The following is a 71152-nucleotide window of genomic DNA, read 5'->3' as shown; positions in this document are numbered from 1 at the left end:
TATGACATTATTCATGTTAAGGTGTAGACTCATATCCCATAAACATTGGTGTATATATGAAATATCATTTTTATAAGGCACACAAATATAATAGTATGAGGTCTTTTGACAAGGAGTCCGTCCTAGAGTAAATCCGTGAGGGATGACTCAAAACGAACAATATCGTATTATCATGGAGCCATGGACAATGAATGACGCAACAGAGGCCCAACAAAAGGTGTAAACGCTTCCGCACAACAACTCATGCATTCATGTCCACTCAAAATTTTAGCCAACTTAACGATAAATCCGACTTCGCTACTATCAATAAGAGTACAATAATGCAAACTTTTTGGTACAATATCGTACTATTATAGAGTATAGACCATGGAGATCGACTCATGCAGCATAGGCCCAACAAAAGATATCAACACTTCCGCACAACAACTCATTCGTGTTCACTTTATAATTTTGCCATCTTAACAATAAAGCCTGACTTTGCTACTATCAATTAGGGTACAATAATGCAAACTTTATGGTAAAATAAACATATCAACATATGTGAGGTGCAATTAAAGTGAGATATGGGGGTCCTTAACATAGTATAGCATAACATACATACTCCTTTCATTCTCAAAGATGATAAAATTCACAAGTTAGCCTCCAAGAAGAAAACGATGGTCTAATCACGTGAAAGTTGTTGACCGTGTTTGTTTGTTACGAAGTAATTGCTAAGTAAGTATATATCAAAGTCCACATTATTCATCTTCTCGTCACCTCTATGAACTTCACCTCTTTTTGACTCACTAGTCAAACTTAATTAATGCAACAACGGGAATGTTCATCATAGTTTTGAGTTTTAACCTTAATCTAGATTATTTCACAAATCGAGCTAGAATAATCTTACAGAAAACGACAATTTTTTAATTGGTTAAACACTTACTTATTACGTTCACTACATGAAATTGTAGTATACGTACTGTACAACGGTCTTACATTATACGACTAATAATTTACGGATTTCCTTGGACAAATTATTTTATTTACTTGGAATAAATCACTCCCCTTAGTCTCATATCCATCAGACGTTGATTTTTTATACTTCCCGGCCGCATGCAATTTCAAGAGCTTGGAAGTTTAATTTCGAGTTGAAGCTTGATTTTACTCCCTTCATCTCGATTATTTATTTACCATTAATTTGGGCATAAAGATTAAGAAAAGAGGAGAAAAACTAATTATTAGATGACAAGTGATCAAATTAAATGTGAAAGATCAAATTGTTTATCGAAGGTATTTTTGGTGAACAGTTGACGAAGACACTCCACAATAACAGATGGAAATAAAAAGCTAATAAAGGTGCCTCAAGCTGTTGCTTATTGAATTGGGCTTGATTGTATCAAGAATAAATCTTTTAGCCCACAAACTTAACACATAGTATAGGAGCCCTGTTATAGTGAGCCCATATCCTTGACTTGTTTCAGCAGCCTCAAATCAGCTTGTTGTTTGGCTTGTGGATTGGGCTAAACCATACCTGATCCATTGCATAATCCAAAACTCGATTCGAAACTTGATTTGACTATGTAAAAAAATTCTATCTTATATGATAAAACACAAATTCTCATTATAGACGGACATTATCCGTCTATAGCTATAGACGGATAGTGTCCTCTCACAAATTAAAGTGGGTAGTGCAAGTGGGTGGAAAATGGATACCCCCACTTGCACTACCCACTTTAATTTGTGAGAGGGACACTATCCGTCTATAGCTATAGACGGATAGTGTCCGTCTATAATAAGACGGACAGATGATAAAATTGAAACTTCAAACTTAATAAAACCTAAATTTTTAAAATATTTGATGGGACTGGATATGAATTGACCGAGTTTGGATTTAGTTCGGGTTTTACAATAATGAATTTGGATACAGGTATTTAAATAGTGAATCCGGTATTGATTTTTAAAAAGTTGGGTTTTGATCGAATTTTTTCACTCAGGCCGATTCAAGTTCGGTTTGGTATGGGCTACAATTGTTATTCCTAGTTGTAGGATAAACCCGTGGCTAGTTATGCGACATCCACAACCGATATTACTTACACTACTTTAGAATGGTCGATCACAAAACATGATTTGGGTGTAACAAGTATCGTCTCGTAATTCATTACCCTTGTCGAATAGTCAAAAGGTCGAGTAATGTAAGAAGTACATACATGTAATGTAAGAAGTCGAAATAACATAGTTCACAACATCCCATATACCTTGCAGATGCTAGCTCAACTAGACTATAAATTTGTTAAGGGACACGGTTGAGAAAATTATTTCAACATCTCACACGAATGTTCTTTGTGTTTGAAGTATTGATGAATTGTGGGCCTTCCTATACTGATAATAATATTCTACTTTAGAATGAAAGGTGGAGTGGTGCGATTTGAACCCATAAGCTCTTGGTTACATTGACTTTGATATGTCAAGAAACCATCTCAACCAAAAAGTTTAAGGTGATGGTTAGAGTCCCAAAATCAGTATTAACCTCTAACACGCACCTCAGTGAATGACCATTAAACTTGAAGTATAAATATATTGAAGGCAGAGCTGGCAAAAGCTGACCCGACCCGAGGAACCCGACCCGGCCCCCGAAACCCGGCCCGATGGAACCAGAAAATTGGATGAACCGAAACCGAACCAACCCGACCCGATCCGAGACCCAATATTGACTCAACCCGATGGATGACCCGATAATGAATTAGCTTAATAATGGTGTAAATAAAACCAAATTAACATTTATCTTAATTGTTTTCAATTAAAATTACAATTGATATAGCTATATATTGTTTAAATAAATATAAAATTAACCATTAAAAACTAAATACATAAAATAAAATATACGCTGATAACCTGACCCGATACTGATCACCCACCGATGACCCGACATGAACTGTAACCGACCCGACCCGTCACTAACTCGACACAACCAGAACCCGATATGACCAGATCCGCATTAACCCGATCCGTAACCTGTCCCGATTATCACCTCTAATTAAAGGATTTTCTATCTATACCTGATGCTAATCCAAAGGAAAATCAACTTAGCAAAAGGTTAGATTTTTTTTTTTTTTTTTTTTTTTTTTTTTGTGATAAGGTAAGAAAATTAGGTTGATCCTCTAGGGTTGGACCAACCTATCTCATCCTTTCAAATGAGTGAGGTAAGTTGAAGCCAGCGGCTATCAAACCACCTCGAAAGAGTTGGACATGAATGTCCAATAAAAGTCATGAAGTCAGCAACCTTGTTGGTTTCACTAAACCAATGTTTAATTATCACTTCATCGAAAAAATGAAGGTCTAATTTCACATCCTTGGTAATACTAGAGATTTCCCAAGGAATTTGTCAAGTACTACGAAGTGAGTTAATAACACATAAATTATCACCCTCCACAATTAATTTTGAGATTCCTAACTGTTTAGCTGCTAAAACAGCTTCCTTTAAAGCGAGAGCTTCCGCAACAAGAATACTATTAGATCCGCACTTTTTTGCTCCTAACACAAGGACTTTACCATTATGATCTCTTATACAATATCCTAAAGCAGCTTTATTGCCTTCTATTCTCGAACCGTCAAAATTTAGCTTTAGAAAATCGTTTCTAGGTTTCTCCCACCAGATTTCTTCCCTACCAGAGTTGATTCTAGTTGACATGTTTTTTTCGGGGTTGTTGAGATCCTTATGTCTAGTCTCATTCCAGATCTTAATGCTATTATTACATAAAATATTAATTTTGCTGATACTGAAATGAACATTGTTAAATATTATGTCATTTCTATAAAACCATGCATTCCATCAAATAAAGATAATTTTAATGAAATCATCTTTTGGAATTAAATCTTTGAGATAATTGAGTTTCATAAGAAAACTTTGACTTGTAATATTATCATAATTTGACAAGAACTTGTTAAAGCTAATAATATTCATATATTGGATAACCGAACCAATCAAGGGACAATCGTAAAAGAAATGATCTTTGTTTTCAAAATGATGGTTGCACAAAACACAATTAGGTGGGACATTAATATGACTTTTAAGAAGTCTGCCTTTTGTTGGGAGGCCATCAACACAGACTTTCCAAAGAAAAAATTTTAACTTTAGAGGAATATTCAATTTCCAAATCCAGTGAAATTCACATTTTTCAAGACTTTGATCGAACAAACCTTGTGCTAACCATGTTGCTGTTTTGGTAGAAAAATTTCCATTTACGGACGTCATTATGAGGCAGTGGAATGTTAGTAATCTGATTAACAATATCGTTGTTTACTAAATTGGATAATTTACAAACATCCTATTGTTTATCAGAGGTTATGAAATCTTTAACCAAAAGATTAAGATTACGGTTACTATCATTATCAACCATACTGCTTGTAAGTGGATGTGAAAAAACCCAATTATCAGACCAAAACTTAATGTTGCTACCATTACCTACCTGTCATCTCAGCTCTTTTCTAAATAGAGTCCGAAGACTTATAAGTTTACGCCATTGCCAAGAAGAGGCTGAATTAGGCTTATGATCAAAGAGTGAACAATTTCTCAAGTATTTTTTTGTTACCAGTTTGACCCATATATTTTCCTTATCCATAAGAATTTTCCATAAAAGCGTCATTTGAAGAGCTTTATTAGCTGCTTCAGATGATTTAATTCCTAAACCACCAACCGACTTTGGTAAACAAACTTTATGCCAACCAATCAAATTAGGAGAACGCCGGGAATGATTCTTATTCCAAAGAAAGTCTCTATTAATTTTATCTAGTCTATTATGAATCGATGAAGGAAGGAGAAAACTTTGCATCTGAAAAGTTTCCTTCGCGGCTAAATTAGCATTAATAACAAGAACTAGTTTACCTGCTTGGGATAAAGAATTCGCTTTCCATTTCAATAATTGAGTGCAAGAAGATTGAATAATGCTCTCAAAAGTACTTTTAGTCACTCTGCTATCAATTATAGGATATCCTAAATACTTACCCAAATGAGCTTCCTCGTTCATATGAAGAATGCCTCTAAAGGATTCACGAAGAGAACGCTCAATATTCCTAGTGCATAGAAAAGTGGATTTGTCAAAATTAACAAATTGTCCGGAAATCGTGCAAAATTTATCTAAAATAGACTTAATAGTTCTACAACTTTGGTTAGAGACTTTAGCGAAAATGATAGTGTCATCCGTAAAAGTGAGAAAAGGAATTTTCTCCACCCTGGATCCAATTCTAATACCAATATCACTAGAGCTAACATCACTATTTTTTTTGTAGAGATCTTGCTAAAATCTCGGCGCACATAATAAATATATATGGCGAAAGTGGGTCTCCTTGTCGAATACCTCGAGTAGGTCTAAAAATATCTACCGGTGTTCCATTTACTAACACTGAGTAAGAAACAGTATTTATACACGCCATAATCCATGAAATCCACTTAGCATTAAAACTCATTTGCTTAAAAGTTTCCTCGATAAAATTCCATTCTAGTCTGTCGTATGCTTTCTCCATATCAAGCTTGATTGCAATCCAACCTCCTTTGCCTTTTTTACGTTTAAACGAGTTGAAAATTTCGTGTGCTAAAAGAATAGTATTATCTTGAATGAACCGATTATGTTTAAAAGCACCTTGAAACGGATGTATAATCTTATGCAAGACACTTCGAAGACGATTAGCCATGATTTTTGAAATAATTTTATAAATTGTTGAACACAAACTAATCGGGCGAAAATGGTTTGCTGTTTGAGGATTTTCAATTTTAGGAATCAATGCTATGAAAGTATGATTTATTTCTTTTAGTATATTCCCAAAATGGAAAAAAGCTAAAACTGGTTTTGTGACAGAGTTTCCTACAATATCCCAGTACTTTTGAAAAACTCTGCAGGAAATCCATCGGGGCCTAGGCATTTATCTGCGGCTAAACTAAACACAGTTTGTTTAATCTCTTCCATACTAGTATTACTAGTAAGAAATTTGTTATCTTCATCTGTAATTAAACCAGTAATAGACTTAAAATCCTCATTTTGTCGAAATTACAAAGTTGATTTTTTGTAAATTTAAGTTTAAACTCGTCAGAAATTTCTTGTTTAATAAGTTCTTGATCAGTAATACACGCACCATTCTTATTAATAAACTGCTTAATACCATTTCTACTACGTCTAATCGTGGCATAACTTTGAAAAAACTTGGTATTGTTATCTCCAAAATTCGCTTGGTTATACGAGATTTTTATTGCCAATAGACACGTTTATAGTCAAGAAGTGCTTTACGCTTTTTCAGCCATCTCAATTGTGCGTTTTCTAAATGGGTAATATAAGAAGAGCCTAGTTGTTTTTGAATATTTTCTAACTTTTTTTCAGCAACTAAAAGTTGTCTAAAAATATTATCGAAGGTTAGAATTGAAACAACACAATCGTATTCCCCGCGTACATGCATGTGCTTTTCCATTCACATTTTCTGGCAAATTGCAAACTCATAATTGCATGATTATAATCATATAAACACCAATTAGCATCATGCAACTAAACTAAATTACTTAAGTGGGGTCAACTATCCTCCACGATACAACCAATTAACCAATAATGGACTGTAATGTTACTCGGAATATTCTCCAAGTCAGGAAGCATGTCTTAACTTTTTAAATTAGCCGTCAAAATTATAGGATAATACAGGACAAGACTTTTAAGGACATTGAAGATCATACACTCTAACCACCCAATCAATTCTTAATCATTTGACATTAATATGCCTTAATCTAAGGCTAATTACTCATTTGTCAAATGTATCAAGGCTTTTATATGTTCCTCTTTGGAGCCATCAAATAAATCTGAGAGGTTCAATCTCAAAAGACCGTTTGGAGCCCTATCTATATAACAGAAATAGTAGACATATAGTACTCGAACGTGGATATATGGCAATTAGACTTTAAAAAATTTAGGGTTTCAATTCTGAGAACCTTTTGAAGTTGCTGTTAAACAACCTTGCTTAAGGAATTTGAATTCGTAGTTAATTCATAAAACGGATGACTTTTTTGTTTGTAAAAGCTTTTCTTTATATCTGAGGAAATATGAGAACGGTACAATATAAGGAGAATGATGATTTGTGATTTTGAACCCGTGAGACTGTGCCCTAATATTTACCTTACCTCCGTTTTGACGAGTCGGTATGTTAGAACTTTTTTTTGTGTTAAAAACACATTATTTAAACTAGTAGATTAACCAAGTGAATTATGTTTTTTTTGTGTATAGCACCATTTAATTCGGATTCGAGTGGGGTAGTATCACTAGAGCAATAAAGCTCTTTCTGGTGAGTTTTATCACTGCTGCAATACCTTCGCTTGTCCTCGAGACCTCTTGTACAAATGATTAATTAAATTATACTCCCTCCTATTCTACATAACCTTCCTTATTTCCTTTTTCATCTATTCACAATATCTTCCCTCTTTCCTTATTTAGTAAAGTTTTATACTTATTTTAATCAACTCACCCCACAACAATACCCCACAATACTCATACTTTATCTTATTTTAATCACCTTACCCCACAACAATACTTATTTTAATCACCTCACCCCCCACAATACCTTCTCTCTTTCCAATTATCTCACCCCACCACAATACTTTAACTTATTTAATTCAAACACCCTTAATTTTCGTGCCACCCATGAATAGAGAAGATTATCGGGAATAGGAGGGAGTACATAAAACACTATTATATGTACCTCTTGTACTCTAGTGTATTTCCAACAAGCTAAGAAAAAGTCATATATATCCAGCTTCTACATGATTGACAATACAATACCAATCATTCTAGCAACACTATAAATAATGGGAGAATTTCACACATTTTCATAAGCTCATAAAGTTCTAAACATAAAACATTTATACCAATTATATAAACAAATTTATCTCAAAAGTCTTTAACAACAAAGGCAAGATGAAGTTCAGCTCATCTTCATCGGTTTTCGCCTTAGGGATCATTCTTATGACCCTTGTTAGCCAATGTTATGGTAATCTGAAGGTTGGCTACTATAGAGGAAAATGTGGCAAGCATAATGTTGAGGAGATAGTTTTCGACGTAGTTAAGGCCTATGCATCAAAAGATCCCAACACTGTGGGTCACTTGATTCGGTTACAGTTCCATGATTGTATCGTCAGGGTAAGTTAATTCGATGTTTTCATGTTTTGATTTGTAACGTGTCACAAATCACAAGCTTGTGATGTAGAATTGTGACAATTTTATAACGAAATATAATATTATCTGATAAACAAGAATTTGGATGGTTACTTTTTATTATAAAATGGTTACAGTTCTCCGGTCACAATTTGTGACGTGTCACAAGGGAGACCTACTGTTTGATTTATAGCCGGTCATGCTTATCAACTAAATTATCGTCTTTTATGAGTTTTTGACATTGGTTTTGGTATGCAGGGATGTGATGCATCAGTCTTAGTTGACGGTCCAAAAACAGAGAAAACAGCGAAACCAAATCTAAGCCTTGGCGGGTTTGAAGTTGTAGATACCGCAAAGGATGTTATTGAAAGTGTTTGTCCAGGAGTTGTATCATGTTCCGATATTCTTATCCTCGCTGCTAGATCTGCTGTAGCTTTGGTAAGCCAATTTCCATAACTTTGATTAAAATACAGCTCGCATATATTAAACAAACGTATGAAAGTTATAAATTTTAATTGCCAGTTGTCTAATGTTTATGTACGAATTCCACAACTGTTTTTATGGAAACAGTATGGAGGAAAATGGTATGATGCAGAGACAGGGAGACGAGACGGTTGGGTTTCAAGCCAAAGTGAAGCCCTTAAGAACCTTCCTTCAGTAAACATGCCAGTGCAACAAGCTGTCCATCTCTTTAACTCGAGAGGACTAACTAAAGAAGACTTCGTTGTTCTTCTAGGTACGCTCAATTCCAAAATAATACTCCCTCCATTCAACTCCACTTTGCATATATGCTTTATGTACAAATATTAAGAAAACTATATTATAATATTAAAAGTACAACAAATGGATAGAAAGTGTTGAGATTTTGTATAATTTGTGGGCCTAAATAGTGGAATTATAGTATTATAGTAATAAAAGTACAACCAAATAAGGAAAGTTGCAATGTGGAGTTGAATGAACGGAAAAGGAATACATGCAATGTGGAGTTGAATGGAGGGAGTATTCCGTATCAAAATACACATATTCACGACAAATGTCAACGTACTACCTTAGTTTTCAGTCATTAAGGGTAATACTCATAACCCGAGTTTGAAAACCGTCACTACAAAAAATAACCATTGTGACTTCTTTGGCATCCCCTATAGGTGGATCTAAAATTTTTTCCTTAGTCCATTTACTAAATAAGGAAACCTAATAATTATATTTTATTTCATTAAATTATATTTTCATTAATATTAAACTTTTCATCAAATTATATTATTTTCACTAAATTCTAAACTATATTCTCTTAATTAAAATATAAATATAAATTGCTACATATTTTGTTGATGCTATTATTTGAGAATGACTTGACCCGTGTTACGTATAAAACAAACTGTAAATCGCTATTATTACTTTCGTGACAAACAAAAATTAAGAGAATTTAAAAATTAAAATCATTAGTTTTGTGATATAAAAAATATTTTGTTTAAAATATATTTTAGCACTTTACTCAATGCTCTTGATTAATTATCAGTTACAACCTTTTTTTTTCTCAAAACAAAACAATGAGAAATATGAACAATAAATGAGATAGCACTATTATATAAGTAATTTACTAAAAAAAAAAAAAAAACTCTACATACCGTGACGAGAAATATGAGCAATTTTTTTTATTTTTTTTTGATGACGAGGGGGTTGAGTCCCCCCCGGCCCATGCATTCCCACACCACCACATGGACCATGTAAGCCACCCCTTCGGGGGCCAGCTGGTAGTCGAACTTGGAACCTCTCAACTCTTGCATTTCTGCAAGTTTCAAGGTTTAACCCAGTTACCACTGGACTAACACCACTTAGTTTGATGAGCAATTATTTAGATACCACTATTATATAAGTAATTTATTTTTAAAAAAGATTATATATACCGTGCATTTATTACATTGGGTCTAAACTAGTTTGATAATATTTCACAGGAGGACATACAGTCGGAAATGTACACTGCGACAAGTTCCAAGATCGTCTATACAATTTCTACAACACTGGTAAACCCGACCCAAGAATGAACCCGGCATTGCTAAAGTCCTTAAAGAACACATGCCCGCGAAATGGTAAGATCAACAAAGCCACATTCTTGGATCAAACACCAAAGAGTTACTATAGGATGGACAATGGATACTACAAACAATTAGTAGCAAACAGAGGAGTTCTTGAAATCGACGTAAATATAGCAAATTCACTTTTAACGAACAGCATTGTTAAGAAGCTTGCTTACAGTAATGACGGTTTCTTCCTCGACAAATTTGGTAAAGCTATGATTAAAATGGGAAGAATTGGTGTTCTTACTGGAAAGCAAGGACAGATTAGACGATCATGTCGCGCTATCAACCGTCATTGATCAATTATCGCTTCATCTCGAATTTTGAAAGAAAATCATTGAATTGTATTTTAGGAATTAAATTTTTTTATGCAAATTTGTAACATCTGATTATTCTTGTTGTCTTGTAATTTTGCTGTACTATTTTTGACAAAATAATCGTCTTACATTTACATTCTTATTAATTACGTTCGACGATTGAGATTAAGTTATCCTTTAAATTCTCAATTAAGGTGATTTTACTAGACAGTAGACACTAAAAGATTATTCCGACTAAAAAGAATCACTGACAATATATTATAGGTCAACTTTAAATTCTCAAGCAATATGATCCGACATTAAACGATTGTGAGACGGTCGTGTTCTGTTATAAGGCGGAATTTGCAATTAAATTAGTGCTGACCTTATTGAACATCAATTACTTCAATTAGGCTATGTTTGGTAAGGCATTTCAGGTACCTGATTTGACCAAGCAACCTGATTTGACTAATATTTCAGGTAGTTGTTTTAACTAGTGCTGTTTGGTAAAGTCATTTCAGGTACCTGAAATGACTTTTCAGGTACCTGAAATGAAAAGCTACTCTAGGTAGCTTTTTAAAGTTTCAGGTAGCTGAAATGTTCTATTTACATATTTATCCTTTATTTAAATTAATTTATTATAATTATTAATGTCCTTTTATGTCATTTTACAAAAAATCAGTTACCTTTTCAGTTATTTTTACCAAACACTCTACAATTAATCAGCTACCTTATCAGTTTCCAATTTTCAATTAGCTTTTTCAAATTACCTTTTTAATTTCAGTCACCTTATCAGGTTTCAGGTACATTTTCAGGTTTCAGGTACCTTTTCAGTCAGTTTTACCAAACAGAGCCTAAAGTATTGTTCTCGTATGACTTTGGTGACGACCAATATTTTCTCATAATATACAATATTTTCAGTCCTTATTGAAAGTCAATATCGATTGACCAACAAAGTCAAATATGAATATTAAATTTGAGTTTACAATGAATGCCATGACGGAGTTAAATTTACAGGTTAACTTTAAATTCTCAAGCAATAAGGACTTGAACTATGGATTTTTTTCCAGTTAAATTTGAGTTCATGATGAATTGATGAATAATGAAATAGAGAAGTCAGTAGAGTGGTGAAATAGTTAACGGTGTTAGATGAGAGTCCCTTAACTGGAAACTCTGAAAGTTCGGGTCCTTAACTGGAAAAAAATCCATAGTTCAAGTCCTTATGTTACCCTTTAACTCTAAGTAGTGCAGTTGTAAATTTGTTGTGATATCGTTACAATAAATATAAATATCGCATGATCGTATCTAACAAATACAAGTAGGTTTCTAGCTGTAAATAAATAGAAAATCCAAAAACGACGAAAAGGAAAATTATGAACTTGACCGCCAAGTAACTTAATTACCCTAAGTAATTTTGGTAAAAGAAAAAAAAAAGGACAAAAAAAAAATAACTTTCCTTAAAATAATTTTACAAAAACAAAAAAAACACAAAAATTATGTAATTTTAATTTATGAACTTGACCGCCAAGTAACTTTAATTTATTACCTAATTTATAACCTTAGTTTTTTACAACAAAAAAAAAAAAAAAAAAAAAAAAAAACTTTCCTAAATTAATCTTACGGTATACATGTATTAAATTCCTCACTTTGCTAGGACTTGTTAGTAGGAGTATATAAATACATAAATATTTCTAAGCAAAAATTCTTTATTTCCTTCAAAAACATAAACATAGAGTAACATTAATATTAATCCTACATTATTCAAGATATATAACAATGACGATGATGATGCAGCAAAATAACGAGAAGCATAGTTGTTTTGATGTTTGGGACGCCTTCTGTGAGATCGAAGCTAAGTACAAGCCTATTGACCCGATAGGCAGGGGTGCCTACGGCGTTGTTTGTTCTTCTATTGATACGGTCACTAAGGAGAAAGTTGCTATTAAGAAGATTAACGTCGGTGAGGATCCCAAGGAAGCGTTGGAGGCGTTCAGGGAGTTGAGAATCCTTCGTCATGTTCGCCATGAGAACGTTATTTCATTGAAAGATGTTTTGATTACTTCAGCTAATTGCGAGGATGTATACATGGTTTTCGAGCTTATGGATCGTGATCTTGGCAGCTTCATTCGCTCTGTTCTGGAAATATCAAATGACCTCGTCCAGTATTTTATTTTTCAGGTACGTCAAGACGACTTTTTTTTTTTTAATTTTGTTTTATTCTCTCTAATTATTTGATCAGGGTTTCAAACATTCTGGCGCTGTTTGGTAAACGGTATATTGGTAATTTTAAGCATATTCAAGGGTTTTAGCATGTTTGACCAATTAATATGCTAATTTTAGTGTTTAGTAACAACATATTGAAATAACATATTTGGGATCAATATGCTGATATTAGTTAGTATATTATAAAATAGGAAATTTTTCTCCATTTTACAAAGAAAACTAACAATCTACTAATCGTAATGTGTCAATTACCACAAACACTCAAATTAATTCTGCTAATTATAATAGGCTAGTCAAACCTTCTGATAAAATCTACCATTTATAATGTGTTTACCAGACAAAGCCTCTATTACAGTATTAGCCTTACAGTAAGTATTACAATAAATTTGTGTAAAACCGCTTCACACGAGTATTAGTGATATATATATATACATCGTTAACAAGTTTCTAATCAGTTCGTATGAAATTTATGATGCAGTTACTCAATGGCCTGAACTATTTACACTCATCCAACATCATTCACCGGGATTTGAAACCGGGAAATCTGCTTGTGAATGCCAAGAATGACCTGAAGATATGCGATTTCGGGCTAGCAACAACCACCAAAGGCTCACCCCAAACCCAGCCTGCTACTGACTATATCGTAACTCGGTGGTACAGAGCACCAGAGCTCCTCCTCAATTGTGACACCTACGGACCCGCTATAGATGTCTGGTCTGTAGGTTGCATCTTCGCTGAATTACTAGGCCAAGAGCCTCTTTTCCCGGGAGACAATCGGCTGGATCAACTGATGGCAATCATCGATATTTTGGGGACACAAAAGGACTCAAATCTGGGGTTCATCACTAATCCAGAGGTACTAAGCTTACTCAAATCATGGTATCGCGCACCAGGGATCGACTTTGGGTATTTGTTCCCAAATGCAGACCTATGGGGGTTGGACCTTCTAAGTAAAATGCTTGAGTTTAACCCGCAAAAAAGAATTACCGCAGCAGAGGCACTGCAGCACCCGTACTTCCAGAATATGTACGATCACCACAAGCGACAGCCTACTCCATTTCCGTGTCAGATTAACGTGGATGCAGACGTTGGGGTGGAACAGATAAGGAACATGATATGGCGTGAAATGTTGTTATACCATCCCGAGGCTGATTTTCTCTGGTCGATCTAAATGTGTCGTGTTAATCAGTAATTACTCGCTAAATGTCTTGAGTGACAGCGGTACTCTTGATGTAAATGGTTATGCAGTTCTACTGAGAATTATCAGTAAATGTCTGAGTGATAGCCCAAGATTGAAAAGTTCAGTCAATACCAACCTGGTACGTTGCTGTCGCCTCCAAAACATTACTTAGTGAGTCTCTTCCGGCATGAAATTTGAAGTGCTGAATTAGATTAGATGAAGAACTGCCATTCACAGAATCACAGGTGTGTTCCGACTAACGAGTGCTGCAGGAAGGAGTTGTGGTATGGAAGGCAAGGTCTTTAGTTTTTGGGCTCCAGCACCTTAAAGTGTTTCGTGGATTTCCCGGTCACCGGCTTCAATTGGGAAAATTAACAGCAAATCTAAAGCCGCACCAAATCCGCTTTATGGAAGGAAAAAAACACAGCATGAAGCTCCCATTACCTTATACAGTTATACTCCTTCCGTTCCAGTCATTTGTGTACCTCTGATTAAACTACCCCTCACAATGAATATAAAATGTAAACAGATGACTGAGACGGAAAGAGTATCATTCTTAAGAAAAGAATAGAATCTAGTATAGAGCCATAAGACAACTCACTTATTTGATGACAACATATGCTTACAAATATGCCAAAGCAGCATATCATTCTCGAACAGCAGAGTAATCTGTAACGTACAGTACCTCACAACTCTTAGGAGCCGTGTAATCTGTAAAAGGGAGAATGCGGAAGTCAGTATTTAGAAATTAGAACTCACAGGTGAAGGTTTATTGTAGCAAAATATCAGAACAAAAAGCTAAACGAAACAGATTATGTGAGCAGCCTAGGGGCTAGGCCAGGACACATATTGGCTTTCTAATGCATGATGCAATCTAAAACAATCAGGTAGAAAATTGGTTGGCCGAAACTTCTCCAGGCGGTTAAACCAAGAACATGTGCCACAGAAGAAGTTCTATGGTTAGTATGGCGTGGTCGTGTGGACAACCTAGCTTATTACACACAGCCCCACACGATAATCTGAAAGACGAATTTGATGGCTATAGGTCATTCCCAATCTGTAGGATCATATGTGTGGCGGAAGTAATTGAAAATGATACAGTAGTCCCCCAAGATAGTCTAAAGTGGAGTGGACAACCTAGTTACGAAACATATGATCGTATAAAGTCATGCATTGATCATGAACAACATAACTCAATCTCTCAAGTCATAATACACAAAAGAGCAGACCAGTTTCCCCTATAGAATTTAACTACCGACTCCAATAACTCATCGTTCCATCAGTTGGATCCGAGATTTAATTGTAACTGCTAATAGTCAAGATCCAAAAACATTGCATTTCATTGAAGGAATTGACGGAAAAGTTGCCAGTTCTCACGGTATGAAAATGTAAAGATAGAGGAAGACGACCACAAGAATGGTTATAATTATAAGAAAGCTAAAAAGAACTCAAAAGTTATCTCTTTGTTACAAAGCAGTATCACCTCGCAAGAGTACAGCATTATCTATGCATATTCCTCAGTTGATCGAATAATATGAAATGTTCATAATGTACGAAGATGAGAGTATTCATAGTATGTGGCCCAATTCTCTAACATAACAAATGAACTCGGACACTTGGGGAGAAAATTTGGTACAGAGGACATGGTCAGTAAAATTTTAAAGAATATTACTGATCGTTAGCAACCCAATGTCACGACATTCGTAAGGCCGGGAACTTATCTAAACATAAACTGAGAATCACTCATTAGGATCATATTATTAAACTAAACTGCATAGTCAACTCGTCTCCACGATACATCGAATTATCCAATAATGATCTACTGGGAATATTCTCCAAGTCAGGAAGCATGCCTTAAGTTTAGAAATTAGAATGTCAAATTATGGAAATGTAGAGAACAAGACTTTCTGAAAATGTAGAAGATTGATTATATGCTAACTACCAATCAGTTATTAATCATTAGACATTAATGTGCCTTAATGCAACTCAAACTACTCATTTGTCAAATGTATAAATACTATTATATTTCCCCTTGTGCTTATTCTAGCATGCTAAATATGTGTTTGATTGATCAAGGAATTTAGACTCTTTTAAATTTTAATTAATAGGAATGACTTTCTCTTTTTATGTTACCCAGACTCGTTTAGAAGTATCTGATACGAGTACGTGTATTAGACTTGGCTATTTGTATGAAAAATATGCATATTTTGGCTTCAATGAGGTGTCCGAGTGTCATAACATGAAAGAGTGTCAAGTGTGAGACACGGGTACACGATAGAATAAGAAGAGTCGGAGTAACATAGACAATATAAAAGGTAATTCCATATTATTTAGACAAGCAGATAACAACAAATTGTAACCTTTTTTTTTTTCAAAGTTCTTTCAATCAAACATTCTTATGAAAATAATTATTTCCTTCTTCTGTGAAAATATTATGATTTTAATAATTTGTCAAAAGATTAATCAAAAGAATATTTTAATTTTTTTTTATAAAAACAATATTATATGTGCCTCTTGTGTATTTCTAGCAAGCTAAGACAAAGTCATATCCAGCTGATACATGATTGATCCTGCAATAACTAGCATTATAGCAACACTAATACACTATAAATACCGAAAGAATGTCACACCATTTTCATAAGCTCATAAACATTAACCACATACCAAAAGACATACATACATACACATATACACATTATATCAAAGGCAAGATGAAGTTTAGTTCATCTTCATCGGTCTTCGCCTTAGGGATCATTCTAATGACCCTTGTTAGCCAAAGTTATGGGAATTTGAAGGTTGGGTACTATAGGGGAAAATGTGGGAAACACAATGTTGAGGAGATAGTTTTCAACGTAGTTAAGGCCTACGCGTCAAAAGATCCCAACACTGTGGGTCATTTGATTCGGTTACAGTTCCATGATTGTATCGTCAGGGTAAGTTAATTCTACGTGTTTATTTTTTTCTGTATAATAGTTCTTGCTTCTCGACTCAATATAATTGTCGTGCATGACATTCGTTTTGGTGTGTAGGGATGTGACGCGTCAGTCTTAGTTGACGGCCCAAAAACAGAGAAAACAGCAAAGCCAAATCTAAGTCTTGGTGGGTTTGAAGTTATAGATACTGCAAAGGATGTACTAGAAAGTGTTTGTCCAGGAGTAGTATCATGTTCCGATATCCTTATTCTTGCTGCTAGATCTTCTGTAGCTTTGGTAAGCATTGTTGGATACACTCGTCGAATTTTCTACCTAAAAGGCTAAAGAAAAAACTCACAAGTTATAAAAAAGCTTTTCGCCTAACGTATGATTGTTTATTGGGAACAGTATGGAGGAAAATGGTACGATGCAGAGACAGGAAGACGAGATGGTTGGGTTTCAAGCCAGAGCGAAGCCCTTAAGAACCTTCCTTCAGTGAACATGCCAGTGCAAAATGCTGTCCATCTCTTTAACTCAAGAGGACTAACTAAAGAGGACTTTGTTGTTCTTCTAGGTACGCTCTATTTCAAATAATATCAGCGTAAACATATTTTTCGACAAATGTTAGCTAGCCTAGCTTTAAAAATCATTACGAAGTACTCCGTACTACACATAACCTGTTTAACCTGGGTTTGCGACCGTCAGTATCAAAATAGCTCTTTACTTACCTTAAACTAGAAAATAATTTAAATTTAAATTATTTAATCACATATTGTGCAGTTATACTTGATTAATTGCCTTTTAAAAAAACTTTATATTAACTTCAATAATTAAAATATTATTTCACAGGAGGACATACTGTTGGAAAGGTACACTGTGACAAGTTCCAGGATCGTCTATACAATTTCTACAACACCAGGAAACCCGACCCAAGGATGAACCCGGCATTGCTAAAGACCCTAAGGAATACATGTCCCGCAAAGGGTAAGATCAACAGTGCGACATTCTTGGATCAAACACCAAAGAGTTACTATAGGATGGACAATGGTTATTACAAACAATTAGTAGCAAACAGAGGAGTTCTTGAGATCGATGTCAATATAGCAAATTCACCTTTAACTAACAGCATCGTTAAGAAGCTTGCTTACAGTAATGACGGTTTTTTCCTCGATAAGTTTGGTAAGGCTATGATTAAGATGGGAAGAATTGGTGTTCTTACTGGAAAGCAGGGAGAGATTAGACGATCATGTGGCGCTATCAACCGTCATTGATCAGTTATTTCTTCAATGATATAATAGGATTTAATTTCTTGGTTTTGTTATTTGTAACATCTGATCATTCTTTTTCCTGCACCTACTGTTTTGATTCCTGTGATAATTTGCACTAAGGTTTGGTGTTTATGACAACTTAATTGTCTTAGATTTACATTCTTATTGATAACAGTTGCAAATGATGTATCAAGAACCATGTTAAAGCATTACATTTCTTATATATGAAATATTGTCTTATCTTTTGATTATTATTGATTAAGCTTGACAATCTCATACGAGTTTATTCAAATCATTTCCCTCCACACTTATTTGCTATCCAAACAAGGGATTTTAAATCCTCTACTCTCTCTCTCTTTCTTTTCCCTCCAAATTCCTCAATCCAAACACACCCTAAAAGTCTATGTTGGTGCTAAAAGAATAACTAACAAGTAACAACACATAAAAGGGCTACGATTTCTCTAACACGTAGTTTCATAGAGCGATCCCTACTAATCTATTCATCAAAACACGGACTGAAAAACGGAGGTAGGATTCAATGCTTACGCATATTCAGCATAGCTCCATTCGTCAAAGCTGAGAGGCAAGACCAATGAAGATGGTAATGAGAATGAATTCTTCCACAACACATTTGGAAATTCATTCAGTGATCTTGAGTCTTGACTTTGTTACTTGTTTTGCTTGTCCATGATTATCCTCGAAGTAAGCTGCAAATATATACAAATAATTGGTTTGTTTTAGCTAAATATCAGAAAGTAAAAAAAGCTAAACGAAACAGTAGAAAAAAATACGAGCATCAGGTTTTTTATGTAGCTAGTTTATGCAGGAAACAGAAATAGCTAGCCAGGGTGCAGCAAATGCTTGCCATAATGCATTACTAAAGGCGTTTCACGACTGAGGGACTAACGGACCAGTCACAACCATGGCCTATTATGGGAAGAAACGAATCGTCTTGGTACAATTTCAGGTGGCCCTAGGGTATTTATTAGTAGTGACCGGACCCCAACTGAAAATGTTAAGTCGTTCAAGACAGAACGAGAATACTGATTCTGAAGACTATAATACAAGCCTCACATAGATTCTGGAGGCACTGATTTGGTATTACTACTAACATCACTGGTAACTTCCTCAGGTCATGTTCACATGTGGCGGAATCACATAGATAAACGTGTCCAAAGAATTGCACTCTAAGGAGTACTTAACTGCTATCAGCGATTCTTACGATTCACATTCAGAAGACTTAAGGGAAGTGCGTAGATCATGAACCTCATAAGAGTCGTAACTCAAGCTAACAAGTCAGAATGCATACTCAGACACACGCTACTTTCCTCTATGGAATTCAACTAACCAGTCCAATAAATTATCTAGTAGTCGGATCAAGATTTAACCGTAGCTGCTAACAATTACACAGAAGAGCCAAAACAGTTACTGCAATAACATTGCATAATTATAAAGACTCAACTTCGAGTGCACTTATCAACTCTCTTGAACCAGTTAATAGGAATATTTATAATAGTTGGGCTCAACCATCACCTTAAGGTTTTGGTTCATCTATCATGGTATCAGAGCTAGTGTGACCGAAGGTCACGGGTTCAAATCCTGGCAACCTCAAAACTCCTCAAAAACGCTAAGTGGAAACCCAGCACACGGTACGGGGGAGCCGTTGCACAACTAACCACTCTTCAAGCCCAACGGGCATTTGAGTGAGGGAGCGTAATAGGAATATTTATAATAGTTGGGCCTCAACCATCACCTTAAGGTTTTGGTTGAGATGGTTCATCTATCACCAGTGACCTAAAGTAAACATTCGACAATTGCAAGAATACAACAAATTAGTTGGAAAACCCGTAACTGCTGCTACTCCGCAACATCCCTAGTTAAAGAGACCTCACTGAGCACATCCAGCTAAACCCTAATATTAAATGAAACAAGTTGACATCGGTTTCATTTCAAAATCAATTGATGATAGGAATAGCTGCAACCGTGAAACGAGTAGTAATCAATTCGCCGCAATTAATACTAAAATCAAATACCTAATTAACCTAATTAACAATTCTAATCGTATACCTATATAAAATCCACAAATTTCTAGCTCTGCAATTTGTCGAACACTTAATATTCAACAAAAATCACCAATTCCATTGAACAAGCTCAGTACACAGAAACATACACGGAATACACTTGGCTATCGACACGCAAACGAGAAAACAAATTGGAAAAATCTACAGATAAAACGGCTTCATAATAATCGCAAAAAGTAGTAATCAATTAATTTCAGATACAGTATAATTAACAAGCATACATGTAGATTGTATTATTGAACTACGGAGTATTAAAGTGTCAAGTTTCGAAGAGACGAACCATGAACTGTAAGGTGAGTTTCGATACACGAGATCGCGACGAAAGTCCTACGTTTCGCTGAAATTCGTGAAGATGGAAGTGAAATGCGATCAAATGTGAGTATGTGACTGTTTCAAGAAGCAGTAGCGTTTCTATTAAAATCAAATATTTTTATCAATTTTTTTTGGCGGGAAATATGATGGGCTTTTCGTTTTTGGGTTAAATTACGTTGTTTATATGTCAAGTGGGTCTCTATAGTAATTCAGCCCAATAATATAAGACAAATCCGAATAAGCGTAAAGGCCCGATAATATTTACGGAATACTTTTTGATATAATTGCGCTTATATAATCCCCTATTTACTAAATGAATAGGCCATTCTACCTTTTTTACGCCTAAATTTTTATCTCTTAATTGGGCCTTCATTTTTGGCATTATACTATGGGCCATTCTACCTAACAAATGATTCTGCCAAAAATTTGTTGTAACGTTGTTCTACTCACTATGCTAAATCTAGACTATATCTCTTCACCAAATTAACCTAACAAATTATTGCCAATAAATATGTGTAAAAATCTCAATCATTGCCAAAAAAAAAGTATACCAAAACGATTCCTAAAAAATATGTGTAACACCCTCAATCATTGCCAAAAAAAAATATACAATCTATAATTATCTCGAAATCTTGATAGGACTTCCCAAAAAAAAAAATATACAATCTACAATTATCTCGAAATCTCAAAATCTTGATATGGCTTCATATATTCCAAATCTCGAGATGTTGATATTTTGCATATATTATTCTGCAAAGTATCTCATATATTAAATGAAGATATCAAAAAAATCACTCCCAATCCCCTATTTACTTAATGAATAGGTGAACTCACAAATTTTCCCTCCAAAAGCATCTTTTTAAATAAGGAAACTATTGATAATTTAATTGTATTTACTAATAAATGTAATTAATAATTAAAACATGTAATTTCATTATATAATTATTTTCATTAAAGTTAATCTTTTCTTCAAATTATATAATTTTTCACTAAACACTAAATTATAATATTTTATTTAAAGTATAAATAATATAAAATTTTAAACTATTAAATATTTTATTAATGCTATTATTTGAGAATAATTTGACTTATATTTTGTGTATAAACATGATTTGAGAAACACTCATACTATTCGTGCTATGTATAAACAAAAATATAAATCATTTTGATTACTTTTATAACAAAAAAAATTGAGAGAATTTATAAATTGGAATCACTAGCTCTGTGGTATAAAAAACACTTATAAAAAAATACATTTTAGCACATTACTCAATTCTTTTGAATTAATTTTTAGTTTTTTTTTTTGCTCGAAACAAAATAAAATAATGAGAAAAATGAAACATTTATAAGATACCACTATTATTTCACAGTTCAATTTTACTCAGTTTTCCTGGTTACAATTCAATTGTTTTCTCATATCAAAATATAATAACGTAAATTATGAAAAATTAATAGGGTGTTAATTTAGCATGATTAAGTAATACAAGAATAAAAACTCTAAAAATACCTCATTATATAATTATTTTCATTAAAGTTAATCTTTTCTTCAAATTATATAATTTTTCACTAAACACTAAATTATAATATTTTATTTAAAGTATAAATAATATAAAATTTTAAACTATTAAATATTTTATTAATGCTATTATTTGAGAATAATTTGACTTATATTTTGTGTATAAACATGATTTGAGAAAGACTCATACTATTCGTGCTATGTATAAACAAAAATATAAATCATTTTGATTACTTTTACAACAAAAAAAATTGAGAGAATTTATAAATTGGAATCACTAGCTCTGTGGTATAAAAAACACTTATAAAAAAATACATTTTAGCACATTACTCAATTCTCTTGAATTAATTTTTAGTTTTTTTTTTTGCTCGAAGCAAAATACAAAAATGAGAAAAATGAAAAATTTATAAGATACCACTATTATTTCACAGTTCAATTTTACTCAGTTTTCCTGGTTACAGTTCAATTTTTTTCTCATATCAAAATATAATAACGTAAATTATGAAAAATCAATAGGGTGTTAATTTAGCATGATTAAGTAATACAAGAATAAAAACTCTAAAAATACCGCGCATTTATTGTGCGGGATCTAAACTAGTAATTGTATCACTAGTATAGATCCCGCGCGAATGCGCGGTTTTGTAGATGGGCAAATTAGAGAAAATAGTAATTATATTAATAGCACTTAACTCCGGTTGACATTTAATTATAAAATTTAAATTAGTATAATAATGTTTTGTATTAAAAGGTAAAAAAAAGTAGTGTTCCGGGTGTAATTCCAGAGCAAGTATTGTCACCACTCGTAGCTTGTAGAATGACGTCTTTGCTTGACTTCCTCCCTTGACCTCTCCTGAAACAATGAACAAACTAAGGGCTCGGCTTTGGCCGAGCGTACTCACTCCGACGCCCAAGTCAGTAAACTTAGAGAGATAAGTTGTTGTTACTTGGCTAAGTGTGTTGTAGAGAGATAAGGAAGATATTACCAGATGAATAGTGATTCTTAGGTTAAATTCTGGATCCTTTCCTCAATGAGGGTTGAGGAGTATTTATAGACTTTCACCTTTTGTCACGTAGTGGCCAAGTGGCCAAGTGGCTAGCAGGTGGAAAGACCGTTCTACCCTCGGCCGATGGACCCATGTCAGGCCGGCCGAGGGGTCTTGGATGTGAGTACGCGGATACGTGCCCCGGCTGGCTAGTTGCCTGGCCGAGACCCAAGTGATAGGCCGACAGGTGGCGTCGGCTAGGCTGTCCAAGGTGTTGACTTGCTTTGGATATCTTTGACCTTGCTTAATATGTTGACTCGGTCAGCGGGTGCAGAATATGCCCCATCAATTTGCCCCCAGCGTAGTCTATGCCGTGGTATGGGCTCCGATGTGTGTTGAGCGTATATTCTGCGATCATTTTTAATAAAGCTTGTTTATTTTGCCTCCGGCTTGGCCGGGGTCTTTATCTCATTTTCATCTGAGTTGTCTTCTTACGTTATTAATTGAGTGCTTCTTTTTTGTTTCTACCATCGGCCTAGTCGGGGCAGTTAGAATGCGTATCTCAACTGTACTTAACGTTTTTAAACATGTTGGCCTGTCGGTGGCGTCCTCGTTCAGGCTCGGTCTTAATTAGCCGAGGCGTCGGATTTGCGCTTCCCAACGGTCGTTGTGAACATGTTAACGTATCGGTCGTTGTGTCCCCGCTGCTTCCCGGCCTTGGCCGAGGGAATCGGGGTTACGGCGCGACAAATTCGTATTTATAGACGATATTGATCGTGTCCTCGTTGACGCTTTCGGTCTTAGTTAGCCGAGGTGTCAGATTTGCGTCTCAACCGTACTTATACGTTCTTAAGCTCGGTCTTAATTTGCCGAGAGCAAGTCGCGTTTCCCTCGTCTCGTTCCCGGCTTTGGCCGGGGCAACTGAGTTTACGTTCTGACTGCTGTTGTAAATATCTAGGCATATCGGCTCGTTCCCCCGCCGCCCTCGGTCTTAATTAGCCGAGGTGATCGAGGTTTTGGCGCTGTCTGCCGTCGTAAATATGTTAGCATGTCGGCTCATTCCCCCGTCACTCCCGGCTTTGGCCGAGGTGATCGAGGTTTTGGCGCGGTCTGCTGTTGTAAATATCTAGGCATATCGGCTCGTTCCCCCGTCGCCCTCGGTCTTAATTAGCCGAGGTGATCGAGGTTTTGGCGCTGTCTGCCGTCGTAAATATGTTAGCATGTCGGCTCGTTCCCCGTCACTCCGGCTTTGGCCGAGGTGATCGAGGTTTTGGCGCTGTCTCTTGTTGTAAATATCTAGGCATATCGGCTCGTTCCCCCGTCGCCCTCGGTCTTAATTAGCCGAGGTGATCGAGGTTTTGGCGCTGTCTGCCGTCGTAAATATGTTAGCATGTGGGCTCGTTCCCCCGTCACTCCCGGCATTGGCCGAGGTGATCGAGGTTTTGGCGCGGTCTGCTGTTGTAAATATCTAGGCATATCGGCTCGTTCCCCCGTCGCCCTCGGTCTTAATTAGCCGAAGTGATCGAGGTTTTGGCGCTGTCTGTAAGTCGTAAATATGTTAGCATGTCGGCTCGTTCCCCGTCACTCCCGGCTTTGGCCGAGGTGATCGAGGTTTTGGCGCTATCTCTTTGTTGTAAATATCTAGGCATATCGGCTCGTTCCCCCGTCGCCCTCGGTCTTAATTAGCCGAGGTGATCGAGGTTTTGGCGCTGTCTGCCGTCGTAAATATGTTAGCATGTGGGCTCGTTCCCCCGTCACTCCCGGCTTTGGCCGAGGTGATCGTGGTTTTGGCGCTGTCTGCTGTTGTAAATATCTAGGCATAGCGACTCGTTCCCCCGTCGCCCTCGGTCTTAATTAGCCGAGGTGATCGAGGTTTTGGCGCTGTCTGCCGTCGTAAATATGTTAGCATGTCGACTCGTTCCCCCGTCACTCCCGGCTTTGGCCGAGGTGATCGAGGTTTTGGCGCTGTCTGCTTTCCTCCGGGGATGGCCTCGTTGCCGCGGCGACGCTGTCCTCCCGCGAGTGGGGGAAGGACTTTGGTCGGCCACTGGCAGTATGGGCTCCGCCGGCGTCCTAGTATGCTCCGCTCCTTGCACTGCCCCCGACAAGTTGTTTGGGGTCACTTTGTGGGTCCGGGTCACCTGCGGGTGTGCTGCCGTCACCGTCGTTGCGGCGGGAGTGATCGGCGTATTACCCATCAGGTCCAGGAGTAGCTTCAGTTTGGCTGCATCGACCACATGTCCCATGATAGTGACCTGGCCGGCGGGCAGCGGTGTTTCTGGTAGTATCGGCATCCCGTACGCCGGTTGAATTACTCGGCCGGTGGAGGACGGCCCGATCTCAGAATTGTGGACGGTATCATCTTGGCCGAATTCGGTTTCGTCGGTCAATGTTTCCTCTGGTTGTTTTGACATCTTCTTAGCTTGTTGGGTGGGTTTTTGTTTGGGAATGAATGTGACTAACTTCTAGTATCTTCCCCACAGACGGCGCCAATTGTTCCGGGTGTAATTCCAGAGCAAGTATTGTTACCACCTGTGGCTTGTAGAATGATGTCTCGAGTTGGATTCCTCACGTCTCTATCGTTCCTCTCGGCCTCTCCTGCAACAATGAACGAACTGAGGGCTTGGCTTTGTGCCAAGCGTACTCACTCCGACGCCCAAGTCAGTAAACTTAGAGAGATAAGTTGTTGTTACTTGGCTAAGTGTGTTGTAGAGAGATAAGGAAGATATTATCAGATGAATAGTGATTTTTAGGTTAAATTCTGGATCCTTTCCTCAATGAGGGTTGAGGAGTATTTATAGACTTTCACCTTTTGTCACGTAGTGGCCAAGTGGCTAGCAGGTGGAAAGACCGTTCTACCCTCGGCCGATGGACCCATGTCAGGCCGGCCGAGGGGTCTTGGATGTGAGTACGCGGATACGTGCCCCCCGGCTAGTTGCTGGCCGAGACCCAAGTGACAGGCCGACAGGTGGCGTCGGCTAGGCTGTCCAAGGTGTTGACTTGTTTTGGATATCTTTGACCTTGCTTAATATGTTGACTCGGTCAGCGGGTGCAGAATATGCCCCATCAAGTAGTTTCAACACTTTTAATCCGTATAAGATTGCCGGTTTTAATCGAACTATTTTGTTAACTTTATTTTAAAAAAATATTGTTATTATATTATTATATCCACTAAAGGCGTAATATAACCGTTAAGTAATTATTGTAGCCATTAAGTTTAGTTTTAAAAATAATAATAGTAAATTATTACTTTCACATCATACTTATAATCAGTACAATTTTTTTATGTAACAGAATAAGAATATTCTATTAATATGCTTAATCAAATTGAAATATATTATCCCTTTTAATGGGCTAGACTTATATATTTATTACTCCGTGTATGAAATTAAACAACATGACTCAATTTTAGATATGAATAATGAAGCTCAATTATAGAGTAGTTTTTATTTAGGCGGGAAAATATTGGAGATCTCTTATTCTTTTAGTAGAAACATTAAACTAAAGCTCATACAAAACAAATTATTTTGAAAATAATATTATACTTTATGGTCTATTTTTCTTTCTAATTCCCTAAATTAAGAAACAAAAGTAAATACTATTTGGGATAGGTGTAGTATAATACTTCGCCGTTGCTCTTTTTTGTGTGTGTGTGCAATAGGAGCTACGAAGGCAAATGCGTTGCTGGCGAAATTCAAAGGTCCTCAATAGTGGCGGATCTTAGAGCTAACGATAAAGGGGGCGGATTCTAAACTATTAACTCCGTATGTGAATATTTAATATACTCAATCATCCAGTAAAGAGGAGCCATGTGATAATTTAACAAATAATTATGAAAAAAACAGCGTGATTGGGCTCCCTGCCAGCATAACTAAGATCATCCACTGGTTATTAATATCATCTCTCATGACTTTACCATCTAAACTAACTGACATCTACACTAGACCTTACAAAATTGACCTGACCTGAATGACCCGATCAGAATAACCCAACGCCCGTACTAAAGACCTGAGTTTGACCCGAAACCCGAATTAACCCGACCCGAATGTTTATTGTTGCACACTAATTACTATCCGTAAAAAACTTGCTAATTGTAGACACGAAAATGTTTCGCCCCGACCCAAAGTCTACAAACCCAAAATTGACTAGACTCGAATCCAATCTAATTAACCCGTTTACCAGGTCTAATATTCTGCACCCCGCATTTTATTTTGGTAATAAATTGAAGGGACAAAGTGCTTGGATGCCCTACACATTAGTAGTCAAAGAAGTGAAAAAAGTTGAAATAATGAGAGAGTTGGCCCTCTTATTAGGAATGCTAGTAAATAGCGTTGATATTGGGTGCTTCTTTTCTTGTTTGTTGGGTGGTTGTTATTAAGGTTGGACCCTCTTTATACATCACTTTATTTATTAACAAAAATAAAATAAATAAAAATAGTACAAGAAACGTGAAAGACTGAGTGTGTTGCATTAGTTAATCTTTATTACTACTACAGTCTACAGCTTCAAAGTGAAGCTCTTTATTCCCAATTGCGTTGGACATAAGTCACATAAGGGACATTTCGTGATTTCAATCACCTTTGTATGTAATTAACGTGTTGGACGGTTGTGTGTTAATTGGACCATTTCATCACTATGTCAACTTCTCTAATCTATTTGTTGCTCCTTTTTCTTTACAAAGTGTAGCACACTAGGAGATATAATTAAGTATTGAAATGAATTCGGGATGTTTTTTTTGTGTAATCATTCGGTTTAATCGGGATTTAAGTTGAGTAAGACTATTAGGATAGTAAGATCTCTCTCATGAGTCGTGATCGAGTTTTAATACTGCTGCATTTTCATGTATGGCTCGAATTTGAGCATTTGGTTAAGTTAGAACTCCCTTAACAGTAGTTGTTCTAACTTCTAAGTGTTTCAAAGAGCTTTATCATTATCCAGTTGTTGTGATCTTGCTCAACTTACATTCGGAATAAGCTGAATTATACTGTTTGAGCTAAAATAATATTTTGTTGAGATTCTTGTTTTACTAAAGAAAGTAGTATTGAGCAGTACATTTGTTGCCTATCTATGATGACATACAACGAGCAAAAAATAAAATAAAATAAAATAAGTTAACAATTATGACAAGGACGAATTACCCAAAGATTTTAAACATTCTTGCAAATGTTGCGCCTTAAGAAAAAAGTGAATGTAGGTAACCTTATTCGTGCTTATACACTCACTATTTTTACAATACAAATTAAATCAAAGTATAAGTCAATTTGATAATGCAAAATGCAAAATGTAACATTCTATCTTAATTTATAACCAAGTCATAACAAAATTGTAATTCAACTTAAGCAAAAATGAAACGGAAAATCCATCACAAAAAATGGAACGGAAAAACATAAGTCTCACAAAATTCAGAATATTATATTCACCATGACTTTTCACAAAATTCAGAATATAACCTTATTTCTTTTTTATTTTCTTATCCTATGCCTAGTGGGCATAGGTTAGAAAAATCCATAAATTAAATCTATATTTCTTAAGCAAAATTAAATTTTTGTCTATTAAACACACTATATTCATCATGACTTTTCACCTTGTATTTTTACTCATAAATAAAATCAAAATATTTACAATTTCTTAGTTTACTTTATAAGTACTCGATCACCAAGTTTCAACTAGAAAAACAGAAACTTCTCACAATTTACCAACATCTTAAAAATCACATGTCCTCCACGTGATTTCATTTACTCAACTCTTAAACCATATGATGCACTCTGAACTTACTACTCACCTAGACACAACCCAATTAACAACAAACTGATTTAACCCAACCTGACCCAACCCGACCCAACCTGACCTGACTTGACTTGACTCGACTCGATCAACTAGCTAGACTGAGTACACGATTACGAAACAAGGTAGTACCGCCCGCGGGTTGAACACAATTAATTCATCATCATCCAACTTACCCTGACCCGTCATGGACCGACCCAACAACGAATCGTAACCCTGATCCTCCTTATCTACCTCGGTCATCATCGGGTCACACCCAACCCGACCTGCAATGACCCGACAAACCAACATGGCCCGTTTCACGTTCATGAACGCAAATTCAGCCTCCATGTCATCCGGGACGGACATGTGGGCCCGCCAGCTAGATGACAGGGTGGATATTCCATCTAATTTAGGCGAAAACCCGGCCCGAATAACCCCACACGTGCTACAATAATGCTGGCTACATAAGCTAGAATTACCATTTTGCCCCAAGTTACAAACAAACGTCGTACAATGAAACCGTAACAACTCGTTACCGTCAGCAATGCACCTCTCGTCCCGCCTCAAAACGGCGCCGTTTCGAGCAGCTTTGACTTTGACCGTCTCACGATACTCCTCAAATCTCGAGAGAATCTTTTGACTATTGTGAATCTTTAAGATTCTGTATATATTCGGAATCCTCTGAGAACCCTCTATCTCCCAACCCGTCTTAAAAATAATCCAGACGATATTTTTACCCGAATCACCGTCTCGGAGCTCCGAAACAGCGTGTTTGGATCCTTGATGTTGTTCCAAAAGTGACGGTTTTTGAAATATTTCACCACATGAAGGGCACGGAAAAATGTCATTTCTTAAGGGTAAAAGCGGGTTTTCATATAAAGAAGACTCGTACTCAGACCTAGACCCGGACCTTCTTTTTCTAGGGTGAAGGTCCGAGTCATGGGATGATGACCTTGGGGAGCAAAACGACGTTGTAACAGGTGTTGAAGGCCCTGTTTGGTAAACAACAAATTTATTTTTTACATTAAAAACTTTCTTAATGAAAGACCATGAAGAAGAAATTGCTTTTTGAGGAGATAAATTTAGAGGAGTAGATGATTTTCTCTTTTTTCTTGTAGGAAGATAATTGTTATTGTTATCGGTATTGTTATTGTTATTATTCGACGAAAAACATATGAAGCAACCAACATGGATGAAAATTAGGAGGATGGAAAAGAAGAGATTGTTGATTTGAGATGCTATGGTTTTCTTCAACATTGTTATTGTGGTTTTTGGTTAAACCTTAGGTTGTTAATTTGGAGAAGAAAATGTGTGAAGAAATGAAGAATGTTGGTGAAGAGTAAAGTAGTGTGACATACAAAGGTAGGTTTGGTGGAGGACTAGTTGTATAGGGAGGATTGTATAGAGAATAGCATCTTCACATTATCACAAATTTATTTCTTAATTATAATAAGAGGTGATGACATATCTAGGAAATTTGGTTTGTTTTAATTTAAATGTAAAATTGATTGATATAATCAATATATGTATTTTTATGCCAAAATGGATAAATTGTTCATTAAAATCATATGCCCAAAAAAAAAAATGGAAATATCCTAAAATTTGTTGAGTTTTTAGACTTTGTCAACTGAAATAGGAATATAAGATGACATTATCAGGTGATATTATTACAAACCTCTCTATACATTATGTAGGCATGTACTACATTATGACATTATGTCATGTCATTAGCATGTATGGTTCACTTGGTATATATCACCTGATAACGTTCTATCATGCATTACCTTTATTATATTTCTCTCACGCCGATGATAATAATGTCTAACTAGGATAAAGTAGTAGAAGGAAAATCTAGTTGGTTATTTGTAACAAATTAATAAAATAGGTTTATAGATAAACTATTCTAGTTGGATAGTTAACTTTTTCATCGGTAGGGAAGATTAATGATGTGAATATGTGATGGTGTTACTCTTGGAGGTGTTTAAAGTAGTTCTGAAGGACGTAATTAAGATAATTAATTGTGAAATTGTACTATTTTTGGTGATTGATTGAATCTAATTTTTTTTGTTTAGCGTCATGATTAAAGGAGTAAGGGAATGTGGGGGTGGAAGGACAGCGGGATCAGCAAAACTATGTATAATTGGTACTACTAGTATTAAATAGGGTGCATAAAGTCTTATACAATTAAAAACCGATGAGTTGGGCAAAAAATGTAGAAAAAGCATATGGAAATTATGTTGTACTGCAGAATTTATATGACTAGCTATCATCATGATTCATAAGTTCATTGCTAATTTACCATCAATCTAGGCCTCGTTCTTTTCGGATAAAAAAAAGTTGAACTGAATTGAATTTATTGTAGCTGAGTTGAGCTGAACTGAATTGAATGAAATTAAATTGAACTAAACTGAATTGACGAAGGGAGATAAGTTGAACCTGAATGGAGTTAGAGTAAGGCTCTGTTTTTGACTTAATTACAGCTCAGCTCTAATCATTCAGTTTAGATCAGTTCATCTTCATTCAGTTCAATACGACTCATCTCTTCACAAATTAACTATTACTTCAGCTTAATTCAGTTCAGTTCTCTTCAGCTCAGCTCTAATCATGCCAGTTTAACTCCTTTCAGCCAAAAATTATGTAGAACTGAGTTGAACTGAATGGAGTTGTGCTGAATTTAAATGATTTATACTTAAAGCAGAGCGAATTAGGCCCAGCTAAATCTATATGTAATGTCATGTATATACGACGATACGATATTAGGTCGTAAAGAAAATTCTATGAAGCACAAGAAGATGTTAGAGTAGACAAAAATTCAAATAAAACCGAGTTATAACTTATAGGTTAAACAACGTCCGTCCATATAGTTGGTTATAAAAATGTTAAGCTTCTATTCTTTGGCATGTTGTAAGGAATCGACCTATGGAGGAGATCTTGTATGAGTAGATGGTTATAATATTAATCTCCTTTTAAGTTGTACCAAAAATGAATTGATATGATATTCTTTTCTAGTACTAATTAATTAATTTTATGATAAATCAAATTGGATTTAATTAACGAAAATATTAATTCAGCTAATTGATTTTGGTAAGCAATTTATATTGGATACCCGAATTAGAATCCTATTATAAATATTTATTTACGTAAAGAAATTCAATCAAAAGTTTTGGACTTGTATGGGAAAACAACATGCATGGGATCACACGTGCAATGTCCTCCAACTAATCGACACCCCCGCATCAACAAGTTTTCTGGAATTATTCAGTTTATAAATCTATTGAACAACACAAATAATCATTTTTTTTAATTTAAATGGAGCGTACTATATCGCGGATAAGAAATCAAACCCTTAACCCACGGTTAAAGTAAGAGAACTCTTATTACTTAATCTAATCCTTGTTCTTACAACACGAACAATAATAAGACTATTACCAACAAGTGTCGTCCACGTTCTGACTTTGAGGTCAAGGGTTCGATTCTCATTGAGTTAAAATATAGCCATAAGCTTCGATAGTAGATTTACATAGGGTTTTTCTATCATGTGTCCAATGAGCACATGATAAGGAGTCAATTAAATAATTACAGCAATATATCATGAGATTTTGAATAGTAAACTCATAACTACCATGCTTAGAGAATTAATGATGTAATTATTTCCTTAATTGGCTCCTTGTCATGTGCCCATTGGGCACATGATAGAAAAACACATTTACATAAAATATTGAAAGTGTGAATATACTCCATATAAGCTTTAGTTTATGTGTTACATAAAATATTTAAAGTGTGAATATATAAGCTTTAGGTTGTGTGTTGCCCAAAGAAGAATGTATGTAATATTAGTACGAAATGCCAATATTATATAACTCTGCCTTGTATGCGAATCCGATGTTTCGTTTACACAAACTTTAATTACTTTCTGTAACCATTGTCTTAAACCGGATCCGAAAACATGAACCTATGCATTGATTCTCTCCTCCTCCATTTTTTATGTGAATTTCACGTAGTTTAGAGGAGTCCGAGGTTGGAAGATATGGTCACGACAATATGTAATTAAATTTAATCAAAATATATTACTCCATGTACAAGAAATTTAATTTGTCCATGTAATTTTTTGAAAGTTTAAATGTGTTCAGAAGTCCGTACATAAATTATATATTTATGTAAACCCGTTTCGCATTTTAGCTCATTTCATCTCAATTCTATTTAGTTCAATTTAGTTCATTTCAGCTCATTTATTAATAAATTAATTTTTACTTTAATTCAGTTCAGATCTTCTTAACCTAAAAGGCCACGGTTATAAAATTGCAAACCGTCTTATATAATACGAACTGTTATGAGATGAATTTACTAAAAGTGGGCCACGAGATGTCCAGCTTCAGACTGATACGATCTACGTTTATTTTTGGATGGGCCAGCCATTCGATTTTCTTCGTAGAATCGTTATTCGAGGAGACCCATGAGGCCACGAGTTTTTTATCTCATAAACTTGCTAGAATAATTCCAAAGAATTAAAATGTACTTAGGTAGTGTTTGGAAATACGGAATTGATTTCATTTCCATGATTTTAATTGTAGAAATTGAAATGTTTGAATTCAATTCCAAATCTAATTCCAAAATTACGTTTGGGAAACCCGTGGAATTGGAATTGAATTTGGGCGAGACGGGTATGGGTCGAGACCGTTGGATTTTTATATTTGAAAAAATTAAATATTATCTTGAAAAATATTTGCGATCGGAAAAAATATTGTGACGAAATTTGCGTCACAAAATAAAACGTAAGAAGTCATGGAATTGAAATGACTAGTATATGGTAGGTATTTGAGAACCCCAAATTTTAACTAGCTTGGAATTGATAAGGAATTGAGTCAATTTCAATTCCAAATTCTAGGGGTTCCCAAACACTTGAAATATTTCAATTCCGGAATTCAATTCCAATTCAAGGTTCCCAAACATAGCATTATAAGATTTTACAGTATTTTTTGTTAGTGGTCCGGCCAATGGTGGAGCTTAAGAGCATTCGCAAAGGTGGGGCTCCTCATATTTTCTTTTTCCTTCTCTTATTCGTCCACCTCAATTTCCACTAATTTTTCCATTTACCCTCCTCATTTCATAACTACATTTATGCAACAATGGGGTTCCTCAATTCACACACAAACATTTGGGAACCTCCCCATAAGTAACACAATTTGTCTTGCTTTTTTTTTTGGGGACCTTCCCTAAAAACAGTGGAGCCTCAAATAATGGGGAGGTTGGTGCAACAATGAGGATGCCCATATGAGGAGAGAGGGTGCATATGGGGAGCTATTTTTCCACCTTTGCGGATGCTCTAAGGATGGCTAGTAAGAGCGCTCCTCCCACCCCCCAGATTAAATATTCAGAATTTTCAATTAAATTTTTTTAAAAAAATTCAAGTGTACCTTATATTTTTATCTCTTTGAATCTTTAACTTGAATTCCTGACGAATTTTATCAAAATTTAAACATTAAACTGCCCTTGCGAGTTTTACGACATACTCCCTCTATTTTTTTATATATGACTTTCTCACATTTCGAGACACTCCCTTCTCTCTTCAATATCTCTTAAAATATAAGACTAAATATTATGATATGTATACTCATATGAAAGAGTTTTTCGTAAGGAATTTAATGGTACCATTTTTATATTTTTTGAACAAATATATTTTTGTAAATATTAAAGTCAAAGGCTTACCTCGTAAATGCAAAACGTCATATATAAAAAAGTGGAGGGAGTATCATACTCCCTATTTATCATATTAGACATGAGGAAAAATTTTCGCATGGAAAAATGAGATAATATTGAATGTTTTAAATTTTTGATGTAAATCATTATGAACTTATGACACATAAGAAAATTCATATCTCAGTTATGAAATAATTTCTTATTTTACTCGTAAGTCGTATCAAATTATTAAACTCTCGGTAAGTGTACTACATCCTTCGTATATCCCTAAATCTTTACTAATACATAACATAATCGATACTTCCTTCGTCTCATTCATCTGTGTTTTTTTTTTTTTAATTTATTAAAATACTCCTTACATATACATAAACTAAACATTGTTTGTGATTGATGCCGGACGTTTGGAAAGTAGTTTGTTTCTTTTACAAATTTATATATTCGTTATTGTGGATCGAAGAGGCAATAATTATTACGATGTCACGTAAATTCAATCAAAAATGTTTGGCTAAGAAAGGTATGAAGATAGCAATGATGGATATGATGTTGAAAAAAAAACAAAATAAATAATTATAAATCAAGACATGTGAATCCATTAATCAATATATACGTACAATTGAATAGAGGTGACACATGCTTGTCTTCTAATTCCAATAATGTTCAAATTTTGTGATTTAGTAATTTCAGTTGTATAAATGTAGGTCACCCTGGGCCTTTAGGTTCTACATGATGCAACAATGCAAGCTAAGGGCTATTATATATATGAGGCACTTGGTGTAAGATACGTCGGTGCTTCTTTGGATTTAAATGACCATAAATTCTTGCATGAAATCATAATTGTTGTGACAAGTTTCGATCTGTATAAGTGTCGGAATCCGCATAGAGTGTTTTCTATCGAAAGAGATGAAAAAAAAGGTATCGAGAGATCTGAGGTTAGTGAGTGGTTAAGACGAAGGGAGTATCTAGACAATAGGTCAACACAATATAATGAGCGATTTTGATATTGACAAAATTTGAGGTCTGATCATAAACACCGTTTTTTATGACTTTAACAATTAAGTTAGTTGATATACGCAAGTAGAACGATGTTTATTAGGCTGAGAGGTAAATGGTTGTTTTGACCCACTTAAAATAGCCGTTAGCCCATTAACAACTGACATCATCTCAGCAAGATAATTTGTGAACCGGGCCGAGTTTCAGAACACTGAATTGGGTTGTTTAGTTGCGACAGAACTGGTCCACATGTCTTGTACTCCTATATAGACAATTAAAAGCCCACTTCATAGATGTCCGAGATTTACTAAGAGATTTTAACCTAGTGGTTAAAATGAAGGTATAATGGACAATAAGGTCCTGTTTTTTTGGACTGAAATTGTCTGAACTGAACTGAATTTAATGGAGCTGAACTGAACTGAACTGAACTTAATAGAGCTGAACTGAACTGATCTGAACTGAACTGAAAAAGAAATAAAAATAAAAAGATAATAATAATAATAATAATAATAATAATAATAATAATAATAATAATAATAATAATAATAATAATAATAATAATAATAATAATAATAATAATAATAATAATAATAATAATAATAATAATAATAATAATAAGTTTAGGATGCGGGGGCTCGGGTGGCCGCTTATATTTTCACTAGACTTAGCTTTGCTATTGCTAAGGGTGTGGGGGCCCAGATTGTCTCTCGGCTCCCCACCAATTTCATGTAAGCTTTTGTTTTTCTTTTAATGAAAGCTGCGCGCATTCTTCCATTAAAATAATAATAATAATAATAATAATAATAATAATACAATAACAATAATACCAATAATAATAATAAATGTTATAATAATATTATTCATTATTATTATTATTAATAAAATATCAATATAATATAATAATAATCTAATAAGTAATATATAAAAAAATAAAATAGTAATATAATAATAATAATAATAATAATAATATTTATTTTCATTTTAATGAAAGTTGCGCGCATCCCTTCATAATAAAACAATAATAATAATAATATATTAGTAATATAAATAATATTATAATATATTAAATAATATGATATATTAATAATAATAACTAAAAAACGAATATGATAAGTATAATATAAATATTATAAATAATAATAATAATAATAACAATAATAATAATAGATGTAATATAATAATTAATTAATATAATATTAATATACGTTATTAATAATATTAATAAAAATGAATATACTAATAAAATAATAAATATAATATAATATAATATTATAATAATAATAATAATAATAATAATAAATATTAATACCCTAATATTGAAATTAATAATAATAATATAATAATAAATAAATATAAATAGTAATATAATAAATATTAAAAATAAATTTTAATAAAATAATAACAATAGTAAATAAATTAATATAATAATAATGATAACAATAAGAATATAAAATAAGAATAATAATATTAATGTTGAAATAAACTACTTTGAACCGAATCAATCAATCGAATCAATGGAGTCGAATCGAAATAAATCGAATCGAATCGAAATGAATCAATCGAATCAAATCAACTCAATAGATTCAATCAATCAATCAATCGAATCAACTTATTAGAACTGAAATTAAGTTCAAAAGAATAGGGCTTAAGTCTCCCTGATATTGTACTCTCCTTAACAAAAAAAAAAAAAATAGATATTTGAGATATGTCTGATTAAAAATAAGTTTGTATCAGGAGTAAGCAAATTCTCTATTTTCGTAAAAAGGAATGAAAAAAACCTAATTTCTTTAATAGATCCATTCATTATACAGTTTCAGTCTAACTAAACATGTTCGGTTGTTAAACTTATAACTGTTAGATTGTTTTAAGATAACATTATGTTCTAAGGGGGGTTTGGGTATTTAGAGTATACAATTACAATAAAAAATAAATTATTCAATGATTTGGTAAGAATTTAACATTTTATTTTTCTTCTTTAATTTGTCAAGTTTTTGGGTAGTATATTTTTGATTTTATGTACTTACTAATCAACACCAAATGTTGCATGCAGCAATACATAACAAATCAAACAACGCAAATTGGTCCAAAATTGAAATATAATACGAGTATTTGTTTTGATAAGTTTGCTAAGACTTTATTCTGACTTTGGTCTACAAGTCAACAACTAACATGCTTTAACTTGATCATCTACCAAGGAAAACGGCTTTCAGTGTGCCACTCAAGCTCTTTGTTAGCTACTCCTACTACTTTACTAGATAATTTAGAATTTTTTTCCAAAATGGGGTGCAATATCAAATAAATTAACGAAATGGGATGAGTTTGAAAGTAATTATCAAAAATGGGTCCACGTAGGCTCGGTTTTGGTGAAGCTAGGTTCCGGATTATAGTCGCTCAGCCGGACGACGATTTGCGGTCAAATCGCTCACCCGCAAAGCGACTTCTATTTTTGGGGAAAAAAAATAAAAACTATTACAAAGCTACTAATGTAGCGATAGGGGAACCGAACCTGTGTCAACAGCACCAACAATGCACCTCATAACCACTGCACCAATTGTAATTACTTGTAATTTAATGCGCTTAAATGGTTATATAGAAAATAGTAAACACGAGTAAGTGGTTATTCCATCAAATTAAATAAATTTCCGCGCTTATTGAGGCATGACTTCTCGCTTGCTACAATGGTTTGTAGATTAGTATTCATGTCACTAGTCCCAGGTTCGATTCTCATAAAGGTCGTTTTTCAATTTTTTTTTTTTTTTTTTTTTTTTTTTTTTTGTAAAATACTAAAGTCGCTGGCCCCCCAAGCGACTTGGGCCTAAGTCGCTGGGCCCCTAAGCGACTTGGGCTAAAATAACTGGTCCTTAAAAGCAACCGTAATTCCATGTCACCCAAAATATAGTCGCTTAGGGGGAGAGCGACTTGAATCCGAAGCTAGGTTCGGTGCTGACGTGGACCCATTTTGGGTAATAACTTTGAAACTAACCCCATTTTGTTTATTTCTTTGATTTTAAACCCCATTTTAGAAAAAAATTCGATAATTTAGGATACCAACTGAGAAATTTTTGTTGATATACAAGTCTTCTAAGCGGAATATTGCTTCCGTCACAAAAAAATATAAAAGATAAATAAATGATTAGGAAGAAAGGAATATTCTATATGTATTAAGGCATGCTACTATGTGAGCTAATGTTCAATTTGTACACTTTAGAATACTCGTCTACAAAGGTTCTCGAATATATTGATTTCTTAGTGCGAGCAAAATGGTATATTTAGATTGTAGTACGACTTATTAATCGAATAATTCAAAAATTTATAACGAAACTAAGAAAACGCAGTGAATTCAAATGAACGAGACATCAAAAAATAAAACTTAAAAGAACATTAAATTCAATTCATAGTAAAGCTTACAAAATACAAACAAATTTCTTGTAGGGAGTATATAGCAGCATAAAATAACAAATTTAAAGCATAATTATTAACCAAACATTAAACCAAAATAAACATTTTTTGCCATCAATAAAACTTGAAATTTACGATCAATGTGAAATGACGAAAATGCCCTTTGACCTCATTCCGCAACAGCAGCAACACTACACCCCTTGAGCTCCCTTGGTTGTAGATAAACCTTAAGCCCATTTTTCATAAACAATGTCAATGACATCTTTTGCTCAACCCGGTGACCGGGAACCGGGTTAAGCCGGTAACGAAGCAGAACAGCAGAAGCCACAGACTTCATTTGTAGGTAAGCCAAGTCCTTTCCTAAGCAAGTTCTCGGTCCAGCATTAAAAGCAACAAACTTATACCCATCTTTTGGCGGTTCAAACCGGTATTCACCACCTGGACCGACTTCCGGTTCAGCTAACCACCTCTCCGGTCTAAACTCCATGCAGTCTTCTCCCCAAATACTTTTCATTCTTCCTACCGAATAAATCGAGTAGGTGACGGTCGAACCGGCAGGGACTACTGTACCGTCTGGTAAAACGTCGTCGTTTACGACGTACTTAAAGTCTTGTGGTACCGAAGGGTATAATCGTAATGTTTCAGCTAGGGCAGCTTTGAGGTATACTAGCTTATCCGCTTCATCGAATTCCAACGGTTGGTTAACCCAATTCGCTGGATTTTCACCCCGTGTTATGTTTAAGACGGATGAAATTTCTTTTATAATTTTCGACTCGACTTCGGGGTGATTCATCACTAGATAGAAAAACCAGCTGAGCGCGACTGACGAAGTGTCGCGCCCAGCAAGAACAAAATTCAATGCGATACGTTTAAGTACGTCTTCGGCAAATGCGTTGCCGTTTTGATCTTTTTTGTTCATAAATCTCGATAAAAGATCGTCCGAAGGACTCTCTTTTCGAGCGTTTAATGCCCCGGACATGTAATTATCGACGACTTCTAGGGCTTTTTGTAATTTCCATTCCATTCCAATTTGAAATACCTTTTCTACCCTCCATATGAAGCTAGGGTATAGGAATCGCCTAAGGGTAGTTTCGGTAGCTGAATCGAACGCGTTAGCGAACGGGTTATCGGCTAAATCCGGGGAAAGAGTTTGCGGGTCTTTACCAAATGTTAGGCCACAAATGTTATCAAATGTAAGCCTAAGAAGTAAATCTTGTAAATCAACCGGTTTTTTCTCGAAAGCGGCTTTCTCCATAATATGCCACAATCGGTTTTTGATAGTCCGGTTCACCCACCGGTTCATAGCTTGACGCAACGTCCTAGTGGTAAATTCAAGAGCCGCGGTTTTTCTTTGTATCAACCACGTTTCACCGTCGCTGTTAAAAATACCTTGGCCTAGTAAATCATGGAAAGCGGCTTGCCATTGTGGGCCCTTAGGGTAATTATCGAACCGGGTTCGAAGAATATGCTCAATATTTTTGGGGTGACACGTGACCGTAAAAAACCCTTGCTTGTATGCCAAGAAAGGCAAGGCCACGGTACATGTTTGATATGTACCGGTACCACCCGTATTTTTTAGATTTCCCGCTATCCAATCGTGGAGACGATGGCGGTTCATTAAGGTATACGGTAAACTTCCGACTAATGGCCATACTTTCGGACCATTTAGTCGTCGAGAAAGGTGAGTAAACCATAACATGTAGGCGGATGCCACGGCCGCTATACATAGGAAAACTTGTATAGCGTCCATTATTATGATTTTAGTGTATAAGATACAGTTTTCGATTTATTTAAGAAATTATTGTGGTAAGAAGATATAATTGAAGTGAATTTGAGGGTGTTAATATATATGGTACGTAGGATTAATTGATGATTGATTATTAGATAGAGTTGTTAGGAATTTTTTCGTTTTTTTGAGTTTTTGGGTTAATGACGTAAATGCATGGCATGGGTGTAAAGGTTTTTGTATGTAATTTTGTTACTCGTGTAGGAAAAAACCAAAGAATTTGCATTTGAGTGAATTATAAGCTAAATCAGTATATGTAGCTAGCATGCAGCAATGAAAAATACGTGTCCTCAATTTTAATTTCACAGCGGAGTATATACAGTTCATAGACTATACATCTGGGATAATACCTCTTATTGTTTATTTTATGAGTTTTATTTTAAAGTTTTTGAGATCTGCTTTAGTATAAAGTTTTTAAGCACATTTACTAAAACATTACACTAAAAAAATATAATATTGCTCAAAAACTATATTTATAAATGGTAATATGCTCAGAAAAAAATGTGTATATGCTCAAAAACTACAAGGTCTTAGGTACTACCTCAGATGCGTAATCCTTTTTCTCGAGTATATATGTACTATACAGAGGCAACATGATTTTGATTTTGGTGTAGCAAAATATATACTTAAGGTAAAGTGTATGGATAATTAGTGTGAAAGACGTAAATATTGGTGTAACAAATCACGGAATTCTAACTGAATTTTTTATTTTTTATGTAGCGACTGATGCTACACCGTAGCCGTATGTGGCCTCACCCCTGGTACTATATGGTACATACTACCTCCGATTCTTTGAAATTGCCCTACTTTTTAAGATATGTGAGGTGATTTTTAATTAAATGTGGAAATTCTTAAAATCGGAGAGATTAACATATATGTAGGAGAAATTATTTCTGACACAAAAAATGTGTTTAGTATTTCATTTCATTTTGTTTAAATATTTCAACAAGTATTCGATCGTAGCCTCGTAGGATCGATTTAGTAGCCTAACTTTAACATCGTATACTATATTTTTTTCTCAACATACAATACATATATACAATAATCTCGAGTCTCAAGTTTTTAGAATAATACCGTAAAATAGTTAAAAGTTTCTAATATGAATGAAATATGGCAAATCTAATACAATCACGGGTTGAGACGAGGGATACGAACTTGTGACCTATCGTACGATGGTCACAACCACTAATAATCTAACAAAGACCTCATCAGCTAATAATCTAACAAAGACCTCATCAGCATACTCTTGTCTAGCAGCATGCATGCATTCAACTAACACACTAGTATATATACACTATACTGGTAGTCTAGTAGTACTCACAATTTAACAAAGCAATATTCAACTATATACATGGTTCGTTTACGCAATCAATTGTTAATTAAATTTAATAATGTAATTAGTCAATATCTTGTTGATTGTGTACAGTGACTGGTTAGCTAGCGCAGTCACGTATATAACTATGACCTCATTGTCTTCCTTCCTGATACGACCATTTTCTATATATTTAAATCAAAATGTAATCATATGATACGGCTAAAATATCATGCCTTACCTATTTCATTAATTTAATCATATCATAAAATATGTATACTGTTTTGTTACTTAGTCAAGATATTGGATAATTAGGTAGTTAGGAATGGTTTAACCATGCAAAGAAAACTATGGTTTGATCAAAATTATGGGCAAAAAACATGTACGCTTTTCCATCTAAAGCAAAAGGGAGGCTAAATATACCGTATTCATCTCAAAATAATATTCCCGTTTTACCTTTTTGTGGTCAAATTTCAAAAAGTTTAACCTTAAAATAAGTGTTAAAAAACTAAGAATTACTCCTGATAAAATATTTACATTCATCATAAAAAAAAAAAAAAAAATTTAAACCATTCTTGTAATGAAAAAAGTACGTAAATGGAGAAAAATAGAGTTAAAATGACGTTTTGAAAACTCTGTAAAGTAGATTGAGAAGATTAATTAACTTGAGATAATAGACAGGGTAAAAAGTAAAAACGTGTTTCTTTTTGTGTGTTACAGAGTATTTTTAGAAAAAAAAAAAGTGTTTGGGTTGACAGTTTGACACTAAATAAGTTGTTGAGCGTAAAGAAGAATTGAAGCAAGCAATCTAAGAATCAAGGGTTAAAAAGTATACTGGTTGTGCTTTATTAGATGTTGCCCTACCAAACTACATTGTGCTCACAAATCTTAATAAAACCAATAGCTTATTGGATAATATCAACTTTTCAAGGTGCAATTTGGAACTTGTTTGTGTCATTTAATGACCGACTGAAAATAAATAATAATAAAAATAAATAGACAAGTATCGGATATACTAATCCATTCCAATTAGTCTCCCTTAAGACGAATATATCTGTTTTAAGGTTAAAACAGGTCAAACAATATCTTGTTTTTGAGGAATATACCCTTAGTCTTACTCCCTCCCTGGCTCTCTCTATACATTTGATGAAAATATGTCGGAAGACTTTTGAACATACATGGATTCTGTTCGGTAAAACTACCCGAAAAGGTAGTTGAAAACTAAAAAGGTAACTGAAATTTAGAAGCTGATAAGGTAGCTGATTACGTAAGAAAACGTTTTGGCATACTAGCTGAAAAGATAGCTGATATTTGGTAAAATTACATAAAAGGGCATAATAATAATAATTATTTCACATCATAAATTAAAGGGGTACAAATGGAAGATAAATTGGATCAGGTATCTGATTTCTCAAATATTACCTTAGATAACATTTCATTTTAAGTAGTTTATTTGGTTAAATAAGCTAATTGCAAAACACTTGCAATTAAATAAGGTACCTAAAATTTAAGTCAAATAAACTACTTAAAGTGTTTGTCAAACATAGCCATAAAATGAAACGAATAGCTAATAAATCAAATCGTATTTTAACCAACTGAGCCATCGCATACCGGTCAGCCTCATGAGCTCTTCACATTGATGAGAAGAGGCTGTGATTTTGGATTTTGGTCCTTTACTAAAACATTGCTTACTTGCATCAACTCTTCTAATCCAATTTCCTGCTCTCAATTAGCCCAGTTTCACTAACCACAACATCAATTGAAACACCGAAAATTTTGAATTTATCAACGGGCTATCGAAATTTGCTGGTGAGTGACCATTTGACCCGGTTTAAGTAGGTTAATTGTAGTCATGCATGGTAACATTCCATACCCAGTTTTGCTGCAATAAGTATTGAATGAGACGGTTTCACGTATGTGAGCAGCCCAAATCTTTTTGTATTCTTCCTTTAGTTATAAGGTTAAAAGCATTCGGAGCTCATGTATAAATTGACCAAATTAAACTCGAGCCCAATTTAGATGAACAAACCTTATCGTTTCATGATAGAGTAATAATTTGTAAGTTAGAGCATGTTTGGCCTAACTTGTTAAAAAGGAATTTTTGTTTTTGAAGTTTAATTTTCTAAAAATATTTTTCAAAACTAGAAGCATCAAATTGTTGTTTCTATTTTTAAGGACAAAAAGATGGTTTTTAAGCTTTTAAAAAATTACTTTTAACTTTTCAGAAAATGGTGTGTTTGGCCAATTTGTGTTTTTTAGCCAAAACACTTTCAAAATTTAGGTCAAACACACACTTAGAGAGTTAGGGGTCGTTTGGTTCACAACCGAAATTGGAGTTCCAAAGAAGTATCAATTCACATGTTTTTGCAATTCACATGAAATCGGGAAAATTTGTTTGGTTGGAATGTGGGAAGTCCACTTACATGGGGGGCTAGGTAAGCAACTTCCTCCATAATGGAGGAATTAAAGTTCCTATAAAACTTTAATTCATGGGATTTGGGGCAAACAAACAACACAAATACTATCTTACAACCAGTTGTATATTAGCATTGTACAACCGCCTCAAAGTTGTCGAGTTCTCTACACAAAGTTGTCGAGCTATTTTATAAGTTATTGAGCTAATTTAAAAAGCTATTGAGTTTAATAATTATTCCTCTTAAGCTCAATAACTTTGTATTGTAACTCGACAATTTTGTTAGTAAAGCTCGACAACTTTATAACAAAACTCGACAACATTGAAAATGTTGTACATAAACTACATACAACCAGTTGTATAATTTACTAATTGAACAAACAACCCACTTATTTTGCAAATCACATGAATTACAATTTATGTGTTTTAGTAGGGGTAACCAAACAACTCCTTAATATCACATTCTCAATACTTTTAAGTTTGGCCAATCTATCATTTTTAATCTCAAGTGAAAATCGTTCCAAAATAATCTCAAGCTAACATAATTTTTTTAAGCAAAATCAATTTATTTCATTTTTTCAGATTTTTGTTTAATCTATTTGACGAAAATCAACAATATCATAAATGGGCGTAAAACTGAAACAACATTGGTAAATAGTAAGTAAGAATTTTTTTTGAAAGATTCAAATTTAAGATTATTTATGCCGAACAGACCAAACTCCAATTACATACAGTACAATTTTTCATGTTTTAATTGTACTGTATTTCTCAACTCTTGTAAACAATGTCTTGGTAAGGAGATGGATCCGCAATCGCCACGTGTCAAGCACACGACCATATTTAGTCACAAAACCTATCATAATTCTCTTCCCCACAATATTCTACACCAAAAAAAAAAAAAAAAAAAAAAAAAAAAAAAAAAAAAAAATCTTGAAAGTGAGAAAAAAAAAAATCATGGGATAAGGTCTTTGTAAAGAACCTGTGGTGGAAACACTCCTTCATTCCAAAACAAACAAAATTCAACTTCGATATATTATCCAAAGGCTTCTCTAAAAGCTTAACTAAACAAACCAAAGAAGAAAAAAAAAGATGGCATCTTTAGGTATGGTATTCGGAGCAGCGGCAACAGGAAGGGTATTTGCAGCGACAGCGGCAAAAGGCGGTAGCAAAGAAGAGCAGAGCTTAGTAGATTGGGTGCTAGGAAAAGTAACAAAGCAGGATCAATTTTACGAGACTGACCCGATCCTGAGGAGGGCTGATGATGAGGAGAAGGGCAGTAGCAATGGGACTGCCACTACTGGTGGTCGTAAAGGGACCGTGTCATCAAAAGGGACTGTGTCAACAAAAGGGACTGTGCCTGTTCAACCCAAGAAGAAGGATGGCAATGGCGGTGGCTTTGGCGGTTTTTTCGCTAAGAAATGATCATGGGTTGATTAGTTTCTGTCTGTTCCTGTTATTTGTATCTAATCTATATTGTTGAGCATATTTAAGTTTCAGTCTTCATTGCTACTCTTTGATGATGTTCTGTACTGTACTATACTATACTGCTCTATAAAGTATTAATCTCATTTATTCAAATCATCCTGCATCATCCAACAATTGTCGAGCATCGACAACAACATTATTACCAGTGGCTCAATGGCTACTACAAATTGCGGGATAAGGGGGATTGAATCTTCGCAACCTTACCTCTGTGTTAGAAACACAAAAGCGCCTATTTTTTAATGACCCTAGATGAAAAGCCAATCGACCAATCCCTGAGATATACCGGGAAGGTTCCAGCTTCTTCACTAAACCAGTAACCAATCCAGTGACGCTGTAATTACGATATGACTACCTATCATGTTTGAGTGGTTCATAGTAGTAAACTGCATACACTGTTCTCTCAGTCAGTTGTTCTTTTTCTTTCTGGCACAATGACTAACAGATACGATTTCAAGTTCAACTACGCATCTAGAGGTAGCACTAGCTTACCCGATTTGGGATACCCAAACCCAAACTTCCTAAAGCCAACCCCTCACTTTTCAAAACTGAAGCAGCCCTCTCCCAAATTTTTCCTCACGCCTCCTCTCAGTCTCGTGGCATTTTCAGGGCGATACCATGAATTCTCCTCATTTCTACGCGCAACTCTACCCCTGGTTTTTCTCCTCTATAGGGTTAGTTAATCGGATGAGTACAGAATTGTGATTCTTGTGAATTTACAATGCACGATCCACGTGCAGTGAATAGGTTTTCAAACTAGAAAGACACCCGGAAAAAGAAATTGTGAACACTGACCAGGACAGAGAAAGTACAGCTCAAGGAGCAGATTCTGAAAGATAGTTTCCGAAACGCAGTTAATGTGGAAGGAAAAAAAATATGAAGTTAATATAATGCCTAGAAAGCATAAACAGCTAATTTTGCATTTGATTATCCGCATTTTTTACTTGGATTACACAAAATATAATCAGCATTATGAGCAATACCAATAAGATTGCTAAGTACACACTACAGACAATGAAACAAAAGAGGCCAGGGGAGCGTTAACAAATTTTTCTTGCACAATCAAATTTCATTTCATTTGAATAAATCACAACTGACGACAACAAATGTTTTTTTGTATCCCCCGTATTGTACATTATGTAAAACTCTGATGAAGACAAGAACATCTATACAAGTCCCATGCTTTAAGTTTGGATGTTTAGCAAATACAGAACAAGAAATGAATAAAACGAAAAGCATCCCAAAATACCAACCAGCATCACGATAAATTGAGCTTTATACTTAAAAGAGCGGTCAGTCACAGAATTACGACATACCAGGTAAGAAGCTGAGACTGAGAGAACTTCATTATTGCGCTTTTGCCACAAAGACGGCAATAGTTGCAGCCTTGCAGGCAGACCTGTACAACAGTCATGCATTGATGATCCATCTGACCCATATTATACGATCTGTCCCACCCGTTTGACAGGTTCATTCGATGTCTTCGACTGATTATCACTTACCACCCAAATCATTCACTAGCAGAAACTGCGAAAACAGTGGACTTTCACAGTTTCACCAGAATACTCCCTCAAAAAACAAGTCCAGTTTACAAATAAGAAACAAAAAACATCCGTCTTTAACGAAATCCAAGTCCTATACTTTACGTAACTACATAAGGAAGCACAATATCAGTATCAGTGTTACCATACAACAACGCCCAGTGAACAATTACATTCAGTGCTGTGGACTATCCATGAGGAGCAAAATCTCACCACCAGCAAGAATAAACACCATCCAAAAACACCCTAACATCATCAACATTCTTAAACAGCGGCGGACTTTTAAGATCACTATCCAAGTTATACCAAATCCCGTTCAATCTTTCTCAAAGCAACCCAATGCCTACCTTTCCAAAGTCTACCATACCTTTTAACTGAGACATTCAACAAAAGCTGTGAACTTTTAAGATCACTATCCAAGTTATACCAGAATTTGATCCAAGATGAAAATTGTGTCAATTACTAAACATCAACTTCAGAAAAATGATAGATGTTCACTAACATACAAGTCTTGTCCTCTTAAATTCTCAATTAGAGACACAGCCGTCTTTACCAATCTTGCAACAAGGGCTTTGGCAACAGAATGACACTACCAAAAGCCAATCGACCTATCCGGTAAGATATACCAGGAACTCAGGAAGGTTCCAGGTTCACTAAACCAGTACTTGATCCAGTGATGCAGTAATCACGATATGACTACCTATGAAGTTTGTTGTTCAAAGTAGTAACTTCCCAAAGCCCGACCCCTCACTTTTCCAAACTGAAGAAGCCCTCTGCCAAAAAAATTTCACTTCCCTCCTTTCACAGTCTCACGGCATTTCCAGGGCAGTGCCATAAATTCCCCTCTTAATTGACTTTACTTAGCGCAGCTCTCCCCTTGTTTCCCGCTTTCTCTCCTCTTAGGAGTAGTTAATCGGGGTGAGGACGGAGTTAGGTATTTACAAGTTACAATGCACATGTAGCGAATTGTTTTCGCAAACTAGAAAGGTAAACAAATGACTGACACCCGAAAATAGAAATGGTGAACATTGACCGGGACACAGGAAGTACAGCCCAAGAAGCTGATAATTTCTGAAAGATAGTTTCAGAGATGCAGTTAATATAAAGGGAAATAATCTGGAGCCGATACAGTGGCTAGAAGGCGTTACCAGTTATTAATTTTGCATTTGATTATCTGCATCTCCCAGTTGGATTACACAAAATATAATCAGCATTATGAACATCTCAATAAGATTGTCAAGTACAGTCAATGAAAACAAAAGAGGCCAGGGGATTGTTAATCAACAAATTTTCCTTGCTCAATCAAATTACATTTTATTTGAATGAATCACGACTGAAACAACAAAAGTATATGTATACCCTGTATTATACATTGCGTAAAACTCCTGTGAAGACATAAACATCTATACAAGTCGCATGTTTAAGTTTGTTTGTAGCAAATGCAGAAGAAATAAATAAAATGGAAATCAACCAACAGACTAACCAGGATCAGGATAATTGAGCTTTATGCAGCCACATAATAGCGGCATACGGAGAACCAGAAAAGAAGTTGAGGCAACGTCAACATAGGCACTTTTTTGTCATAAAGATGACAATAGTTGTACTTGTAGCCTATAGGTTACTGATGACCTATCTGACCCGTCCAATCCATTTGATAGGTTTATACGTTGGCTCAACTGATCATCACTTTACACACACAACTCATTCACCCGCGGAAACTATGAGCACTACCACCTTTCCTCGGATAATCTACCAAAAACACGAGTCCACTCAACAAATAAGAAGCGAGAAAAACATCCACCTTTAACGACACCAAAATCCCTATACTTAACATAACGAAGCACAATTCCAGCATCGATATACAATACCCTGATGAACTAATAAAGTACAGTTAGTCTTGCTGTGGACCATCCATGACGAGCAAAATCTCACCACCAGCTAGAATAACATCATCCAAAAACACCCTTACATCATCAACATTCTTAAAAAGCTGAGGACTTTTAAGATCACTATCCAAATTATACCAAACCCCGTCAATCTTTCTCAAAGCAACCCAATGCCTACCTTTCCAAAGTCCACCATACCTTCTAACCGAAACATTCAACAAAACCCCCATCAACCCATTTTCTGACCCATCAAGATCAATTGAACCCGTTCCATTTCGCTTATCATGCCATACCATAGTCTTCCCTCTTCTTTCAAGGGCAGCAATTAACACATTAACATCATAATTCCCGGTAATCAAATTATGATGAGGCTTGAATACAACAGAAATTGGTGTCCATTTTTCTGAGGTGGGATCATCAAGAATCAGTTTTTCAGCAATTTCATCCAATACTGCTCTGCTAAATGCATCTTTCTCCTAAATTAAAAACCCTTCATCAATTCAAAACAATCCCTTTATTGTCCATTGCACAATCACAAATTCTTATTTAAGACGGTTGTAACTTGTAAGCCTAAAATTGATTTAAAAGCAACCCATATACCAATTACTAAAACTTACTAACAATAATAATTAACTGAATTAGTAATTAAAAAGAATCCCCTTTTATTGTCCATAGCACAATTACAAATTCTTATTTAAGACGGTGATAATTTGTAAGCGTAAAATTGATCTAAAAGCAACCTATATACTGGTTACTAAACGCTTACAGTTAAAAGACCGTTTTAAGATAGACTTACTAACGCGGAGTAATACTTAACTAAAATTAACAGGATTTACATATGAATTATGAAAAAAGAGAGATGGGTTTTACCTGAAAGAGGTTGTTAAGGGCATGAAGAAGGCAAAGTTGCAATCTTTGTCTTTCATGGTAAATCTCCGACTTATTTTGATCCTCCATTTTTTTTAACTCTGTAGCTTCAAACTTTGAACTCACTATTTCAATTGAGCAAATTAGAGGTGAAGTCTAGTCTTGGAAGAATTGAATGAATTAAGATCCGGTGGACCGGTTAATCGGGTCGGATATGAGTCGTATTAGTTTTAACTGCGATATTATCAAGTCATTTAGGAAAGTAGTAAAAGCACAATAAATATTGGATTAAGTCGGGTTAATTTAGAGTCGAAATCAATTCTAATCACGTGTCAAACTTGCTTCATTTATTTCGATTCACTTAGTCTCCGTATATTCGTGTCTTAACATTAAATATTATACCTATTGAGCATATAATACAAATCTTTTGATTTTCCAATGCACTTTACTTTTATCATACTCTAATTAATTGATCCGTTTTTAACTTAAGACGTATATACTCATTTTAAATACTCCATAAGAATGATTTCGATTTTATCAAGTCTATTTTGATCACAATTGATAGCGGACTGTATAAGTACAATTTTAAGGAATATAAATCAACCAGACGGTTTGGCCGAGTGGTCTAAGGCGCCAGATTTAGGCTCTGGTCCGAAAGGGCGTGGGTTCAAATCCCACAGCCGTCAATTTTAAAATTTTATTGTACTCCATGGGAAACAATAAATATGATCTTTTATTCATTAGATATATCATCAAGGGCGTTTGGTCTAGTGGTATGATTCTCGCTTTGGGTGCGAGAGGTCCCGAGTTCGATTCTCGGAACGCCCCTTTTTAATTTGTGTGGTACTTTTTTTTTTCCCTTTTGTGTTGGCGAGTTCATCGTTTATAACTTTCTATACAGATATAGGTAATTTTTAATTCATTCAAGGTTACTTAAGGTCGTGATAGTTTATTCAGTAGCAACAAGGGCGTTTGGTCTAGTGGTACGATTCTCGCTTCGGGTGCGAGAGGTCCCGAGTTCGATTCTCGGAACGCCCCTTTTTAATTTGTGTGGTACTTTTTTTTTTCCTTTTGTGTTGGCGAGTTCAGAGTTTATAACTTTATCTACAACATGAGAGTTCATCCAAAACTACAAGTACAAGAGTAACCTTGAATGACTCCATTTTAGTAAAATCACAAATTGATTTACGAATTTACCAAATGGAGTTATTCAAGGTTACTTAGAGTCATTTGACGTGTTACTTTATATAGGTAATTTTTAATTCATTAAAGGTTACTTAAGGTCGTGATAGTCTATTTAGTAGCAACAAGGGCGTTTGGTCTAGTGGTATGATTCTCGCTTTGGGTGCGAGAGGTCCCGAGTTCGATTCTCAGAACGCCCCTTTTTAATTCTCGCTTTGGCTGCGAGAGGTCCAAAGATCGATTCTCGGAACGCCCCTTTTTAATTTGTGTGGTACTTTTTTTTCCCCTTTTGTGTTGGCGAGTTCAGAGTTTATAACTTTATATACAGCATGAGAGTTCATCCACAACTGTAAGTAAAAAAGTAACGTTGAATGACTTCATTTAGTAACATCACAAATTGATTTACCAAATGAAGTTTTTCAAGGTTACTCAGAGTCATTTGACGTGTTACTTCATATAAGTAATTTTTAATTCATTCAAGATTACTTAAGGTCGTGATAGTTTATTCACTAGCAACAAGGGCGTTTGGTCTAGTGGTATGATTCTCGCTTTGGGTGCGAGAGGTCCCGAGTTCGATTCTCGGAACGCCCCTATTTAATTTGTGTGGTAGTTTTTTTTTTCCTATCCAAAACTGCAAGTAAAAGAGTAACCTTGAATGACATCATTTAGTAAAATCACAAATTGATTTACGGATTTACCAAATGAAGTTTTTCAAGGTTACTCAGAGTCTCAGAGTCATTTGACGTGTTACTTCATATAGGTAATTTTTAATTCATTCAAGGTTACTTAAGTTTGTGATAGATTATTTAGTAGCAACAAGGGCGTTTGGTCTAGTGGTATGATTCTCGCTTCGGGTGCGAGAGGTCCTGAGTTTGATTCTTGGAACGCCCCTTTTTAATTTGTGTGGTACTTTTTTTTTTTTTTTCCTTTTGTGTTGGCGAGTTTATAACTTTATATACAACATAAGAGTTCATCCAAAACTGCAAGTAAAAGAGCAACTTTGAATGACTCCATTTAGTAAAATCACAAATTGATTTACGGATTTACCAAATGGAGTTATTCAAGGTTACTTAGAGTCATTTGACGTGTTACTTCATTGGTAATTTTTAATTCATTCAAGATTACTTAAGGTCGTGATAGTTTATTCACTAGCAACAAGGGCGTTTGGTCTAGTGGTATGATTCTCGCTTTGGGTGCGAGAGGTCCCGAGTTCGATTCTCGGAACGCCCCGTTTTAATTTGTGTGGTATTTTTTTCATTTTGTGTTAGTGAGTTCAATAAAAGAGTAACCTTACATAACTTCATTTACTAAAATCATAAATCAATTTATGGATTTACCAAATATAGTTATTCAAGGTTACTTAGAGTCATTTGAGGTGTTACTTCATATAGGTAATATTTAATTCATTCAAGGTTACTTAAGGTCGTGACTCGTGTCACTCCAAACAGGTCATTTTGGTGTCAGTATTAGTCATTTTGTGTAATCAAATATTCAAGGGTTATCTACCCTATTTTTTTTCCTTGGCGACGAGGAAACCCGCAGCTCCTGTTTTATATTTAACTAAGTATTAAAATCAAGGATTTTATTTTAAATTTTTTATTTTGAGTCATGTTTGTAGGAAATATGAACTTAGCTAGTCGAAAATACCCTTAATCGAGACGTCGTGTAAGACACTGCTCTAAATCAGTTAGACCCCCACAATGGTGCGCCTGAGTACCTTGGTCACCGACTCTAGGGTTAACGCACCACTCTCACGATGGTCACTCCAAAAAGTAAGAGAAAGTTTATGTATTTGTGTGTGTATAAAAATGAATGTAGAGGGTTTATATAGCTGTTCAAGACCTCTAACAGTCATGTAGGAGCCATAAAATCTGGTGTTTAATGACAATAAAACACAACAATTAATCGTAAGAAACCGAGGAAAATATTTGGACCAAAAGCAAAAAGGGGCCCAACGTGCCGCGTGCCAAGCCGGATGGCACACACGGGGAGACTATAGTCTCTCATCGTCTAGTTAACACTTGGTAGTGCACATCCATATATAAGGATAACACTCCCCACTGTTCTACCTAGGACAAATATTATCACGTTTATTTTGGAGCAATATCATACTTCAACAATATAAAATCAATATAGAAAGGCATTCAGAGTTTAAGCAAAACTTGGTTAATACTTTTCACAATTTGATTGTATCAATGCAGATTAAATCGTCCAATTAAGTCGGTTTTCCTAATCATACATTCACACAACTCAAAAAGAACGTTAACCCTCCTCCGCTTGGAATTTATTAAGAGCATTATACTGAACCTTGGAAGCAACAATTGGGCATTTGGTCTAGTGGTATGATTCTCGCTTAGGGTGCGAGAGGTCCCGAGTTCAATTCTCGGAATGCCCCTTTTTATAGTTTTCTTTTCCCTTTTTTTTTAATAACGTCAAAATTGTCAACTATAAACAATACTGCAAGTCTGCAACATTATCACAGAAATCTTCAATAATCCCAATTTCTACGAATGAGTGAATGATAAGTCGACATTGGATCTGCTGTCAGCTCGAAAAAGAACATAACACAAACAACGATAGATGCGGACAAATTTTCATCTTCAGATCGGAAATGAAACTCTATGATTAATTAATCAACATATGAGACTGAAATTTCCATAGATGCGAGCATTTGTCAGTAAATAATGATACTATTAGAATTCACAAAAATCTAATGTTTGGTGTTATCTACAAGCCGCTGAGATGATCAAACTGAAGAGACGGAAACTGCAACAATTTTCGGACCTTCTGTTCTGTGCAGGCTGCTGTCAATGTCAAAAAGATAATACGGCATATAATCTGATCTTCGTTGTTCTGGAGATGGTCAATCTGAAGACGGCGGAACTTGATATTTTCGCACCGTTTTTTTTTTCTGTGCAGGCTGCTGTCAATGTCTAAAGATAATAATTCCAAAGTGCAGTTGAAAAATTTGCGCTTTATAGCCAATATAATCAGGGGAAAGGATGTAAAGAGCACAATGGCCGGTGAAGGCTGGGCAAAAGACTATTCTACGTATTCTCATAGTAGTGTTAGGGAGTTTATGTCACACTTTTATGTTGGTACTCCTATGAGTGTTTTTTAGAGCTCTTGAAAAATACTTGGATACCATCTTTTTCACTTTTCTACGTATTCTACGCAAAAAATACTTTGATACCATCTAATAAGATACCTGAAATGCCTTGCCAAATGGAGCTACATCTATAAACATGGATTTTGAGACTCATAAAAGTCTACAGTCTACTATCCAAATTGCTTTTACATACAGTGATGAAATAGATACGGAGTAATATCTAAGAAAGATTTGCATTAACCAGCCATCAGATTATCAGATCACAAAAGCCAGTTATTGCATATTATATCACGTAGTGTCGGACTGTCTGATGATAATTATATAACAGAACAATGAATGCAAGTGCAATTTGTTACAAATAGCGATGAAATAGATGGTTTTTAAGAAGCATTTGCATAACCAATCGTTGGTTGGCGCAGTGGTAGCATGGGGCTGCGCTTGGTAGGGAGGTCTGCGGATCGATCCCCCACAACTGCGATTGGGAGGGGTTTAAATACCGTAATCCTTGGACACGCCCCGAAATTCGGATTAGTCGGCCCAATGTGGTTCGGATTACCGGATGGTTTAGACCAAAAAAAAAAAAAAGAAGCATTTGCATAAATTAGCCTTCAGATAACAAAAGCCACTTATTGAATATCATAAGTATCACGTATGATAATTTATTTAACACAACAATGTATGTCGTTACAAGCTTCCCTCTTACAATGGGACTATACAATAACAATACGATAAAGGTCATTAGTGACAGCGGAATATAATACTCTCAGTGAATGACTCACCAGTAAAACACCACGAGGAGATCGAGCACCAAGTCGTATGTAGTTGTCCGGGTTCCTCAAGAATTCCTGCCCAATATACAAAAATGATATTTCATTATTTCCACATTTTTTTCATACAAAAACAGTTTCATTTTATAATTCAAACACATACAACAATTTCTTCCAATTCCTCTTTGGCCTCATCGACACCTGCCACATCTGCAAAGGTAACAGTTCTTCCTCTGTCTTTTGCACCATTAGAGCTTTGTGATTCATTTGTATCAAGCCGAGCCATTGTCCTCTGCATATATTAAGGACGGTCAATCCACGTTAAAGGTCAAAATAACCACATCTACAGCTGATGTATTAATATTTTCGAGTTAAGGTGTTACCGAAGTGTCATACCAAGATAATATACAACTATAATATAGAACAAAGTCCTCTGCAAAGCCAAAATAATCATAATTACGCATGGTTCAACAATATAAAAAAAAAAAAAAAAACTAAATCAATCGGTACGCAGAGGTACAGCAGCAATGTACCATGGCAGAAATCAAAAACCCGCCAGACCGCTTCTCAGGGGACCCGAAATTAACCCCATTATCAAACATCTTCTCATAAGGTACTATAGACTACCCTCTTAGTTGGCAACAAACCCGAAATCAACGACATTGTTTCGAAACCCTGAATGTTACTCACTTCAGTAGTTTTCTCATCACTCCTCAACTTAAACAACATATTAGCACCATTAATTATAACTTTTTCAACTTGATCATTACTAATTTTAGTCAAAAATTCACTATACGCTACATTAATCGTCTGCGGCCGAGGTTCGAATCCCGCTATTGGAAAATTGAGTTTCAGAAACCGAACTACTAACATTATTAGCCATAATTGACCAATTAGTAAGCTACTTTCCAAAAAAACCTTCAATCAATGGTTTCCACTTCCATTTCTTCCATAAACCTCTAAACCAACTATCACTCGCCGGAGAATTAGGGTTTTCTTGAGCGCGAATTCGAGTGATAACTTGTTCTCTCCGATTCAATGAATTCACAAAATCCCCAAATTTTGAAACCCTAATTGGCCGAAAACAGTTCGATAGGTGACAAGAAGCGTAATTTGGCGCGAAATTTGAAGAACGGTGCAAGTAGGTTGGTCCATGGTAATTATAATTTGAGTTTAATTTATTGTAGATTAACGGTTTATTAATTAATTGTTTGCATGTCGGAAATTGTAGAACCCTAGGAATTGGGGATTTCAAGAATCATACGACAACGTTGCTGGGTTATTCACCTAAAATTTTTAGGTCGTCTTGTTCTTTTAACTTGTTTTATTTAACTTGCTATTTGCTAAGTTGCTAGCCTGTCCTAAACACGCTAACCGATTCGTACGTGAACACAAAGTATTTGACCTGAATCTGATCTGCGTCCGAACAAAACTCGCATTCAACTCTCTAGTATGAAACTCTATGCTTCGACAATTTCTGGTGGAGATATGCGGAATTTGAGCTTGGTTTTTGAATCTTTTTCACTATCATTATTTAGATCCAGATAACTTTGGTTTAGACCACTAACGGCGTTTGTTTGATATGTTAAGTTTTGGGTTGAATCGAGTGAAAAAGAGCACGAGAATTTCTAACTCCGCCAAAGTGGGAAACAAGGCGAGGGAATTAGATTATACTTATTACGAATTGTTTATATTTTTAAAATCTTATATTAAATCATACCGAGTGAATAAATTTACGAAATGAGATCATTCAACGTTATTTAGAGTTGTGTCAATGACTCAACAAGTCCGTAATTGTACCTCATTGAATTAATTTAAGGCTACTCGGAGTCATGGAACATCGTGTCACAAAAGGGAGCATTTAAGTGTTATTATGAGTTTTTGGATAAAACAATTATTTATCCATCTTAAATGAGAATTTATGATTATTAAAATGTCAATTAGCTCATTTAACCCTTTTCCATGGTTTAATCACACAACTCAAAAAGGACCTTGCTGTTGGAATGTCAAGCACTTGTAAAAAGAAGAAAATAGGCATAATACAGACTGGCTACTTCATCCGCACGCAGCTTATAATCCCATTAAAATATTTATTGCTGAAAATTTCCAGCAACAGTTGGGCATTTGGTCTAGTGGTATGATTCTCGCTTAGGGTGCGAGAGGTCCCGAGTTCAATTCTCGGAATGCCCCTTTTTTGTAAGGTTTTTTTTTCCATGTAAACATTGTGCTCATCTTCATACTTTAGATATATCCTCCAGGCCTCCGCCATAGAACAAAGAAACAATACTGCAAGGACTGTAACATTATCACAGAGATCTTCGATCACCCCAATTTGTGTTTCTATTAATAAATGAGTGATTAGTCGAGGGACTGGATCCTTCCGCGGGAACTGAGCCCTTGCTCATATGTTCGAGAGAGCTCTTCAAGCCACATGATCCTCCGTCAGCACTAAAAAAATCAGAACACGACCAACAATTGACGCAGGCAAAATTTTCATCTTCAGTTCAGAAATGTCATCTCTCACACATTTTGACACATTTCTTTTAGGACAACTCTCCACTAATTCAATAGTACCGAAAAAAAGAGAGACCGGAAACACTGATAAAGATCAAGTCTACAAATGAAAGTGCATGATTTATCTGACCCCAGGAACTTTCTATGCGATTTCCGGAGAATTTTGTTCCGGGACCCCGGAATCCCGAAAAACCGTGTATTATACACTTCAATTTCAAATTGTTCGGGAGGTCGTACCGGACCCGGTTTCTTTTTCTCCCTGTTTTTCAATCACGCGTCCTACCTCATTTCAGGAGTTAACCTGTTCCATTTTAGCCTCAAATAACGAGCTTTAACGCATTTTTCACGATAATCCAAGTTTCGGCGAATGCTAGTTTCTGGCACACCGGCACCCCCAAATGTCTTCTGTTGGTGCTCAAATTTTGCGTGGCCGCTTTATCTGACCCCAGGAACTTTCTATTCGATTTCCGGAGAATTTTGTTCCGGGACCCCGGAATCCCGAAAAACCGTGTATTATACACTTCAATTTCACTGTTCGGGAGGTCGTCACGGACCCGGTTTCTTTTCTCCCTGTTTTTCAATCACGCGTCCTACCTCATTTCAGAGTTAACTGCTCGATTTCACCTCAAATAACGAGCTTTAACACATTTTTCACGATAATCCGAGTTTCGCGAATACTGGGTTTACGCACACCGCACCCCCAAATGTCTTCCGTTGGTGCTCAAATTTTGCGTGGCCGCTTTATCTGACCCCAGGAACTTTCTATGCGATTTCCGGAGAATTTTGTTCCGGGACCCCGTAATCCCGAAAAACCGTGTATTATACACTTCAATTTCAGCCGTTCGGGAGGTCGTACCGGACCCGGTTTATTTTTCTCCCTGTTTTTCAATCACGCTTCCTACCTCATTCCAGGAGTTAACCTGTTCGATTTCAGCCTCAAATAACGAGCTTTAACGCATTTTTCACGATAATCCGAGGAGTTTCGAATCTTTGGTTTCGCACACCGCACCCCCAAATGTCTTCCGTTGGTGCTCAAATTTTGCGTGGCGCTTTATTTGACCCCAGGAACTTTTATGCGATTTAAGGAATTTTTTTCCGGGACCCTAATCCCAAAAACCGTGTATTATACACTTCAATTTCAAAGTTCGAGGTCGTCTGGACTCGGTTTCTTTTTCACCTGTTTTTCAATCACGCGTCCTACCTCATTTCGAAGTTAAATCATTTCGAGCTTTAACGCATTTTCACGATAATCCGAGTTTCGGCGAATCTTTGGTTTACGCACACCGCACACCCCAAATGTCTTCCGTTGGTGCTCAAATTTTGCGTGGCCGCTTTATCGACCCCAGGGAACTATCTATGCGATTTCCGGAGAATTTTGTTCCGGACCCCGAATTCAAAAAACCGTGTGTATTATACACTTCAATTTCACCGTTCGGGAGGTCGTACTGACTCGGTTTCTTTTTCTCCCTGTTTTTCAATCACGCGTCCTACCTCATTTCAGAGTTAACCCGTTCGATTTCACCTCAAATAACGAGCTTTAACGCATTTTTCACGATAATCCGAGTTTCGGCGAATCTTTGGTTTCGCACACCGCCGGCACCCCCAAATGTCTTCCGTTGGTGCTCAAATTTTGCGTGGCCGCTTTATCGACCCCAGGAACTTTCTATGCGAGTTCCGAGAATTTTGTTCCGGACCGCGAATCCCGAAAAACCGTGTATTATACACTTCAATTTCACCGTTCGGGAGGTCGTCTGACCCGTTTCTTTTTCTCCCTGTTTTTCAATTACGTGTCCTACCTCATTTCAGGAGTTAACCTGTTCGATTTCAACCTCAAATAACGAGCTTTAACGCATTTTCACGATAATCCGAGTTTTTAGGCGAATCTTTGGTTTCGCACACCGCACCCCAAATGTCTTCCGTTGGTGCTCAAATTTTGCGTGGCCGCTTTATCTGACCCCAGGAACTTTCTATGCGATTTTCGGAAAATTTTGTTCCGGGAACCCGGAATCCCGAAATACCGTGTATTATACACTTCAATTTCAGCCGTTCGGAGGGTCGTACCGGACCCGGTTTCTTTTTCTCCCTGTTTTTCAATCACGCGTCCTACCTCATTTCAGGAGTTAACCTGTTCGATTTCAGCCTCAAATAACGAGCTTTAACGCATTTTTCACGATAATCCGAGTTTCGGCGAATCTTTGGTTTCCGCACACCGCACCCCAAATGTCTTCCGTTGGTGCTCAAATTTTGCGTGGCCTCTTTATCTGATCCCAGGAACTTTCTATGCGATTTCCGGAGAATTTTGTTCGGGGACCCCGGAATCCCGAAAAAACGTGTATTATACACTTCAATTTCAGCCGTTCGGGAGGTCGTACCGGAGCCGGTTTCTTTTTCTCCCTGTTTTTCAATCACGCGTCCTACCTCATTTCAGGAGTTAACCTGTTCGATTTCAGCCTCAAGTAACGAGCTTTAACGCATTTTTCACGATAATTCGAGTTTCGGCGAATGCTGGTTTCTGGCACACCGGCACCCCCAAATGTCTTTCGTTGGTGCTCAAATTTTGCGTGGCCGCTTTATCTGACCCCAGGAACGTTTTATGCCATTTCTGGAGAATTTTGTTCCGGGACCCCGGAATCCCGAAAAACCGTGTATTATACACTTCAATTTCAGCCGTTCGGGAGGTCGTACCGGATGTGACACCCTCATTTATTGCGGAAAAGTAAACACGTAAATTCTACAGAAAAACTGGTAGGATATGTTTGTAATTGGTTCAACTAGCCAAAAACCTGTAATTTCAAAAATTTTCTAAACCAATCACAACATTTCCAAGAGGCGGGTGCCAAAACCTGCAATGCTAACGAACTACTTTATATGCCATAGCTAACGATAAGAAAATGTAATGATACAAACCCAAAATAGAAAAGGGAGACATATGTCCCTAAAATGTATGTGACATAAAAAGGGTTTAAGGTCACAATGAAATAAAACCAGTCTAGGTCCCAAGGTTACTTTGCTCGCTAGCTCGTCCATGTACCCCATATATGCATCACCTACCTGTCATTCGCATTTTATACAAATACGAAAGCCACAGTCAGTGGGGAGTAACTCCGAGTTCTCCCAGCCACGAAATGTCATAATTAATATAACATGTAAATATAAGAATATGAATACGAATCACACACTGCCTTAGCATATAGATGCTAAGGCAATCGTGCTTATCATGTGAACAACAATATAACGCCACATAGTCCTAGCATGTGAATACTAGACCGACTCATACTACACTATCATGTGAATCACATAACATCCAGGAATCCAAACTCTATCAACCATAGCCGGCTTGCATCTCACCTTCTATGATTCATAGAATCACCATACAAGAAAGGGCAATATATCAAAGACAGACATAAGTTCTTAGTACGGTCAATAGTCACTTTGTAACTCAAGTCTATACCACGAGGTAGGGAAGGTAATCGAACCGGTATCTTGGCTCAGCGGTTACTATTAAGAAAACATGGCCAAGAGACAACACAACCCTAGCCTAAAATCTGCGCAGACCTAGACATGCGGATACACACCACCGCACCCAAGACTCACAACTTTTTTTTAAAAACAAAGTGAAGTGAGTACCCTAAGGACACCACCGAAGGGTCGGCTAGTGCTTAAGCTGACCCCATACTATCAAAATTAGTACCTGAGGTCATGCCCCAACTTGGATAAACATCCACTAGTCAGGAACACAAAGGCTATCAAGCAGTGAACATATACTCGTCAGAGACTATAAAGACCTATCTATGATGAAGGCCGAAATACTCACCTAGGACCTAGTCCCAGCTAGTCCCGGCTTGAATACTTTAGCCCACACCACACAAGACTCACCACACAAGTCAAGTAAGACACCCACTTAACCTTAAGAGGGCAAAAAGTCCTACTTACCAACATAAATTCTAACATTCTATCATGTGAAAGCTATATAAATGTCTATTTACAGCATACAATCCCAACAGTTCCTCAATAAGAATTCAATACTAATTTCTAATTCTAACAATAGTAATCATATTAAAGGCTTCAGGGGAAACTAGGGCCATTTCTACAATATAAGATACTATTAAATACAATCAACTATACATGTGAACCTAAGATATAATAAATGGCCTAAAACAAGAAAAAAAGGCCGATTATCTAATTCATTCAACCGAATTTTTACCCGCAACCCCAGCCCTGCGACAGGTACGGGTTAAATTGCGGCTGACCAATCACTCAATTAACTGACATCGCATCAGTCAAAGGGACTAAGGCTCAGTTTTCGGCACAATCAACAAAACATTACAATTATCACTATAAAATTCATTTTGCTATTTCCAATTTCTATCATGTGAGAAATGAAAGTAAATCATTATCAATCACTTAAACACTTAACAATCAACAGGCACACATTAACTACTAATGTGACATTTATTCGTCGAGTAACTCGGAATAGTTACCTTAAGCTAGCAAAGAGACAAGCAATAAACTTGAGAAAGCTTCTAAAACCCCAAAATTACTCTTCATCTTCAACCACAAATGAGTCACCTAAAATAATTATGTGAAAGGACGATATTAACGAATTATCTTTATATAAAATATGAGACGGAAATTAATTTAATTATATTTTAAATAAACCAAACTAACGTCAAAACAATTTATAGATACGGCCCAAACTCGCGACTTAGCCAGGCCACGGCCAGGCCACAGCCAGGCCACAGCTAGCTACTGCTAGGCTGCTGCCAGGCTACAGCAGGCCACGGCCAGGCTGCAGTAGGCCACGGCCAGGCTACACCCTACTGTCCAGCCGTCTTAGGACGGTTTCCTAGGCCAAACCACGACGGATACCACCCAAACAAAAGACCCAAACCCAACATGATCATGTACTTGAGACGTTAGCAAAGAGGTTGGTTCAAAATAACATAAAGAAACCCGTCAAAACAGCCCGCTAAAACTGCTCGACAAACCCATTTTCACTATTAAAGAAGCTCATTTGTGACCGTCTTAAGACGAAATTTTAAGCATTAAAATGATAGTATTCACCCAATTAAATTACCCAACATAATCACCCACTTCACCATGAATCCAAAGGTACTAACTTTTCTCAAAATGGATAAATAAAACTTGTATAAAACCGTCTCAAATATACCACTTACTAGCTAGCATCCCAAATGATCCCTAGAGGTCAGTATACACCGTCTCAATCATCTCCACATATCAGTATACACCGTCTCAACTATACAACTGACTAATTAACATCCATAATGATCCCTATATATATAATTATACACCGTCTCAACTATAAAACAGACTAACCAGCTTTCAAAATACACATATTTAACAAGTAATACTGAGTAACCTATCATTATTACCTTTTTCCGATTGAACTAATCATTTATGACTAACAAATATTCTACCAGACCGTCTATTTTAGTACATACAACCGTCTTATAATAAACAAAGCTAAAAATATAAATTGGGTTTGTAAAAATACATAACGAAAATGAATTTTACTTACAACGGATTGACGAGAACGACGAAAGGAGCGCTATGGAACAAAAATAGTTGAAAACGGATAAGGAACGAAGCACCGACGTCGATTAACAGATCAAATTTCAAAGAACAGTACGAAAAGGAAGGAAAAAGAAGGAAGAAGAAGAAAACAGGCGTGCGTTGTTTATAAATGAGACAATGAAATTGCTAGCCTTGCTATTTATTATACGTCGTTTCTTAAATCGTTAAGAAACTTCGATCGTTATTAAAATCGTTTCGAGTTAAATTTAACCGATTTAAGTAAAAGTTTCAGTAATAAAACGGAATCAATAATAAATAAATTTAATGAGTGAAAATAAAATAAAATAAACTCAGCTAGTTAACGTAAATAATACAATATCAGCTTGAATCGGAATTTTTAGCGATTTTTACAAAACTAACGGATATTAACAAAAATTGCTAATTTAGTGAAATAAGCTCAAAATAGCTAATTGGACGGTTTTGTTCCCAAAATCCATCTCGGGTTCACTTAAAACAACTTTCATAAGGACTCGCAAAGAAACGGAAATTATTAAGTAAATAAACTCGAACTAATTCCAATAAACTCAAACTAACTTTAAATAAACTTATTAATGATTATTAAAATTAACGTATCGAATTATGATGAAATTAATTAATTAGCTAAGCATATATATATAAATCGTTAAATGATGTAATTAAATTCAAAATAGCAATTAAAAGAATTTTATCCAACTTAATAAAATACGGGGTGTTACAATCACCCCATCTTTTAAAAAGTTTCGTCCTCGAAACTTGAAAGTATAAATGAAAGGTTATAAAAATAAAACTGGAATTGGAATCGGTAACCAAAACATTTTTAAAGGTTATTTATCGTAAGAATCGAAATTCTTTCAAGAACTTCAACTAAAATTTTCCGACAGAACCAGACTCTCATCAGAGGAACGGAAGTGTTCTCGTTACGTATTCAAGAACATCACATTCCAAATCAAAGATAAGTCAAAAGGCAAATCATTTGTATAAATCAAAAATCAAAATACCTTCAAAAACATTAATGAAAAGTTTTCAAATGTATAAGTCTCATTCATGGAACGAAATTGCCCTTGTCGTGCACACAAGAACGCTAACCTTCCAAGTCAAAGACAAATTTAAAACAAAAACCATTCGCCGACAATCGTAGAACAAGTTATCAAACGCTTCCAATAACTAGTTCTAACATCCGATCAACGTTAAAATCAAAATAAGAGAAAGGTAATCTACTCAAATTTTCTTTTGCAAAAAGCCAAAGTAGAAATAAAGGTTTCACCTTTAAACTAAAAGGGGAGTTAAATTCCGGAAATATAATATTAAACTTTGACAAAGAAGTCATAAATAGATCAAGGTTAAAAGAAATTGGATAAAATTTACAAAAATCTCAGGTTTAACAACTCAAAACCATGATAAAGAAGTCTATACTCAAAGAACAATTAGAGAATTAAATCGAATTTTCATTTTCAAATCTTTAAAATAGGTTAGGTTTGCAGAAGTGACATAAACTTTTAAAAATGAATCAAAACTGGTAGCTTGAAAGTTTAGAAGTTGTACAAAAAGGAAAGTAACTTAGATAGCATAAAAATAAAGTATGTTAAGAGAGCTCAAACTTAACCAACAAGAGAGCTATAATGACTTTCATAGGGCAAAAAATTGAAGTCAAAATTACAAGGATGTCAAAGATAGAGTTTCACAAGATACGAGTGTCAAACTTAAAGGAGGATCAAGATGAAGCGAGGAAAGGAGGTATGAACGGTAACGCTTATGATCGAGGAGAAAGGGAATTTAGACAACAAGGAAACGCCATACACTCTTATCTCAAACAACAACATAACTCAAAACGGTTCCGAAAACTTCCTAACAACAAAACTCATAACCACATCACTCCCAAGGGTTTCCTCAATCGCTTATGTTACCTCATCCTAATCTATTCCCTGAAACAGGCTACTCCATTATAAGTGTGATCTCATCGCTCCAAATCCTCAAACATCCAGAAACAACTTTCACAAGCCTAAGGTCAAGGCTTCCAACAAAGCTATATTCGTATCCAACTAGTGTCAACTATGGATTCCTCCAAAAAGGTAAACCTTCAATCAAGAATCCCAATACCAAGCTCTAAACTCCAAGAGAAGGTTTCTCTAATATTCCACAAGGCTCTCATTTCAAAACAAGGTAGTATCATATCAATCCCAAAATCTGAAAAATCAATAGGATCTCAAGTTTCTCTATCCTTTTACTTATCAAGGATTCCCAAAAGCGGAACTACACTCAACTACACTCAGCTACGACATCATCCCATTATCTCAAGTACTCAATGCGACCTCAAGGTCTATAAAACTATAGGGTTAACAAATTCTTCTCAATACTAAGTCTCTCTCAACTCAAGAACTCTCATACCATACCTAAGTAGTAATCAATATCACTCACTAAAACCAACTAATAATCCCACATTTAACATTTCTCCCACGATAACTTATACATTATCAAACCCTCATATCCAAAGTGATTATGGAAGCCAATCACAACTCGACTTACCTAGTCAATCCTATATCCTCAAACCCACCATTCAGTTTCATCCATTTTAAGTCAAGTACTAAGCACTAGTATCCCAAACATAAACAACAATGCCATGTTCCATAACCATAGTAACCAATGCAACTCACACTTGACACACATAATTCCACCTATCCCTTATACTCACATTACCAAGGGGTTAGGTATAAGAACCCCAAGTACGTCTCACCACACTACCTAAGTCCTTTCAATATCACAACTTCTCAAAACCGGGGTTATAGGTCAACCAGAAACAACTCCACAAGCCAAATTATCCAACCAAGGTTAACACCCCACAAAAGAAAGAAAACTATTTAAAAGGCGTTAAGGGAGGATTAGCAAGGGTGAAAGGGCAAGTTGGGAGGATACAAATGTAACTTCCAAGGAAGAAGAAAAGAGAGTTTAAAAGAAGGATAGGCACCAAGAGGTAAAGAGTAAGGCAAGATACACAAAGAATAAGGAACATCATCGAGGAAGAAAAAGCATTCTTCAAAGGTTGAACAAATCTTCAATCCTCAGCAAAAGGCACTAAATCTTGATCTTCGTAAAATATAAGTGTCCTTTCAATGGAACGGAGATACTCTTGGCGATCACTCAAGAACATCAATATTCCAATTCAAAGACATAAAAATACATTTTTACACCAACAAATGATAAAACTAATTATCAGACGTCTCCAATAACAAGCTTTAACACTAATTGACGTTAAAACCAGTGAAAAACATTAAAAGATTTTCAAAAACTTTAGTTCAAATTTTTTTTTTATAATAAGGGTAATAACTCCATTAGCTATAGATAAGCTCACGGTCATTGATCCAAGAACGCAACAATTATTAAATGACAATCAACAAACAGGTTAGTACCTAACAAAGAGCAAACACAAAGAGACTACAACATAAGGTCCTAAATCTACCCATCTTACCCATCTCTCAAGTTTATTATTTTAAGGTCAAGTTATTTATATTGGGGTGCACAAACGTGCGTCGGGAGCAAATATGCTCTGATACCAACTGTGACACCCTCATTTATTGCGGAAAAGTAAACACGTAAATTCTACAGAAAAACTGGTAGGATATGTTTGTAATTGGTTCAACTAGCCAAAAACCTGTAATTTCAAAAATTTTCTAAACCAATCACAACATTTCCAAGAGGCGGGTGCCAAAACCTGCAATGCTAACGAACTACTTTATATGCCATAGCTAACGATAAGAAAATGTAATGATACAAACCCAAAATAGAAAAGGGAGACATATGTCCCTAAAATGTATGTGACATAAAAAGGGTTTAAGGTCACAATGAAATAAAACCAGTCTAGGTCCCAAGGTTACTTTGCTCGCTAGCTCGTCCATGTACCCCATATATGCATCACCTACACCTGTCATTCGCATTTTATACAAATACGAAAGCCACGATCGATGGGGAGTAACTCCGAGTTCTCCCAACCACGAAATGTCATAATTAATATAACATGTAAATATAAGAATATGAATACGAATCACACACTGCCTTAGCATATAGATGCTAAGGCAATCGTGCTTATCATGTGAACAACAATATAACGCCACATAGTCCTAGCATGTGAATACTAGACCGACTCATACTACACTATCATGTGAATCACATAACATCCAGGAATCCAAACTCTATCAACCATAGCCGGCTTGCATCTCACCTTCTATGATTCATAGAATCACCATACAAGAAAGGGCAATATATCAAAGACAGACATAAGTTCTTAGTACGGTCAATAGTCACTTTGTAACTCAAGTCTATACCACGAGGTAGGGAAGGTAATCAAACCGGTATCTTGGCTCAGCGGTTACTATTAAGAAAACATGGCCAAGAGACAACACAACCCTAGCCTAAAATCTGCGCAGACCTAGACATGCGGATACACACCACCGCACCCAAGACTCACAACTTTTTTTTAAAAACAAAGTGAAGTGAGTACCCTAAGGACACCACCGAAGGGTCGGCTAGTGCTTAAGCTGACCCCATACTATCAAAATTAGTACCTGAGGTCATGCCCCAACTTGGATAAACATCCACTAGTCAGGAACACAAAGGCTATCAAGCAGTGAACATATACTCGTCAGAGACTATAAAGACCTATCTATGATGAAGGCCGAAATACTCACCTAGGACCTAGTCACAGCTAGTCCCAGCTTGAATACTTTAGCCCACACCACACAAGACTCACCACACAAGTCAAGTAAGACACCCACTTAACCTTAAGAGGGCAAAAAGTCCTACTTACCAACATAAATTCTAACATTCTATCATGTGAAAGCTATATAAATGTCTATTTACAAAGATATACAATCCCAACAGTTCCTCAATAAGAATTCAATACTAATTTCTAATTCTAACAATAGTAATCATATTAAAGGCTTCAGGGGAAACTAGGGCCATTTCTACAATATAAGATACTATTAAATACAATCAACTATACATGTGAACCTAAGATATAATAAATGGCCTAAAACAAGAAAAAAAAGCCGATTATCTAATTCATTCAACCGAATTTTTACCCGCAACCCCAGCCTGCGGACAGTGCGGGTTAAATTGCGGTGACCAATCACTCAATTAACTGACATCGCATCAGTCAAAGGGACTAAGGCTCAGTTTTCGGCACAATCAACAAAACATTACAATTATCACTATAAAATTCATTTTGCTATTTCCAATTTCTATCATGTGAGAAATGAAAGTAAATCATTATCAATCACTTAAACACTTAACAATCAACAGGCACACATTAACTACTAATGTGACATTTATTCGTCGAGTAACTCGGAATAGTTACCTTAAGCTAGCAAAGAGACAAGCAATAAACTTGAGAAAGCTTCTAAAACCCCAAAATTACTCTTCATCTTCAACCACAAATGAGTCACCTAAAATAATTATGTGAAAGGACGATATTAACGAATTATCTTTATATAAAATATGAGACGGAAATTAATTTAATTATATTTTAAATAAACCAAACTAACGTCAAAACAATTTATAGATACGGCCCAAACTCGCGACTTAGCCAGGCCACGGCCAGGCCACAGCCAGGCCACAGCTAGCTACTGCTAGGCTGCTGCCAGGCTACAGCAGGCCACGGCCAGGCTGCAGTAGGCCACGGCCAGGCTACACCCTACTGTCCAGCCGTCTTAGGACGGTTTCCTAGGCCAAACCACGACGGATACCACCCAAACAAAAGACCCAAACCCAACATGATCATGTACTTGAGACGTTAGCAAAGAGGTTGGTTCAAAATAACATAAAGAAACCCGTCAAAACAGCCCGCTAAAACTGCTCGACAAAACCCATTTTCACTATTAAAGAAGCTCATTTGTGACCGTCTTAAGACGAAATTTTAAGCATTAAAATGATAGTATTCACCCAATTAAATTACCCAACATAATCACCCACTTCACCATGAATCCAAAGGTACTAACTTTTCTCAAAATGGATAAATAAAACTTGTATAAAACCGTCTCAAATATACCACTTACTAGCTAGCATCCCAAATGATCCCTAGAGGTCAGTATACACCGTCTCAATCATCTCCACATATCAGTATACACCGTCTCAACTATACAACTGACTAATTAACATCCATAATGATCCCTATATATATAATTATACACCGTCTCAACTATAAAACAGACTAACCAGCTTTCAAAATACACATATTTAACAAGTAATACTGAGTAACCTATCATTATTACCTTTTTCCGATTGAACTAATCATTTATGACTAACAAATATTCTACCAGACCGTCTATTTTAGTACATACAACCGTCTTATAATAAACAAAGCTAAAAATATAAATTGGGTTTGTAAAAATACATAACGAAAATGAATTTTACTTACAACGGATTGACGAGAACGACGAAAGGAGCGCTATGGAACAAAAATAGTTGAAAACGGATAAGGAACGAAGCACCGCGTCGATTAACGATCAAATTTCAAAGAACGATCGAAAAGGAAGGAAAAAGAAGGAAGAAGAAGAAAACAGGCGTGCGTTGATTATAAATGAGACAAAGACACTGCTAGCTTTGCTATTTATTATACGTCGTTTCTTAAATCGTTAAGAAACTTCGATCGTTATTAAAACCGTTTGAGTTAAATTTAACCGATTTAAGTAAAAGTTTCAGTAATAAAACGGAATCAATAATAAATAAATTTAATGAGTGAAAATAAAATAAAATAAACTCAGCTAGTTAACGTAAATAATACAATATCAGCTTGAATCGGAATTTTTAGCGATTTTTACAAAACTAACGGATATTAACAAAAATTGCTAATTTAGTGAAATAAGCTCAAAATAGCTAATTGGACGGTTTTGTTCCCAAAATCCATCTCGGGTTCACTTAAAACAACTTTCATAAGGACTCGCAAAGAAACGGAAATTATTAAGTAAATAAACTCGAACTAATTCCAATAAACTCAAACTAACTTTAAATAAACTTATTAATGATTATTAAAATTAACGTATCGAATTATGATGAAATTAATTAATTAGCTAAGCATATATATATAAATCGTTAAATGATGTAATTAAATTCAAAATAGCAATTAAAAGAATTTTATCCAACTTAATAAAATACGGGGTGTTACACCGGACCCGGTTTCTTTTTCTCCCTGTTTTTCAATCACGCGTCCTACCTCATTTCAGGAGTTAACCTGTTCGATTTCAGCCTCAAATAACGAGCTTTAACGCATTTTTCACGATAATCCGTGTTTCGGCGAATCTTTGGTTTCGCACACCGCACCCCAAATGTCTTCCGTTGGTGCTCAAATTTTGCGTGGCCGCTTTATCGACCCCAGGAACTTTCAATGCGATTTCGGAGAATTTTGTTCCAGGACCCCCGAATCCCGAAAAACCGTGTATTATACACTTCAATTTCGGCCGTTCGGAGGTCGTCGACCCGGTTTCTTTTTCTCCCTGTTTTTCAATCACGCGTCCTACCTCATTTCAGGAGTTAACCTGTTCGATTTCAGCCTCAAATAACGAGCTTTAACGAATTTTTCACGATAATCCGAGTTTCGGCGAATACCGGTTTACGCACACACCGCACCCCCAAATGTTTTCCGTTGGTGCTCAAATTTTGCGTGGCCGCTTTATCGACCCCAGGAACTTTCTATGCGATTTCAGGAGAATTTTGTTCCGGACCCCAGAATCCCGAAAAACCGTGTATTATACACTTCAATTTCGTAGTTCGGGAGGTCGTCTGGGACCGGTTTTTTTTTCTCCCTGTTTTTCAATCACGCGTCCTACCTCATTTCAGGAGTTAACCTGTTCGATTTCAGCCTCAAATAACGAGCT

General features: G+C 35.6%; 8 protein-coding genes, 2 long non-coding RNA genes and 8 other non-coding genes across 18 annotated transcripts; 13 read left to right on the top strand and 5 right to left on the bottom strand.

Moving 5' to 3' along the window:
• Window positions 1-7822: 7822 nt before the first annotated feature.
• LOC141620114 (peroxidase 57-like) lies at window positions 7823-10581 on the top strand. Its single transcript, XM_074437080.1, has 4 exons — window positions 7823-8144; window positions 8418-8597; window positions 8730-8895; window positions 10112-10581. Exons 1-4 carry the CDS (start codon window positions 7923-7925, stop codon window positions 10531-10533), a joined length of 990 nt encoding a protein of 329 aa, XP_074293181.1. The 5' UTR covers window positions 7823-7922; the 3' UTR covers window positions 10534-10581.
• A 1725-nt stretch (window positions 10582-12306) lies between these two features.
• On the top strand, window positions 12307-12799 carry LOC141590438 (mitogen-activated protein kinase 1-like). The gene is made up of 2 exons (XM_074411032.1): window positions 12307-12708; window positions 12770-12799. Exons 1-2 carry the CDS (start codon window positions 12307-12309, stop codon window positions 12797-12799), a joined length of 432 nt encoding a protein of 143 aa, XP_074267133.1.
• A 256-nt stretch (window positions 12800-13055) lies between these two features.
• LOC141620012 (mitogen-activated protein kinase homolog NTF3-like) lies at window positions 13056-14331 on the top strand. The gene has a single exon (XM_074437009.1). It carries the CDS (start codon window positions 13214-13216, stop codon window positions 13922-13924), a length of 711 nt encoding a protein of 236 aa, XP_074293110.1. The 5' UTR covers window positions 13056-13213; the 3' UTR covers window positions 13925-14331.
• Window positions 14332-14373: 42 nt separating this feature from the next.
• Window positions 14374-20580, bottom strand: LOC141620076 (uncharacterized). The gene is made up of 3 exons (XR_012531882.1): window positions 20475-20580; window positions 18660-18820; window positions 14374-14644 (listed from the first exon to the last, which is right to left on the bottom strand). It is a non-coding gene; the product is annotated as an uncharacterized LOC141620076 (long non-coding RNA).
• Window positions 16645-18590, top strand: LOC141619953 (peroxidase 57-like). Its single transcript, XM_074436966.1, has 4 exons — window positions 16645-16866; window positions 16963-17142; window positions 17254-17419; window positions 17695-18590. The coding sequence occupies exons 1-4, from the start codon at window positions 16645-16647 to the stop codon at window positions 18114-18116; spliced, it is 990 nt and encodes a 329-aa protein (XP_074293067.1). The 3' UTR covers window positions 18117-18590.
• Window positions 20581-28571: 7991 nt separating the features above from the next.
• Window positions 28572-30207, bottom strand: LOC141615556 (uncharacterized). The gene has a single exon (XM_074433803.1). The coding sequence runs from the start codon at window positions 30026-30028 to the stop codon at window positions 28886-28888; it is 1143 nt and encodes a 380-aa protein (XP_074289904.1). The 5' UTR covers window positions 30029-30207; the 3' UTR covers window positions 28572-28885.
• Window positions 30208-38882: 8675 nt separating this feature from the next.
• LOC141619894 (cytochrome P450 86A1) lies at window positions 38883-40642 on the bottom strand. Its single transcript, XM_074436922.1, has one exon. The coding sequence runs from the start codon at window positions 40605-40607 to the stop codon at window positions 39027-39029; it is 1581 nt and encodes a 526-aa protein (XP_074293023.1). The 5' UTR covers window positions 40608-40642; the 3' UTR covers window positions 38883-39026.
• Window positions 40643-45331: 4689 nt separating this feature from the next.
• Window positions 45332-45949, top strand: LOC141615540 (uncharacterized). Its single transcript, XM_074433802.1, has one exon. It carries the CDS (start codon window positions 45458-45460, stop codon window positions 45788-45790), a length of 333 nt encoding a protein of 110 aa, XP_074289903.1. The 5' UTR covers window positions 45332-45457; the 3' UTR covers window positions 45791-45949.
• Window positions 45950-48664: 2715 nt separating this feature from the next.
• LOC141615524 (josephin-like protein) lies at window positions 48665-50297 on the bottom strand. The gene is made up of 2 exons (XM_074433801.1): window positions 50148-50297; window positions 48665-49753 (listed from the first exon to the last, which is right to left on the bottom strand). Exons 1-2 carry the CDS (start codon window positions 50232-50234, stop codon window positions 49283-49285), a joined length of 558 nt encoding a protein of 185 aa, XP_074289902.1. The 5' UTR covers window positions 50235-50297; the 3' UTR covers window positions 48665-49282.
• A 453-nt stretch (window positions 50298-50750) lies between these two features.
• TRNAL-UAG (transfer RNA leucine (anticodon UAG)) lies at window positions 50751-50830 on the top strand. Its single transcript has one exon. It is a non-coding gene; the product is annotated as a tRNA-Leu (tRNA).
• Window positions 50831-50900: 70 nt separating this feature from the next.
• Window positions 50901-50972, top strand: TRNAP-UGG (transfer RNA proline (anticodon UGG)). Its single transcript has one exon. It is a non-coding gene; the product is annotated as a tRNA-Pro (tRNA).
• A 138-nt stretch (window positions 50973-51110) lies between these two features.
• On the top strand, window positions 51111-51182 carry TRNAP-CGG (transfer RNA proline (anticodon CGG)). The gene has a single exon. It is a non-coding gene; the product is annotated as a tRNA-Pro (tRNA).
• A 272-nt stretch (window positions 51183-51454) lies between these two features.
• TRNAP-UGG (transfer RNA proline (anticodon UGG)) lies at window positions 51455-51526 on the top strand. The gene has a single exon. It is a non-coding gene; the product is annotated as a tRNA-Pro (tRNA).
• Window positions 51527-51845: 319 nt separating this feature from the next.
• On the top strand, window positions 51846-51917 carry TRNAP-UGG (transfer RNA proline (anticodon UGG)). The gene has a single exon. It is a non-coding gene; the product is annotated as a tRNA-Pro (tRNA).
• A 567-nt stretch (window positions 51918-52484) lies between these two features.
• TRNAP-UGG (transfer RNA proline (anticodon UGG)) lies at window positions 52485-52556 on the top strand. The gene has a single exon. It is a non-coding gene; the product is annotated as a tRNA-Pro (tRNA).
• Window positions 52557-53649: 1093 nt separating this feature from the next.
• Window positions 53650-53721, top strand: TRNAP-AGG (transfer RNA proline (anticodon AGG)). Its single transcript has one exon. It is a non-coding gene; the product is annotated as a tRNA-Pro (tRNA).
• Window positions 53722-57320: 3599 nt separating this feature from the next.
• TRNAP-AGG (transfer RNA proline (anticodon AGG)) lies at window positions 57321-57392 on the top strand. The gene has a single exon. It is a non-coding gene; the product is annotated as a tRNA-Pro (tRNA).
• Window positions 57393-60568: 3176 nt separating this feature from the next.
• Window positions 60569-62295, bottom strand: LOC141619844 (uncharacterized). The gene is made up of 2 exons (XR_012531826.1): window positions 62198-62295; window positions 60569-60767 (listed from the first exon to the last, which is right to left on the bottom strand). It is a non-coding gene; the product is annotated as an uncharacterized LOC141619844 (long non-coding RNA).
• Between the last annotated feature and the right edge of the window lie 8857 nt (window positions 62296-71152).

Source organism: Silene latifolia, chromosome 1 (assembly GCF_048544455.1).
Source record: "Silene latifolia isolate original U9 population chromosome 1, ASM4854445v1, whole genome shotgun sequence".
NCBI classification, from domain to species: Eukaryota; Viridiplantae; Streptophyta; class Magnoliopsida; order Caryophyllales; family Caryophyllaceae; genus Silene; species Silene latifolia.
This window is presented reverse-complemented; position numbering and strand designations above follow the sequence as displayed.

Excerpts from the sequence above, each read along its gene's own strand:
- LOC141615556 (XM_074433803.1), bottom strand. The coding sequence starts at position 30,028 with ATGTTGAAGAAAACCATAGCATCTCAAATCAACAATCTCTTCTTTTCC.
- LOC141615540 (XM_074433802.1), top strand. The coding sequence starts at position 45,458 with ATGGCATCTTTAGGTATGGTATTCGGAGCAGCGGCAACAGGAAGGGTA.
- LOC141620012 (XM_074437009.1), top strand. The coding sequence starts at position 13,214 with ATGAAATTTATGATGCAGTTACTCAATGGCCTGAACTATTTACACTCA.
- LOC141620114 (XM_074437080.1), top strand. The coding sequence starts at position 7,923 with ATGAAGTTCAGCTCATCTTCATCGGTTTTCGCCTTAGGGATCATTCTT. Across the intron at positions 8,598-8,729 it reads CTAGATCTGCTGTAGCTTTG|TATGGAGGAAAATGGTATGA; the intron begins GTAAGCCAATTT and ends TTATGGAAACAG. Across the intron at positions 8,896-10,111 it reads AGACTTCGTTGTTCTTCTAG|GAGGACATACAGTCGGAAAT; the intron begins GTACGCTCAATT and ends AATATTTCACAG.
- LOC141619953 (XM_074436966.1), top strand. The coding sequence starts at position 16,645 with ATGAAGTTTAGTTCATCTTCATCGGTCTTCGCCTTAGGGATCATTCTA. Across the intron at positions 16,867-16,962 it reads TCCATGATTGTATCGTCAGG|GGATGTGACGCGTCAGTCTT; the intron begins GTAAGTTAATTC and ends TTTGGTGTGTAG. Across the intron at positions 17,420-17,694 it reads GGACTTTGTTGTTCTTCTAG|GAGGACATACTGTTGGAAAG; the intron begins GTACGCTCTATT and ends ATTATTTCACAG.
- LOC141615524 (XM_074433801.1), bottom strand. The coding sequence starts at position 50,234 with ATGGAGGATCAAAATAAGTCGGAGATTTACCATGAAAGACAAAGATTG. Across the intron at positions 49,754-50,147 it reads CCCTTAACAACCTCTTTCAG|GAGAAAGATGCATTTAGCAG; the intron begins GTAAAACCCATC and ends TTTTTAATTTAG.
- LOC141590438 (XM_074411032.1), top strand. The coding sequence starts at position 12,307 with ATGACGATGATGATGCAGCAAAATAACGAGAAGCATAGTTGTTTTGAT. Across the intron at positions 12,709-12,769 it reads TCCAGTATTTTATTTTTCAG|GGTTTCAAACATTCTGGCGC; the intron begins GTACGTCAAGAC and ends TTATTTGATCAG.
- LOC141619894 (XM_074436922.1), bottom strand. The coding sequence starts at position 40,607 with ATGGACGCTATACAAGTTTTCCTATGTATAGCGGCCGTGGCATCCGCC.